Source organism: Phragmites australis, chromosome 12 (assembly GCF_958298935.1).
Source record: "Phragmites australis chromosome 12, lpPhrAust1.1, whole genome shotgun sequence".
Lineage (NCBI taxonomy): Eukaryota > Viridiplantae > Streptophyta > Magnoliopsida > Poales > Poaceae > Phragmites > Phragmites australis.
In genome coordinates, this window is record NC_084932.1 from 32,035,576 (window position 1) to 32,106,569 (window position 70,994).

Here is a 70,994-nt window from a genome sequence, read left to right on the forward strand (position 1 = left end):
ATTTGCTAGCACGCTTTGTTCCTACATTGACCAGCGGTATATCATGATTCCAGATATAAAATATGTTTAATAGGGACTGATAGCACAGATGAAGCAGAATTTGTGCTTTTTGGTGATATGGGGCGCCAGCTTGTTCGTAAAGATGTCAGGCTATTAATGAGGTCTTCCCGCACTGTTGACGCTATTCCAAGCGAAATAGCCTCATTGGTTTCCCAAAAATATCAGTTCACAGTTAATGTAACCAGCAAGTGTTTTGAAAAGCCACAACGCTCATATGAGGTGAAGCACATCCACTGTGCCTACGGCCGTCAACCTACCATTCCAACAATCAAAAGGTCCACCGATGCATTTCGTGATGAGGCAGGAAAAGCGATTTTGCCAATTGCTTATTCATCTGGCCCTTCAGAACCACACAAAGTCCACCAGGTCGAAATTTCCTCTCTACCTCAGGTACTTACATTCCTAATTCTTTACCTCTGAATGCCCTGGTCACTCCTTTCTGTTTTATCAGCTTTTGTATGATTGCCTCCGTTCCTTCCTCTGTCTGACAGAACGTGAAAGATACACCACCACCCAAGGACTCTCCAAACCTGACTGCGTTAAAGAACAAACAGCCTCCTTTGTAAGTGTAATACGCATGTCCTGTTTTTTCCCAGTAACTACCTACCTGTTTAAGCCTTTTAGATGATTCTTCACAATAGGAAAATCCCCTCTTATTCTTTGAATATTGCTAGCTCTGCTGATCACCCAGCTGCTGCCAAAGAAGGTAGGAATGTGCGCAGGCAGCTACTAATGCGTGCAAATTTAACTGCCTAGGTTAATTACACTTTATTTAGTTGCTTTATCCTCTTTGGACCTTTACCTAAATATCCTGTATCCTACTTCCCTATGTTTTCATGTAGGGTTCAGACAAACACAATGACTCTCTTGATGATGACCTGGGAGATGATTTAGCTCCTCCCACTACTAGGTTCCTCTCGTGACGATTTACACTATGCGTTGTTTGCCAGTGTTGTTTGAGCTTCTTTGGCATTACATTTACGGTTCCTTTATCCATAGGTCTCCACTTGGTTCTGATCATGATGATACTTCTGATGTTCCCCGTGGTGATACCGTACCCTAGTGACCCTTCTTTGAATTCCTCAACAAAATACCTAGCGGTACGTCCTCTTCCTTACAACATCGTCACCACCACTATTACTCGCCCGTTTACTCCTTCTGTTATCTCCAAACCTTTTAATTCCTTCTCTTCTTTCTCATTCATTCTCTATTATTATTTGGAGTTTAACATTGGTTCCGCATTTTTTCCTATTAATATGCATAGCCCAAGTGTGCCCAACCCAGAGATCTAACCTGGTTCTATTCTGGTTGCAGGTACAAAGTTAATGGCCTGCACTTTTATTTTGCTGTGCATATCGATCTGAGCTGGACCCTAACAGCCATGAACCTTCCTATGTATAACCCCCTTAGTCGTTAGCCCCACCGTTTTGTCACCTCCTGGCTGTGTAACGTACCTCTTCCTCACCTGCATGCTTCGTCTCCGAACTAAAAGTAGGGCCTGGCTTTTGAAGAACCACTTCTGTAAATATCTACTTGGGTTCATATCACTCCTTTTCGTGTATATTCTTAGATTACTGTGATGCCTTTCATTTTGTTCTATATTCTTGCATTACTGTGACGCTTTCTACAAAAACAAACATTCGTCCTACTTGTCTTTACCATGCTGTTGAGACGACTATAATGCTCGTAGAACCTTACCCTGATGTTTCAACCTCACACGTTGCCTTCCCTTACTCTGCTATACATTCCTTTCTTTCATTGTATTCCTCTTTTCTACACCCTATTGATCCATACTTATTCATTAATCCTCACCTGCGGTACGATGCCTCCATCTCACCATGATAAAATCGAATCTGTGTTCCACCGTCGCCCCGTGCGCCAGCTCAACCGGCCTTGTTATAGAACTGCAATTTTACAGGTATGTACTTCTCTTTATTCGTTTTGCCACACCACTCCTTTCTTTATCAGTCCAATGTACGACATCTCGCCCTGTATCTAGAATCTTCACCGTAAATATCTATATATATGTTTGTGATACAAACAGCATATGCTCTACTAGAGCACACCGGTCTGTACCTCTGCGTACTAAACGATGACTTCACCCACTCCTTCCTCCCTCCACACTTCCTCTAGCTTACCATGTCATGAAAAACCAGAAGAACTCGTACCAAAGGTAATTCATCTTTTCCTCTTTTTATATACATTTCTTCTTTTCTCATTCACACGTGCTGGCACAAATATCAATGAGCCTGCTTCTTGTGGCCGGCCACCAACTCTTGTTACTGTCAACAGACCCTTGCTGCTAAAAGAGGTACTCTTAAAGCTAAATCACACAGCATAGGGGAGTGAAATACATCTCCATGACCTTCTATATTCCTTTAAATCTAAATTCGGTCTCACATGTCAATGTGCTCTCCATCTCCTATTGTTTTGGCTCCTTAGACATTAGGTCCTACGACACCTTATTCTCCAACAATTTTACAACGTTGCCTACAGCCAACCAAAAAAACATAAAATTATTTCCCCAATACCTACTACATTTGTACCTGCCTAGCCTATATTCCTCAACTTTCCTCCTTTGCCTTTCCAATTCGTACATATCCTTAGAATATACTAAGGATTCTTATTAAGCTCGTGAAAAATACAGCACGTATAGCCTATCACCATCTATTATCCTTTTCTCTCACCGCTGTGTCTAACAATCCGTTCCATTCATATCACCACTCTGGTCAGTAGCGAAAAGAACAGAAATAAAAAAAAATGCGACTTCTCCAGCTGAGAGACCAAGTCCTACTGTTTATGCAAAATATCTGCTCCTTTCACTGGCAACTACCCACCCCGTGCCTTCTTCGACAGTCCAATACCTGCTTTTTCCTTGCCAATCCACCTCGCTGTCTCCCGTTTTGTTCGTACTCCTTGCTCCCTGACCTCGTCCAAGACCGGCACGATCAAAGAAATTTAATTCACATTCCAACATTGAAGTCCATGGTTAGTCCTCCTGGTTTCTTGATCTAACATTTATTTCCTCTTCCCTGCTTCCAATCGAATAGCCTCAAGCGCACAAAGCTTACACTCTTCTATGCTGAAAACTACCTCTTTTATTCCCTTTTCATTTTATCCATTTTATCCGCATGGTTTCTAAAATCGTCCAGGCAGAAATTATCTCCCATGCTGATTTCTTAGATTAAATCCCTACCAGACGCCATTTCCTACTTGGCTTCTTTCTCAGTTTTGACGGTGACAGCGCACATCGCACGGAGCCAAAAAAAGCACCGAGAAAAATTCCTAGCGCAAACCGAGCGGCGAGCACATCTTTGACAACGCTAACGCTTTGGTGAGTTTATTCAAGATTAGTTCGACAACGCTAAAGTTTTATTATTTTGTAATCGTTCTAAATTATTTGTGATATCATCACTATGTCAAACATTTTATATTTGTTATGATCTTTCATATTTTTCATCGCTGTTGAACAATATTTTTTTAGAAATTTTGAATACACATCCTTCAAATCCTAGCTCCGCTAATGTAGCGACGGGGCTTCCAACAGGCAGAAATTATCTCCCATGCTGATTTCTTAGATTAAATCCCTACCATATCATAACCTCGCTTTATATCTTTAGTACCTTAGTACAACAAGAAAGTATAGTCTCGTTTAATCAAAACAGTACACCAATAACTATTGTTGCTACTAAATCAGCATGTTTCGTACTATACCAACCTTTAATACCCAACGAAAAATTCGTCTTTTAGTTTCCTAACAACTTTGTCTTCTGCAGCCATGGAGACAACTGAGCTATCACCCGTTGTCATCTTACGTGAGGTGCTCAAGCATTTAGGCTTACCACAGGCAATATACGCTCATGCAGTAGTAGCAGATAACCACCACCAAGCATCTGTTTATCTGTCTTTACCTGCCGAGCTAACCCAAGATCTTGCTCTCATTTCCTTCGTGCTCTGGAGCCCTTAGAACTCCCTTAGGCAACCAAAGCGCTTCTCCTCCTTCCTTTCCACCACCAGACAGCCTCCCCGGCGGCAGATAAAATCAGGAAGCTGCTGGTCCCCGAGGGCTAGCAGGGAGCCTCGGTGGTGACGCAGGCGAATTTCCCGCCGGCGACAACCGTTCCCGGGCGCATCGTCTTGTTCACGTCTTTCGTGGCGGCAGGGCTGGTGCCGCCGTTCTCAACGTTCTTCCTCCAGGTCCTCCATACCTACGGCATCCAATTGCTGCACCTGAGTCCCAACTCCGTCGTGGTGCTGGCAGTGTTCGCACACCTGTGCGAAATATTCGTGGGAGTGGCGCCTTCGGTGACGCTGCTTCGACATTTCTTCGTCCTGTGGTCGGCAGGGAAGAAGAGGGGGTACAACATGGCGGATGTCGCGGGGTGCTGCAATCTTCGGCTGCGAGACGTTTTGGGGGAGCAGTACATCTCCCAGGTGCTGCGTAGCAAATGGGAGGAGTGGTGACGGGACTGGTTCTTCATCGACGTCGACCCCCATGATCGTCTGACCCTACCGGAAGTGGCGGTGGAGCCCCAGAAGTCGACGTGGGAGGTGCCGCCGCCGGAGGACACGAGGTTGGAGCCGGTGCTTGAGCGCATCAGATTCCTGCACGACTCCGGGCTGACCTCGGTAATGGTGGTGGCGGACTTCTTGCATCGCCGCCTGGCGCCCCTGCGGGAGTGGGCCCGGCCGTGCTGGCTCTACACCGGGCCTGAAGACATCACCCGGACTCAAATCGGCGCACGCTGGGACCTGGGCCCAGCGGAGCTGAGGGGCATGATCCGAGTGGTGACCGGCGTGGAGGACATGAGCCGGGCGGAGCTCCCGTGGCCGGAAATGGCGCTCTGCGCCAACCCCGAGCGCGCGGCGATCCTAGCGAAGCTGCCGGAGTTCGACGCCCAGGGGCTCATCGACCGGCCGAGGAGCCGGAGCCCCGAGGCCCCCAAGCTCCCTGGGTTGGTCGAGGCGGCCATTGACGAGGCCGCAAACAGTCCGGTGCGGGCCGGTGGCCCGGGCGCCGCGTGTAGCGGGCCGCAGGCCAGTGGTGGAGCCGCTGCGGGCAGCAGCCGCCGCACCGGGGAAGAGGGCACCGCTGGCAGCGCAGTGGCGGCGGTGCCAGGAGACCGGGGGAAGCGCCCCCGAGTCTATATACCCGTGCCGGAGTCCTCACCGTCGCCATCGGGAGCGGCGGCGTTCCCGGCCTTGGAGCCGCGCTTCGTAAGGATGGGGCCTGACTCGGCGCCTGGAGACCGCGCGACGGCCCCACCGAGCCCCCGGCGGAAGAGGAGACGGGAGCACTCCGGGCCGGAAACGCCGGGCCCAGAGTTCAGGCTCCTGGCAGCCAAATGGCAGTACCGGGGGACTACGACCGCGTAAGTTTCATTCTCCGCTCTTTCTTGGGCGCTCTACGCCCGAACTAAGCCTCGGTTCAAACCTTCGTCTGTCTCCTGCAGGCCACCCACGGGCGCCGCCGAGGTCGAAGGAGCGCCGGTGCCGGCGCCAGCGCCCGAGCCAAGCCGGATGGGCCAGCGGACGCGGCGATGGCGGATGGGCCAGCGGACGCGGCGGCCGAGGCGAGCACGGTAGAAGCGGCGCCCGAGGCGGGGACGCAGCCACCGCCCGAACCCTTGGCACCGGTGGAACCTACCACGGGCGTGTAGAGCCCGGGGCGGAGGATGGTGGAAGCAGTGGCCTTGACTCGGCCAGTGGACGCGGCGGCCGAGGCGGGGACACAACCGTCGCCCGGGCGCCCGGCGCCGGTCCAACCTACCCTTGGCGTGCCGAGCCCGGGGCGGACGATGGTGTTGCTGGCCTCGGGGACCCCGAACCCCCCAGAGGCGGATCGCGGGGGAGCCAGCGCTCCACCAGCGCCCGGCCGGCCTCCCGACCCCTTCCTGGTCGCGATCGCGGGCGTCTAGGTGGCGGTCGAGCGGCTGGGCACGGCGGTGGACGCGAAGGAGGGGCAGCTCGAAGCGGAGTGCGCCACGCTAGACCCTGAGAGGGCGCGTCTTGCGAGCGCCAGGGAAGAGGCTCGCGCGGCGACTGCGCGAGAGCAGAAGCTTTTGGAGGATACCCGCGCAGAGGTCGCGCGGGAGCGGGAAATTTTGAAGACCACCCGCGCCGAAGCAGCGCGGGAGCGAGAAGACATCGCCCGCCTGGTTGAGGCGTCGCGGTAGCAGGCTGCCGAGGCCCGTGCCAGGGTGGGGCAGGCACAGGAAAGGGAGGAGGCGGTCGCGGGCCGCGAGAAGGCGGCGGAGGAGCTCCGGGCTCAGCTGATCCGTCGAGAGGGCGAGGCCGATCAGACGCGCGTCGGCCTCCAACATTGGGAAGAAGACCTCCGGAAAATCGAAGAAGATATCCGCCGGTGGGAGGAGGATGTCTCCCTCTGGGAGGTCGACAACGAGATCACAGCGGCGGAACTGGGCGCCCGGGAAGACTCGCTGGCCCACCAGGAAGACTTGCTGACCCGCTGGGAGGGGGAGCTGACCCGTCGAGAGGGGGAGGCTGCCGCGGCGGCAGCGGCTGTCTCCACCAGGGAGGAGGTGAACGCTAAACACGAGGCGGAGCTGACCGCCCGTGAGCGCGCCTTGTCCGAACTGGTGGCGCAGACAAAGCGAGCCGCCAGCTCCGCAACTGACGGTGGCTCTTCTGGCGCGGCCGGGGGCCAAGGACTCGAGGAGCAGCTGCGGGCCGCGAAGGAGAAGCTCGAGACTGCCTTTGTCTCGCGGGTCAACCTGCAGCAAATGCTGGAGGACATACTTCGACGGATGCGGCGGGCCGTGGAGAGGGCCAGCCTTGGGCGACTCGTCGCGGACGAAAAGGGCGATGGCCCCGCACGGCAAGTCCTGGGGCTTCAAATAGTCTGCGAGCGCCTCGAGGCGCTGCCCTGGGCCGTCCAGGAGCTCACCGCCCGGGAAGGGCACGGATTGGCCCACGCGGTGGCTGAGCACGTCCTGGCCTGCTACCGGAGCAGAGACTCGAACTTCCCGCTGGAGCCAGCGCGGGAAGGAGTAGTCGAAGCTGAGGGAGAGGCCACCCGGGAAGCGGTTCAGAGCATCGCTGTCGAGGTGGCGGCCGGCTTCAGGCAGGAAGTGCCGCCGCCGCCAGCCCCCGGGGGTGGCCCAGACGACTCCGATGCCGACTCTGCCTCCGATTAGGCTTTTGTAGTAGTCTCCTCTTCTTTTATTTTTGTCTCGGCTGGATGTAAATATGGGAGCGATCCCTCAGAAATGCTTGTATTTTCCTTGTGAATATAATGGGAGTTTTTCTTTGGTCTTGCGACTCCAGTGTTCTTGAGTACTTAGTGTTTCTTCCGATGCTTTGCCTTGAAGCCCCGGGGAGTACTCAGTCGGACCGTTCCCGACCTTTCCGTCCCCGAGAACGAAGTCGTCCCGATCGTTGTTCTTGGCGCGTTTAGCCCCCGAGCCCTCGCGAGTCCGCATTGACTAAGTCAAAAGACAAGGACACGAACTTCCTTGCCCGGGAGATGGAACGATCCAGCACGGAACACGCCACGACCGTTGAACACTTTTCCACCATGCGACCACTCAGTCAGCAGACCGGAGACACGCGCGGGCGGGAATGCGACCAAGAGTCCCCATGGTTCGGTGGTCCCCGGGCTTAAGACGAACCGGACCGAGCACCGACAACCCGCCCCTGAGGCCTAGGCTCCGGACTACTTGAGTGGCTCGAGCGATAGGATTACCCGGGGCACCCAGGGGCTCGGTAGTGCTCGGGGCCCTTAAAAGCGGACCGAACACCATGACTACCACGAAGGACTTCGGTCGGACATTACCGTACGTACGGTACACCTTTCTACGGACCGTTATGTCGTTCTAGGAAAAAGTAGACACACGGTAGGGTTTTGTGTGCGAGGAGACCATCTCACTGGGCAGATTAGAATACGAGGGCCCCCGAGGATGACTCGGGAACAAAAATATTATTGAATCGTAAATTCGTCTGAATTTAACCACTCACCGGACAGCTGTCGGCCTTTTGGCTAACCGATCCAGGAGGGGCTTGCGCTCCGAGCTCGGGGTGGCCGGGGACTTGGTTCCCGCAGCCGAGGCGCCTGAGCATCAAAGGGGCGCGCGAGGAGCTCAGGGTCGGGTGATCTCGACCACTCATACTTAAGCGATAGAACCACCCGCGGACCCTTAGGGCCGAGCAGCGACCTAGGCATCGAGGCCCTCGCGGTCGAGCTGCTTTTTGCTTCGGTTGTCGGTCTGTGACTGAAGAGGAAATAGAGAGAAAACTTTGCTTGGTGCGCTCTGTTAGTGCGGTACTTGTTATGGACTGCTCTCGTTTTCGACCCGAGACCTCTTGAATGCCCAGACCGGCGAACAGACCAGGCAGAGGCATAACCCATAGGTCCTATGGTTCGGTGGTGCCCGGGTATGACAGACCAGACCGAGCACCGACAGCCCGCCCCTGGGGCCTGAGCTCCGGACTACTCGAGCAGCTCAAGCGATAGGATTACCCAGGGCACCCAGGGACTCGGTAGTGCCCGGAGATCCGCCACGACACCAAACACCACGGCCTACCACATCGGACGTAAGTCAGCGGCAGCTACCCGCGCGCATACCGATCGGGATTCTTTTATCAGCGGGGAAAATGAGAGAGCGAACTTTTCTCGCACAATTGAGCATCTCACCAAACAGATTAAACATACAAAATCCAGAATAACGCGGCTGATATACGATTGCACATTAACATTTACACTGAATTGACAATTTTTACAAAGTTGGGTGACTTACCCAGCTAGTGGTAGCCCCCGGTCAACTTGGGCGGGGGCGGGGAAGCCCCCGGCCTGGTTGACCTGAGCCGCGAGCACAGCCATCTACGGGTAGAACCTGCGCAGGTGCTCGATGTTCCACGGGTTGGGGAGCGGTTGCCCATCTTCTGCCGCCAACCTGAAAGAACCTTCTCGCGGGACCCCGATCACGGTGAAGGGACCTTCCCACATAGGGGACAGCTTATTCCTTCCTTCGCACGACTGGACGCGTCGGAGAACGAGGTCTCCCACCTCAAAAGACCGGGCCCGGAAGTGGCGCTGATGGTAGCGCCGCAAACTTTGCTGGTACCGAGTCGCCCGGACGGCGGCGCGCCGCCAGCGCTCTTCCAGATAGTCGACGTCGTCACGCCGATGCTGCTCTTGGTCGCCTTCAGAGTAGGCATGCACCCGAGGGGAGCCTAGAGTGAGCTCGGAGGGGAGGACCGCCTCGGCGCTGTATACGAGGAAGAAGGGAGTCTCCCCGATAGCGCGGCTTGGCGTGGTCCGATTGGCCCATAGGACGGCGGGCAGCTCGTCCACCCATCCCTTCCTGTGCTTTGCGAGCACGTTATAGGTTCGGGTTTTGAGGCCCTTCAGTATCTCCGCGTTGGCGCGCTCTACCTGCCCGTTACTCCGAGGATGAGCGACAGAGGCGAAGCAAAGTTTGATGCCGAGGTCCTCGCAGTAGTCCCCGAACAGGGCACTCGTGAACTGGGTGCCGTTGTCGGTGATGATTCGGTTCGGGACGCCGAAGCGACTGGTGATGCCGTGGATAAACTGGAGAGCCGTGTTCTTAGTCAACTTGATGACTGGGACCGCCTCCGGCCACTTGGTGAACTTGTCGATGGCGACGTAGAGGTACTCATAGCCCCCGATTGCTCGGGGAATGGACCCAGAATGTCCAACCCCCAGGCCGCGAAGGGCCACGACAAGGGGATGGTATGGAGAGCCTGAGCTGTCTGGTGAATCTGCCTTGCGTGGAACTGGCACGCTCTGCAGCGCCGAACCAGCTCGGAAGCATCCTGGAGGGCTATAGGCCAGTAGAAGCCTTGCCGGAAGGCCTTCCCGACTAGCGTGCGGAACGATGAATGGCCACCGCACTCGCCCTCGTGGATCTCGGCGAGAAGCTCGCCGCCTTCTGCCCGGGAGATGCATTTCAGGAGGATACCGCCTGCGCTACGCTGGTAGAGATCCCCATCTACTACGGCATAGCGTTTGGACTGCCGAGCAACTCTTTCGGCAGACGCCTCATCCCCGGGAAGGGACTTTTCCTTCAAGTACCCTCGGATGTCGTCCATCCACGAGGCATCTTGAGAACATTCAGCAAGCGCAGCGCACTCGCCGGACGGCGGCACCCTGACGGGGCTCCCCACTGAGGGCGCCACCGGGGTCCCCTGAATTGGACTCGAGGTTTCCCCTTCGTCCTGTTCGGCAGGCAGGACGGAAGGCCGTGCGAGTCTTTCTTCAAAGACTCCGGCAGGGACGCGCGCACGGGAGGAGGCCAGGCGGGAGAGCTCGTCGGCTAGAGTGTTGTCGCGGTGAGGGATATACCGCAACTCCAGGCCATCAAAGCGCCTCTCCAACTTCCTAACTGATGCCACGTACGCCGCCATTTGAGGATCCGTGCATTGGTACTCTTTGGACACCTGGTTGATCACCAGTTGAGAGTCCCCCTTGACTAGTAGGCGACGAATCCCGAGGCCCACCGCGGCTCAGAGGCCAGCGACGAGGCCTTCATATTCCGCCATGTTGTTGGATGCGCGGAACTGCAGCTGCACAACATACTGGAGCTCTTCACCTGTTGGGGAGGTGAGAACCACTCCGGCCCCCGTGCCTTTCAGCGAGAGGGAACCGTCGAAGTGCATGATCCAGTATCCGGGCGCATGGTGCCCGGGATACGCAGAAATCTCTTCTGGGACGTCCTCGGGGACGGATGTCCACTCCGCCACGAAGTCGGAGAGCGCCTGGCTTTTGACTGCCTAGCGACTGACAAAATGCAGGTCGAATTCTGCCAGCTCCACCGCCCACTTGACGACACGCCCGGTGCCTTCTCGGTTCCGGAGGATGGGTCCTAGTGGATAGGTGGTAACCACCGAGACCTTGTGCGCTTGAAAGTAATGGCGCAGCTTCCGGGAAGCGATGAGCACGGCGTAGAGCAACTTCTGAGCCTGGGGGTACCTTGCTTTGGCCTCCCAGAGGACTTCACTGACGAAGTACACCGGTCGCTGTACCCGGCGGGCCCGGACGGCGGCTTCACCCAAGGGGCTGACACAGCCCCCAGGCTCGGTGGCGTGGTCAGGCTCGACTCCCTGGTTGGGAGGAGCAGAATGCTCGGGCTCGAGCCCCTGCTCGAGGGGAGCCAAGTGCTCGGGCTCGACCCCCTGCCTGGGGGGAGCCGCGAGGACGTGAGAGTGCTCGAGGACGGCCGGGAGCTGGGACCCAGCACCTGGCCCCGCGCACTCATCGCGCTCCACCACTAGCACCATGCTCACGACCTGAGGAGTGGCCGAAACATAAAGCAGTAGGGGCTCACCTTCGAAGGGGGCCACCAGTACGGGTGGTGAGGTGAGGTACTTCTTCAGATGGCGGAAGGCCTGCTCGGCCTCCGGTGTCCAGTCGAAACGACCGGTCTTCTTCAGAAGCTTGAAGAGGAGGAGCCCTCGCTCCCCGAGCTTGGAGATGAAGCGCCCTAGGGCCGCCATGCAGCCGGCGAGACGCTGGACCTCTTTGAGTCGAGCCGGGGGTCGCATCTGCTCGATGGCCCGGATCTTCTCTGGATTGGCTTCGATCCCTCGGTCGGAAACTAAGAAACCGAGGAGCTTGCCCGCCGGTACCCCGAAGACACACTTCTCGGGGTTGAGCTTCAGGCGGATCGTGCGGAGACTGTTGAAAGTCTCGGCAAGGTCGTCGAGCAGGGTGGCGCGATCTCAGGTTTTGACCATGAGATCGTTGATGTAGGCCTCGACGTTGCGACCAACCTGCGAGTCTAGGGTAATGCGAATAGCGCGCTGGAAAGAGGATCCAGCATTGAGGAAACCAAAAGGCATTGACGCATAACAATAAGTCCCCACCGAGGTGGTAAAGGCAGTTTTTTCTTCATCCTCTACGGCCATGCGGATCTGGTGATAACCAGAGTTTGAATCTAAAAAACACAAAAGGTCACATCCCGCAGTTGCATCTACAATCTGGTCTATGCGGGGCAAGGGAAAAGGATCTTTAGGGCAAGCTTTATTTAGGTCGGTGTAGTCTACACACATGCGGAGCTTGCCGTTGGCCTTCGGGACGATAACTGGATTCGCCAGCCAGTCGGGGTGGAGGACCTCTCGGATAAATCCGGCGTCGAGGAGTTTACTGACCTGCTCCCGGATGAACTCTTGGCGCTTGGGCGCCTGCCGCCGGACTTTCTGCTTCACCGGGCGGGCGTCCGGACGCACCGCCAAGTGACGCTCGATCACCTCCCTAGGGATCCCGGGCATGTCGGACGGTTGCCATGCAAACACGTCGGCGTTAGCCCGGAGGAAGGTGATGAGCGCGCTTTCCTATTTGCTGCCCAGGTCATCGCCGATTCGGACGACCTGGGAATCGCCTTCGCCCACCACAACCTCCTTTGTGGGAACAGAGGCGTCGGCGGCGAGTCGGGGTTTGGATGAAGAGGGTCCCGGGCCCCCTGGACAGCCTTCGGCTTCAGCTTGAGCCGAGACCAAAGCCATGTACGACTGCTCGGCGCAGGAAACGGCGCCGCCGGAGTCGGCAGGCACGGAGATGGGGCCTGCAGGGCCCGGCATCTTAACCGTGAGATAAGCATAATGCGCGGCCATCATGAATTTGGCGAGCGCCGGACGCCCGAGGATGGCGTTGTAGGGGAGGGGGAGCTCCGCGACGTCGAAGAGAACGTTCTCCGTGCGGAAGTTGTCCCGACTCCCAAAGGTCACGGGTAGCTCGACCTGCCCGAGAGGCAGGGAGTGCCCGGGTGTCACTCCGCAGAATGGAAGCGACGGCTTTAGGCACCTGGAGGGCACCTGCAGCTTCTCGAATGCCTCCTTGGAGAGGAGGTTGAGGCCTGCGCCCCCGTCGATCAGCACTCTGCCGACCTTGACGTTGCAGACGGTGGGGGACACTACCAAGGGTAGTCGCCCCACGGCTGCAGTACTCGCGGGGTGATCGGCCATACTGAACGTGATCGGAGCGTCCGACCACTTCAGAGGTCTGACGGCCTCTTCGCTCGGAGTTGCCGAGCACACCTCGCGCTGCATGGTCTTGATGCCATGCTGCGAGGAAGGCGTGTAAGCGCCTCCGTCGATGAAGGCGACGGTATGCTCGGGTTCCTGGAAGCCGAGCTCGGCGTTGTCGGGGTGGCCTCAGCATTGCCCCCCCCCCCCCCCGCGGGACTCGTCGCGCTCCCGCTGGCGCTGCTCGACGAGACCTTTGACCGTACGACACTCTGTGAGATCGTGCCATCTGGTCTGGTGGATCGGACACCATTTGCCTGGCTCGGGCCCCGCGGGAGCAGGGGCCCTTGCTGGAACAGGAGCCCGGGCGGGTGCCGGGGCTCTTGCGGGTGCTGGCGCTGCTGCCCTCGCGGGAGCCGGGGCCCGAGGAGGGGCCCTGGCTGGGGCCCTCGCGGGCGCAGGCCGTCTGTCGGCGGCTGCCCGGCGTTCCTGCCGGCGGTCGGGCTCTTGGGGCGGCCTATGGGCGGGGCCCCGGGCCGGTTCGACAGGAGCGGCTTCACGCTTCCTTCTCTTCTTCTTTTCCCGCCTGTCGGAACGGGAAGAACTTGGTTGGTCGACGGCGGGACGCGAAGCATGCCACGCCCGGGCCTCCGCCGCCTTGGCGCACTTGTCGGCCAGTGCGAAGAGTTCCGCAGTGGTTTCGATTTCGTGCGTACCTAGCTTTTCGAGCATTCGCTCGTCGCGGACGCCCTGCCGGAAGGCGACGATGACAGCATGGGGGGCTATCCGCGGGATGGTGTTGCGGACCTGGCTGAAACGCTGAATGAAGCACCGCAGCGTCTCCCCCTCCTGTTGCTTGACGGCGTGGAGGTCACACTCCAAGCCGGGGCGCGTGAACGTGCCTTGAAAATTGGCCACAAACTGGTGGCAGAGGTCGTCCCAGGAGCTAATGGATCCTGGGGGTAAGTTTATAAGCCAAGAACGGGCAGAGCCCCTCAAGGCAACATGGAAATAATTTGCCATCACCTTTTCACTGCCACTGACCGCCTGGACGGCCGTAGTGTAGATCTGGAGGAACTCAACGGGATCGATGGACCCGTCGTACTTCTCCGGCAGCTCAGGGCGGAACTTGGAGGGCCATTTGACCCGTCGGAGCTCACTAGAGAAAGAACGGCAGCCGGTGCCATACCCCGGGGCGCGGGCGGCGCTCCTTGGCGGTGAAAGCTGGCAAGCCGGGAAATCCGGGCGATCGAGGGCCGGAAAAGAGGAAGCTTGGTCCTCAGCCTCGGCCTCCTGCCGGGTCTCCCGCTGGCGCTCGTGCAATCGCTGCAGAAAACTGCGCTTCCTGATGGAGCTGGATATAAATGCCCACACTGCAAATGCACAGCCTCCAAGTTCAAGTAATGGTTTCTTGCTATACATATATATACTTGCTATGAATTCTCATACCGTCATTTGCTAGCACGCTTTGTTCCTACATTGACCAGCGGTATATCATGATTCCAGATATAAAATATGTTTAATAGGGACTGATAGCACAGATGAAGCAGAATTTGTGCTTTTTGGTGATATGGGGTGTCAGCTTGTTCGTAAAGATGTCAGGCTATTAATGAGGTCTTCCCGCACTGTTGACGCTATTCCAAGCGAAATAGCCTCATTGGTTTCCCAAAAATATCAGTTCACAGTTAATGTAACCAGCAAGTGTTTTGAAAAGCCACAACGCTCATATGAGGTGAAGCACATCCACTGTGCCTACGGCCGTCAACCTACCATTCCAACAATCAAAAGGTCCACCGATGCATTTCGTGATGAGGCAGGAAAAGCGATTTTGCCAATTGCTTATTCATCTGGCCCTTCAGAACCACACAAAGTCCACCAGGTCGAAATTTCCTCTCTACCTCAGGTACTTACATTCCTAATTCTTTACCTCTGAATGCCCTGGTCACTCCTTTCTGTTTTATCAGCTTTTGTATGATTGCCTCCGTTCCTTCCTCTGTCTGACAGAACGTGAAAGATACACCACCACCCAAGGACTCTCCAAACCTGACTGCGTTAAAGAACAAACAGCCTCCTTTGTAAGTGTAATACGCATGTCCTGTTTTTTCCCAGTAACTACCTACCTGTTTAAGCCTTTTAGATGATTCTTCACAATAGGAAAATCCCCTCTTATTCTTTGAATATTGCTAGCTCTGCTGATCACCCAGCTGCTGCCAAAGAAGGTAGGAATGTGCGCAGGCAGCTACTAATGCGTGCAAATTTAACTGCCTAGGTTAATTACACTTTATTTAGTTGCTTTATCCTCTTTGGACCTTTACCTAAATATCTTGTATCCTACTTCCCTATGTTTTCATGTAGGGTTCAGACAAACACAATGACTCTCTTGATGATGACCTGGGAGATGATTTAGCTCCTCCCACTACTAGGTTCCTCTCGTGACGATTTACACTATGCGTTGTTTGCCAGTGTTGTTTGAGCTTCTTTGGCATTACATTTACGGTTCCTTTATCCATAGGTCTCCACTTGGTTCTGATCATGATGATACTTCTGATGTTCCCCGTGGTGATACCGTACCCTAGTGACCCTTCTTTGAATTCCTCAACAAAATACCTAGCGGTACGTCCTCTTCCTTACAACATCGTCACCACCACTATTACTCGCCCGTTTACTCCTTCTGTTATCTCCAAACCTTTTAATTCCTTCTCTTCTTTCTCATTCATTCTCTATTATTATTTGGAGTTTAACATTGGTTCCGCATTTTTTTCCTATTAATATGCATAGCCCAAGTGTGCCCAACCCAGAGATCTAACCTGGTTCTATTCTGGTTGCAGGTACAAAGTTAATGGCCTGCACTTTTATTTTGCTGTGCATATCGATCTGAGCTGGACCCTAACAGCCATGAACCTTCCTATGTATAACCCCCTTAGTCGTTAGCCCCACCGTTTTGTCACCTCCTGGCTGTGTAACGTACCTCTTCCTCACCTGCATGCTTCGTCTCCGAACTAAAAGTAGGGCCTGGCTTTTGAAGAACCACTTCTGTAAATATCTACTTGGGTTCATATCACTCCTTTTCGTGTATATTCTTAGATTACTGTGATGCCTTTCATTTTGTTCTATATTCTTGCATTACTGTGACGCTTTCTACAAAAACAAACATTCGTCCTACTTGTCTTTACCATGCTGTTGAGACGACTATAATGCTCGTAGAACCTTACCCTGATGTTTCAACCTCACACGTTGCCTTCCCTTACTCTGCTATACATTCCTTTCTTTCATTGTATTCCTCTTTTCTACACCCTATTGATCCATACTTATTCATTAATCCTCACCTGCGGTACGATGCCTCCATCTCACCATGATAAAATCGAATCTGTGTTCCACCGTCGCCCCGTGCGCCAGCTCAACCGGCCTTGTTATAGAACTGCAATTTTACAGGTATGTACTTCTCTTTATTCGTTTTGCCACACCACTCCTTTCTTTATCAGTCCAATGTACGACATCTCGCCCTGTATCTAGAATCTTCACCGTAAATATCTATATATATGTTTGTGATACAAACAGCATATGCTCTACTAGAGCACACCGGTCTGTACCTCTGCGTACTAAACGATGACTTCACCCACTCCTTCCTCCCTCCACACTTCCTCTAGCTTACCATGTCATGAAAAACCAGAAGAACTCGTACCAAAGGTAATTCATCTTTTCCTCTTTTTATATACATTTCTTCTTTTCTCATTCACACGTGCTGGCACAAATATCAATGAGCCTGCTTCTTGTGGCCGGCCACCAACTCTTGTTACTGTCAACAGACCCTTGCTGCTAAAAGAGGTACTCTTAAAGCTAAATCACACAGCATAGGGGAGTGAAATACATCTCCATGACCTTCTATATTCCTTTAAATCTAAATTCGGTCTCACATGTCAATGTGCTCTCCATCTCCTATTGTTTTGGCTCCTTAGACATTAGGTCCTACGACACCTTATTCTCCAACAATTTTACAACGTTGCCTACAGCCAACCAAAAAAACATAAAATTATTTCCCCAATACCTACTACATTTGTACCTGCCTAGCCTATATTCCTCAACTTTCCTCCTTTGCCTTTCCAATTCGTACATATCCTTAGAATATACTAAGGATTCTTATTAAGCTCGTGAAAAATACAGCACGTATAGCCTATCACCATCTATTATCCTTTTCTCTCACCGCTGTGTCTAACAATCCGTTCCATTCATATCACCACCCTGGTCAGTGGCGAAAAGAACAGAAATAAAAAAAATGCGACTTCTCCAGCTGAGAGACCATGTCCTACTGTTTATGCAAAATATCTTCTCCTTTCACTGGCAACTACCCACCCCGTGCCTTCTTCGACAGTCCAATACCTGCTTTTTCCTTGCCAATCCACCTCGCTGTCTCCCGTTTTGTTCCTACTCCTTGCTCCCTGACCTCGTCCAAGACCGGCACGATCAAAGAAATTTAATTCACATTTCAACATTGAAGTCCATGGTTAGTCCTCCTGGTTTCTTGATCTAACATTTATTTCCTCTTCCCTGCTTCCAATCGAATAGCCTCAAGCGCACAAAGCTTACACTCTTCTATGCTGAAAACTACCTCTTTTATTCCCTTTTCATTTTATTCATTTTATCCGCATGGTTTCTAAAATCGTCCAGGCAGAAATTATCTCCCATGCTGATTTCTTAGATTAAATCCCTACCAGACGCCATTTCCTACTTGGCTTCTTTCTCAGTTTTGACGGTGACAGCGCACATCGCACGGAGCCAAAAAAAGCACCGAGAAAAATTCCTAGCGCAAACCGAGCGGCGAGCACATCTTTGACAACGCTAACGCTTTGGTGAGTTTATTCAAGATTAGTTCGACAACGCTAAAGTTTTATTATTTTGTAATCGTTCTAAATTATTTGTGATATCATCCTTCAAATCCTAGCTCCGCTAATGTAGCGACGGGGCTTCCAACGTGCTGCATGCCTAAAAGTTTTTTTGTTTGACCAGTTTTTTTTTTTCTGAAACGATGGCACAGCAGGGCGGCAGACGGAACGCGATCCCTGCGGTGATACGGGACGGGACCCGTGCAATTAATGGCCTCACGCCTCTCTGCCAAGGCCTGGCAGGAACTGACGCTGCGGCGGGAGCAGTTGGATGTGTCAGGCCACGCGCACTCATTTAATGCGGCCTCGGACCTCTGACGGGGGGACACCTCACCAGGGGTCCCCTCGGGGGCCTTTCTGAGTCGTCGAGGAACCGAGTGCTCAGGGGCGCTGACCACCTCCCCGAGCACCCTCTCTCGAGCGCTCTTACAGGAACCTTCGGGGAACCGAGTGCTCGGGGGCTGCCACGTGCAGCCCCGAGCACCCTCTCCTGAGCACTCTTTACACGGTCCTTCGGGGAAACCGAGTACTCGGGGGCTGCCACGTGCAGCCCCGAGCACTCTCTCCCGAGCACTCTTTACACGATCCTTCGGGGGACCGAGTATTCGGGGGCTGCCACGTGCAGCTCCGAGCACTCTCTCCCGAGTACTTAGCTCTTCTGATCGTCGGGGGACTAGGGTGCTCGGGGGTGACAGGGCACCGGCCCGAGCACTTTCTTCCCGGCACTTAGACTTGGAGGATCATCGGGGAACTGGGACGCCCGGGGATCGCTGACTGTGGCCCCGAGCACCTTCTCTCGTGACTCGAACTTTCCTCATCCCGCAGGAGGGACCTCGCGGGACGGCGATACGTGGCGGGTGGCCGGCCTGGCCTCGGGACTCAGGGAACCCCGGTTCCTGATACACCGACAGTAGCCCCCAGGCCTATTGGCAGGCGATGGCACGGAGAATGCGGATAGGCCCTTCGTCGCGAACGAGGCCGAGGCTGGTGTGGATGCCACACGGCGAACTTTCAGGAGGTGGCCCTTTAGATTCGGGCCTCTGGTACGGCCCAACAGGGAGACGAGCGGACGCGCGCCCACACAACTCCCGAAGGGCATGACAACGATACGGGCGGCACGCGCGGCTGCCGCGTAGATCGAGGAAAATGCGCTTGGCAGTCGCTGACGCCGCACGACCAGCGGGAGATTCGCCTGGCAGTTTCTCTGACCAAGAAACCGTCCCGCCGAGTGCACCGTTGGCAGGAGTCGTTTGAATTCTCTGAGATATAAAAGGGGAAGGGGATCGATCCGCCCCCCTCTTTACGCTACCTTGCGATCTTGCTCTCATTTCCTTCGTGCTCTGGAGCCCTTAGAACTCCCTTAGGCAACCAAAGCGCTTCTCCTCCTTCCTTTCCACCACCAGACAGCCTCCCCGGCGGCAGATAAAATCAGGAAGCTGTTGGTCCCCGAGGGCTAGCAGGGAGCCTCGGTGGTGACGCAGGCGAATTTCCCGCCGGCGACAACCGTTCCCGGGCGCATCGTCTTGTTCACGTCTTTCGTGGCGGCAGGGCTGGTGCCGCCGTTCTCAACGTTCTTCCTCCAGGTCCTCCATACCTACGGCATCCAATTGCTGCACCTGAGTCCCAACTCCGTCGTGGTGCTGGCAGTGTTCGCACACCTGTGCGAAATATTCGTGGGAGTGGCGCCTTCGGTGACGCTGCTTCGACATTTCTTCGTCCTGTGGTCGGCAGGGAAGAAGAGGGGGTACAACATGGCGGATGTCGCGGGGTGCTGCAATCTTCGGCTGCGAGACGGCTTGGGGGAGCAGTACATCTCCCAGGTGCTGCGTAGCAAATGGGAGGAGTGGCGACGGGACTGGTTCTTCATCGACGTCGACCCCCATGATCGTCTGACCCTACCGGAAGTGGCGGTGGAGCCCCAGAAGTCGACGTGGGAGGTGCCGCCGCCGGAGGACACGAGGTTGGAGCCGGTGCTTGAGCGCATCAGATTCCTGCACGACTCCGGGCTGACCTCGGTAATGGTGGTGGCGGACTTCTTGCGTCGCCGCCTGGCGCCCCTGCGGGAGTGGGCCCGGCCGTGCTGGCTCTACACCGGGCCTGAAGACATCACCCGGACTCAAATCGGCGCACGCTAGGACCTGGGCCCAGCGGAGCTGAGGGGCATGATCCGAGTGGTGACCGGCGTGGAGGACATGAGCCGGGCGGAGCTCCCGTGGCCGGAAATGGCGCTCTGCGCCAACCCCGAGCGCGCGGTGATCCTAGCGAAGCTGCCGGAGTTCGACGCCCAGGGGCTCGTCGACCGGCCGAGGAGCCGGAGCCCCGAGGCCCCCAAGCTCCCTGGGTTCGTCGAGGCGGCCATTGACGAGGCCGCAAACAGTCCGGTGCGGGCCGGTGGCCCGGGCGCCGCGTGTAGCGGGCCACAGGCCAGTGGTGGAGCCGCTGCGGGCAGCAGCCGCCGCACCGGGGAAGAGGGCACCGCTGGCAGCGCAGTGGCAGCGGCGCCAGGAGACCGGGGGAAGCGCCCCCGAGTCTATATACCCGTGCCGGAGTCCTCACCGTCGCCATCGGGAGCGGCGGCGTTCCCGGCCTTGGAGCCGCGCTTCGTAAGGATGGGGCCTGACTCGGCGCCTGGAGACCGCGCGACGGCCCCACCGAGCCCCCGGCGGAAGAGGAGACGGGAGGACTCCGGGCCGGAAACGCCGGGCCCAGAGTTCAGGCTCCCGGCGGCCAAATGGCAGTACCGGGGGACTACGACCGCGTAAGTTTCATTCTCCGCTCTTTCTTGGGCGCTCTACGCCCGAACTAAGCCTCGGTTCTAACCTTCGTCTGTCTCCTGCAGGCCACCCACGGGCGCCGCCGAGGTCGAAGGAGCGCCGATGCCGGCGCCAGCGCCCGAGCCAAGCCGGATGGGCCAGCGGACGCGGCGATGGCGGATGGGCCAGCGGACGCGGCGGCCGAGGCGAGGACGGTGGAAGCGGCGGCCGAGGCGGGGACGCAGCCACCGCCCGAACCCTTGGCACCGGTGGAACCTACCACGGGCGTGCAGAGCCCGGGGCGGAGGATGGTGAAAGCAGTGGCCTTGACTCGGCCAGTGGACGCGGCGGCCGAGGCGGGGACACAACCGTCGCCCGGGCGCCCGGCGCCGGTCCAACCTACCCTGGGCGTGCCGAGCCCGGGGCGGACGATGGTGTTGCTGGCCTCGGGGACCCCGAACCCCCCAGAGGCGGATCGCAGGGGAGCCAGCGCTCCACCAGCGCCTGGTCGGCCTCCCGACCCCTTCCTGGTCGCGATCGCGGGCGTCTAGGTGGCGGTCGAGCGGCTGGGCACGGCGGTGGACGCGAAGGAGGGGCAGCTCGAAGCGGAGTGCGCCACGTTAGACCCTGAGAGGGCGCGTCTTGCGAGCGCCAGGGAAGAGGCTCACGCGGCGACTGCGCGAGAGCAGAAGCTTTTGGAGGATACCAGCGCAGAGGTCGCGCGGGAGCGGGAAATTTTGAAGACCACCCGCGCCGAAGCAGCGCAGGAGCGAGAAGACATCGCCCGCCTGGTTGAGGTGTCGCGGTAGCAGGCTGCCGAGGCCCGTGCCAGGGCGGGGCAGGCGCAGGAAAGGGAGGAGGCGATCGCGGGCCGCGAGAAGGCGGCGGAGGAGCTCTGGGCTCAGCTGATCCGTCGAGAGGGCGAGGCCGATCAGATGCGCGTCGGCCTCCAACATTGGGAAGAAGACCTCCGGAAAATCGAAGAAGATATCCGCCGGTGGGAGGAGGACGTCTCCCTCTGGGAGGTCGACAACAAGATCACAGCGGCGGAACTGGGCGCCCGGGAAGACTCGCTGGCCCACTAGGAAGACTTGCTGACCCGCTGGGAGGGGGAGCTGACCCGTCGAGAGGGGGAGGCTGCCGCGGCGGCAGCGGCTGTCTCCACCAGGGAGGAGGTGAACGCTAAACACGAGGCGGAGCTGACCGCCCATGAGCGCGCCTTGTCCGAACTGGTGGCGCAGACAAAGCGAGCCGCCAGCTCCGCAACCGACGGTGGCTCTTCTGGCGCGGCCGGGGGCCAAGGACTCGAGGAGCAGCTGCGGGCCGCGAAGGAGAAGCTCGAGACTGCCTTTGTCTCGCGGGTCAACCTGCAGCAAATGCTGGAGGACATACTTCGACGGATGCGGCGGGCCGTGGAGAGGGCCAGCCTTGGGCGACTCGTCGCGGACGAAAAGGGCGATGGCCCAGCACGGCAAGTCCTGGGGCTTCAAATAGTCTGCAAGCGCCTCGAGGCGCTGCCCTGGGCCGTCCAGGAGCTCACCGCCCGGGAAGGGCGCGGATTGGCCCACGCGGTGGCTGAGCACGTCCTGGCCTGCTACCGGAGCAGAGACTCGAACTTCCCGCTGGAGCCAGCGCGGGAAGGAGTAGTCGAAGCCGAGGGAGAGGCCACCCGGGAAGCGGTTCAGAGCATCGCTGTCGAGGTGGCGGCCGGCTTCAGGCAGGAAGTGCCACCGCCGCCAGCCCCCGGGGGTGGCCCAGACGACTCCGATGCCGACTCTGCCTCCGATTAGGCTTTTGTAGTAGTCTCCTCTTCTTTTATTTTTGTCTCGACTGGATGTAAATATGGGAGCGATCCCTCAGAAATGCTTGTATTTTCCTTGTGAATATAATGGGAGTTTTTCTTTGGGCTTGCGACTCCAGTGTTCTTGAGTACTTAGTGTTTCTTCCGATGCTTTGCCTTGAAGCCCCGGGGAGTACTCAGTCGGACCGTTCCCGACCTTTCCGTCCCCGAGAACGAAGTCGTCCCGATCATTGTTCTTGGCGCGTTTAGCCCCCGAGCCCTCGCGAGTCCGCATTGACTAAGTCAAAAGACAAGGACACGAACTTCCTTGCCCGGGAGATGGAACGATCCAGCACGGAACACGCCACGACCGTTGAACACTTTTCCACCATGCGACCACTCAGTCAGCAGACCGAAGACACGCGCGGGCGGGAATGCGACCAAGAGTCCCCATGGTTCGGTGGTCCCCGGGCTTAAGACGAACCAGACCGAGCACCGACAGCCCGCCCCTGAGGCCTAGGCTCCGGACTACTTGAGTGGCTCGAGCGATAGGATTACCTGGGGCACCCAGGGGCTCGGTAGTGCTCGGGGCCCTTAAAAGCGGACCGAACACCACGACTACCACGAAGGACTTCGGTCGGACATTACCGTACGTACGATACACCTTTCTACGGACCGTTATGTCGTTCTAGGAAAAAGTAGACACACGGTAGGGTTTTATGTGCGAGGAGACCATCTCACTAGGCAGATTAGAATACGATGGCCCCCGAGGATGACTCGGGAACAAAAATATTATTGAACCGTAAATTCGTCTGAATTTAACCACTCACCGGACAGCTGTCGGCCTTTTGGCCAACCGATCCAGGAGGGGCTTGCGCTCCGAGCTCGGGGTGGCCGGGGACTTGGTTCCCGCAGCCTGCCTGAGCATCAAAGGGGCGCGCGAGGAGCTCAGGGTCGGGTGATCTCGACCACTCATACTTAAGCGATAGAACCACCCGCGGACCCTTAGGGCCGAGCAGCGACCTAGGCATCGAGGCCCTCGCGGTCGAGCTGCTTTTTGCTTCGGTTGTCGGTCTGTGACTGAAGAGGAAATAGAGAGAAAACTTTGCTTGGTGCGCTCTGTTAGTGCGGTACTTGTTATGGACTGCTCTCACTTTCGACCCGAGACCTCTCGAATGCCCAGACCGGCGAACAGACCAGGCAGAGGCATAACTCATAGGTCCTATGGTTCGGTGGTGCCCGGGTATGACAGACCAGATCGAGCACCGACAGCCCGCCCCTGGGGCCTGAGCTCCGGACTACTCGAGCAGCTCGAGTGATAGGATTACCCAGGGCACCCAGGGACTCGGTAGTGCCCGGAGATCCGCCACGACACCAAACACCACGGCCTACCACATCGGACGTAAGTCAGCGGCAGCTACCCGCACGCATACCGATCGGGATTCTTTTATCGCTGCAGAAAACTGCGCTTCCTGATGGAGCTGGATATAAATGCCCACACTGCAAATGCACAGCCTCCAAGTTCAAGTAATGGTTTCTTGCTATACATATATATACTTGCTATGAATTCTCATACCGTCATTTGCTAGCACGCTTTGTTCCTACATTGACCAGCGGTATATCATGATTCCAGATATAAAATATGTTTAATAGGGACTGATAGCACAGATGAAGCAGAATTTGTGCTTTTTGGTGATATGGGGCGCCAGCTTGTTCGTAAAGATGTCAGGCTATTAATGAGGTCTTCCCGCACTGTTGACGCTATTCCAAGCGAAATAGCCTCATTGGTTTCCCAAAAATATCAGTTCACAGTTAATGTAACCAGCAAGTGTTTTGAAAAGCCACAACGCTCATATGAGGTGAAGCACATCCACTGTGCCTACGGCCGTCAACCTACCATTCCAACAATCAAAAGGTCCACCGATGCATTTCGTGATGAGGTAGGAAAAGCGATTTTGTCAATTGCTTATTCATCTGGCCCTTCAGAACCACACAAAGTCCACCAGGTCAAAATTTCCTCTCTACCTCAGGTACTTACATTCCTAATTCTTTACCTCTGAATGCCCTGGTCACTCCTTTCTATTTTATCAGCTTTCGTATGATTGCCTCCGTTCCTTCCTCTGTCTGACAGAACGTGAAAGATACACCACCACCCAAGGACTCTCCAAACCTGACTGCGTTAAAGAACAAACAGCCTCCTTTGTAAGTGTAATACGCATGTCCTGTTTTTTCCCAGTAACTACCTACCTGTTTCAGCCTTTTAGATGATTCTTCACAATAGGAAAATCCCCTCTTATTCTTTGAATATTGCTAGCTCTGCTGATCACCCAGCTGCTGCCAAAGAAGGTAGGAATGTGCGCAGGCAGCTACTAATGCGTGCAAATTTAACTGCCTAGGTTAATTACACTTTATTTAGTTGCTTTATCCTCTTTGGACCTTTACCTAAATATCTTGTATCCTACTTCCCTATGTTTTCATGTAGGGTTCAGACAAACACAATGACTCTCTTGATGATGACCTGGGAGATGATTTAGCTCCTCCCACTACTAGGTTCCTCTCGTGACAATTTACACTATGCGTTGTTTGCCAGTGTTGTTTGAGCTTCTTTGGCATTACATTTACGGTTCCTTTATCCATAGGTCTCCACTTGGTTCTGATCATGATGATACTTCTGATGTTCCCCGTGGTGATACCGTACCCTAGTGACCCTTCTTTGAATTCCTCAACAAAATACCTAGCGGTACGTCCTCTTCCTTACAACATCGTCACCACCACTATTACTCGCCCGTTTACTCCTTCTGTTATCTCCAAACCTTTTAATTCCTTCTCTTCTTTCTCATTCATTCTCTATTATTATTTGGAGTTTAACATTGGTTCCGCATTTTTTTCCTATTAATATGCATAGCCCAAGTGTGCCCAACCCAGAGATCTAACCTGGTTCTATTCTGGTTGCAGGTACAAAGTTAATGGCATGCACTTTTATTTTGCTGTGCATATCGATCTGAGCTGGACCCTAACAGCCATGAACCTTCCTATGTATAACCCCCTTAGTCGTTAGCCCCACCGTTTTGTCACCTCCTGGCTGTGTAACGTACCTCTTCCTCACCTGCATGCTTCGTCTCCGAACTAAAAGTAGGGCCTGGCTTTTGAAGAACCACTTCTGTAAATATCTACTTGGGTTCATATCACTCCTTTTCGTGTATATTCTTAGATTACTGTGATGCCTTTCATTTTGTTCTATATTCTTGCATTACTGTGACGCTTTCTACAAAAACAAACATTCGTCCTACTTGTCTTTACCATGCTGTTGAGACGACTATAATGCTCGTAGAACCTTACCCTGATGTTTCAACCTCACACGTTGCCTTCCCTTACTCTGCTATACATTCCTTTCTTTCATTGTATTCCTCTTTTCTACACCCTATTGATCCATACTTATTCATTAATCCTCACCTGCGGTACGATGCCTCCATCTCACCATGATAAAATCGAATCTGTGTTCCACCGTCGCCCCGTGCGCCAGCTCAACCGGCCTTGTTATAGAACTGCAATTTTACAGGTATGTACTTCTCTTTATTCGTTTTGCCACACCACTCCTTTCTTTATCAGTCCAATGTACGACATCTCGCCCTGTATCTAGAATCTTCACCGTAAATATCTATATATATGTTTGTGATACAAACAGCATATGCTCTACTAGAGCACACCGGTCTGTACCTCTGCGTACTAAACGATGACTTCACCCACTCCTTCCTCCCTCCACACTTCCTCTAGCTTACCATGTCATGAAAAACCAGAAGAACTCGTACCAAAGGTAATTCATCTTTTCCTCTTTTTATATACATTTCTTCTTTTCTCATTCACACGTGCTGGCACAAATATCAATGAGCCTGCTTCTTGTGGCCGGCCACCAACTCTTGTTACTGTCAACAGACCCTTGCTGCTAAAAGAGGTACTCTTAAAGCTAAATCACACAGCATAGGGGAGTGAAATACATCTCCATGACCTTCTATATTCCTTTAAATCTAAATTCGGTCTCACATGTCAATGTGCTCTCCATCTCCTATTGTTTTGGCTCCTTAGACATTAGGTCCTACGACACCTTATTCTCCAACAATTTTACAACGTTGCCTACAGCCAACCAAAAAAACATAAAATTATTTCCCCAATACCTACTACATTTGTACCTGCCTAGCCTATATTCCTCAACTTTCCTCCTTTGCCTTTCCAATTCGTACATATCCTTAGAATATACTAAGGATTCTTATTAAGCTCGTGAAAAATACAGCACGTATAGCCTATCACCATCTATTATCCTTTTCTCTCACCGCTGTGTCTAACAATCCGTTCCATTCATATCACCACCCTGGTCAGTGGCGAAAAGAACAGAAATAAAAAAAATGCGACTTCTCCAGCTGAGAGACCATGTCCTACTGTTTATGCAAAATATCTTCTCCTTTCACTGGCAACTACCCACCCCGTGCCTTCTTCGACAGTCCAATACCTGCTTTTTCCTTGCCAATCCACCTCGCAGTCTCCCGTTTTGTTCCTACTCCTTGCTCCCTGACCTCGTCCAAGACCGGCACGATCAAAGAAATTTAATTCACATTCCCACATTGAAGTCCATGGTTAGTCCTCCTGGTTTCTTGATCTAACATTTATTTCCTCTTCCCTGCTTCCAATCGAATAGCCTCAAGCGCACAAAGCTTACACTCTTCTATGCTGAAAACTACCTCTTTTATTCCCTTTTCATTTTATCCATTTTATCCGCATGGTTTCTAAAATCGTCCAGGCAGAAATTATCTCCCATGCTGATTTCTTAGATTAAATCCCTACCATATCATAACCTCGCTTTATATCTTTAGTACCTTAGTACAACAAGAAAGTATAGTCTCGTTTAATCAAAATAGTACACCAATAACTATTGTTGCTACTAAATCCGCATGTTTCGTACTATACCAACCTTTAATACCCAACGAAAAATTCCTGTGGTAAGGTTTTATATGTTTTCTTTGCTGGCTTCAACTCCGGCAACTCCTGCGATCTCACGCGAATGTGGACGCAACGGAGTGGAATTCAAGCACACGAGACAAGGTGTTTTGGTGCTGCTCGGAAGACTCACCTCCTACAGTTTTTTTTTTTTTTTTTTTGCTTTATTTATAAGCGACGCAAGCATACATGACCAGGGGCGGAGCTACAGTGATTCATGGGTATTCAATTGAATACTTATTTTTTAGCAATATATATATATATATACTATGATTTTTTGTAACTGAAAATATGTGAAGTAGCCTAATAGGCAACAACCTACAACCTATTTGACGAGGAGGATTAGCAGGTCGTCCATTTTGCCATTCATTTACATCGTATTGGTTGGGTTGGGCTATTTTCTATCGGCTATTTGGCTTCTTGGTAAGATGTCAGTTCTGGTTTGTGTAGTCGCGTGTGACTAGTCAACCAGACGCCATTTCCTACTTGGCTTCTTTCTCAGTGCTGACGGTGACAGCGCACATCGCACGGAGCCAAAAAAAGCACCGAGAAAAATTCCTAGCGCAAACCGAGCGGCGAGCACATCTTTGACAACGCTAACGCTTTGGTGAGTTTATTCAAGATTAGTTCGACAACGCTAAAGTTTTATTATTTTGTAATCGTTCTAAATTATTTGTGATATCATCACTATGTCAAACATTTTATATTTGAGCACTGGTTGTTATGATCTTTCATATTTTTCATCGCTGTTGAACAATTTTTTTTTAGAAATTTTGAATACACATCCTTCAAATCCTAGCTCCGCTAATGTAGCGACGGGGCTTCCAACGTGCTGCATGCCTAAAAGTTTTTTTGTCCTACCAGTTTTTTTTTTTTCTGAAACCATGGCACAAGATCTACCAATTTTATCATAGAAGAAAAGAATAGATCCAGTTTATGAGGTAAACCGGGTCTGAAAATCATAAAACCGCACGGTTAATTAGAGGAAACCGGTAAAGACCCCAATTGTGGGAACAACAAAAACCAAAACGGCGCACTACCACACACCCGAACAAACACAACCGAAGGGGTATAACGTGGGTCATTGTAGCCAACCTCACCGCGTTAGCAACACAACAGCTTCGACTTCCCACGAAAAACCCCATCCGCGCCGCAACAAGCCCCTAACGAGACAGGGTGTGTACAAACTTCACCATTGATCGCAACCGCACAGCACCCAAGTCGACAGCCACCAAATCACAGTGAGAGACCTCCAAGACGATGCCTCCAAGAAGGACACGCTGCCAATGGCGCCGCCATCACCGGTCCAAAGCATAGACTGGATTTTCACCCGGAAGGGCCCATTGAAGTGGGAAGGTGAGCCCCATCGACAAATGCCTCCATGGAGGGGGACGGGGCTCGATGGTGCCGCCGTCATCGGCATCGGCAAAACTGGGCTAGGATTTTGACCTAAGCTCCCCCAGCCCACCCACTATGAAGATATCCTAACAGTGGGCGTACCGCCACTACTACTGTCATTGTCTTCACGAGAGCGCACCACCCTATAGCCTCCAGCACACCGAAAGTCTCCCCGCGAGCCAGATCTGGGGGAATAGATAGGTCCGGCAAGGGGAGAAGCCCGAGTGACGGAGAGACAGGAGTGGCAACACAGCCATGGAGACCGGCAGCCGCAGCAGCAAGTGGCCAACATGCTCAAAGCGGCCGTAGGGAAGGTCAAGCCACCGCGATGGCCGCCGCGGCCCACCATGAACCCCTGACCATCCAACCAAGACCCGTCCAAAGCTCACAGCTGCACGTCGTACCGACCGATGGCGCACATCCCAGTGGTGGTGGAGCGCGGGAGGAGCCTGGTCGCAGGATGTAGACCGACCGCCCACGCTCGCCGCTGAGCAACTTCTCGGCCCGGACCCCCAATGGATGGCATGCCACAATGTGGTGGAGTGCATACCCGGCCGTCTACGTGTGCCGCCCACCCTGCCACCATGCGTGAGCCACCACCTCTGAAGAATCCACGCCCACCAGCCGCAGCCGCCACCGCAGAGCCCAGCAGATTGCATAGAGAGGGGTGGCCCGGCATGATGCAGTACAGCAGGCAGCTGAAGCTGCCACGCTCGCGCTCGCACCCACCGTTGTCACGCTAGTCAACGACGCACAACCCGCCCACACGAGCCCACGCAAGGAACCAAGCAGCAGGGCTTATATCTGGCCGCCTACAAGCAGCGCCAAGTAGATCCAGTCTGGATCCCCGTGGAACCGAGCAAATCGCCGATGGACAAGCCCGCCAGAAACGGCCAGCTGGCCAGTCGAAAAGAAGATTGAAGGGAAAGGAAGGAGGTCGATCAAGAGAGGAGCGAGGGGGAGGAAGTGAGCAGCGAGCGGAGCCTGCATCAGCGTCGTCACTAGCCGCCGCCAGGCAGCCGAAGGTGCAGGTCTGCGGGGGGCCTCTGGTTGGGGTTCGACACCCCCTCCTGGGTTGTCCTGGGAGGCGATGCAGAGGGGTACACAAAGCCAAGGTCAACCCTGAGGGGGGGTTGAGCGGGGCGACCGCCCTAGGCCCCAAAACCGAGGGGCCCCTCCTCATGTACTTGTATATAGTATGCATGTCTACTAGTCCGTACGATAACAGATAGAACTAGGTCTAAAGTAGCAACTAGGCCTAGCAGTCCACACGATAGAACGCAAGTGGTCTGATTCTTTCGATCCATAAAAAATCAAGTGACCTGCCTGCCTGGCCTATTTGGCTGTTTGCCTATTTCGTGTTTTCTTCCGTCTAGACAGTCCAGTTTCATGCGTTTCGTGGGACCACGACTCCAAGGAGTCCTGCATTCTCGCAGCTTCGATCAAGGACATGCGTCAGCCATTGCTATATGAGTTTTTGTCGCTGGTTTTTCTCCTCTATAGTTTGTACTCCACCTCAAATGTATCCAACCCTTGCTGAGATCGCACGTTTGAAATATGGAAAGGTCTCCGCTTGCTCCGGCGATCAATGGGCCCAGCGTTTGTACTGTGGTGCTGGCACCTGCGAGCAGATAGCTCCAAAGCTACTATGGTTGCAAGCTACCTACTGCATATACCGATGAGTAACTAGGGCTACCACTACTAGAAAAAACATTTTTACAGACGGTTCAAAAACCCCATGCGGGGCAGTTTTTTGAACCGTCTGTGAAAAAGAGTCTGTACAAATCAGATTTATACAGACGGGTTTTGAACCGTCTGTACAAAAGTTTTGTACAGACGGCTCGTGACTCCGAGTCGTCTGTGATATTCCATAGTCACGAGCTGTCTATGACATAGTAATAGTATAGACAGCTTCAAACTTCGAGCCGTCTGTGATACAGTAACAGTATAGACGGCTCGTTATTGGAGTTGTATGTATTATGGGACAGTACAGACGATTCCAATTTCGAGCTATCTGTACTATATAACAGAGGATGTTATAAAAAGCATTTGTACAGACAGTTGTATTCCTAAAACCGTTTGTACTGTCATATATACAGTACATAATCCATATATTACTGAATGTAACTGACATATTAACAACAAAATACACACAACAGTATATCATACACACAGTAGATCATTTTCATTCAAACTCCATATACTTTGTAGATCCAACATCTTCATTCAATATCACAAAGTCAATATTACAAAGCCTCACACCATTACAAAGTCATACATAAACAGAAGTAAAATGTCAATGTTAAAAAGGCTCACAACATTTGCAAAGCATTCTTCATTCTTCATTCTTGAGTCAACCCCGTGCCTAACAATATATAAACCAACAAATTAGCTTTAGCACACTGGATTAAAAGGAAGTAATGAGTTCATTTGCTTCATTTTCTCTATCATTAGCCATAAATGTATAATACATCAATAGATTGCAAGATGCAAATATTTTTAATATATTGAAATGATCAGCTTCTGTTGAGATTACAAACCTTGGCTCCTACAGTTTTCGGGATCATAAAATTCGCTGGTCTCCTTTATGATCTCCGCAAGTATGAAATGGATGAGCCGTTTTTGAATATACATTAGACTATCCTTCACGAGATTACTTGTAGAAAATTTATACGTCTGTAGAAGAAAATTTAAGTAGTTAGGCACAACGATGAAAAATGCATTTTAATATACTATAATTACACTAACCGGCGGATATACTGGTGGACTAGAGCCAACAATTTGCAGCATATACTGGGCAACATAGAACCCACAGAGGTTGGTGCCCTGTGGCTGCTTGTGACAGTGCAGAAATTTATGCACGATACATTTAGTTCTATGGAATGCATATTATAGATCCAGAGAGGTAAATTGATGTGCAACAGAGGAATTATTACTGGGAAATTATGTTGGTGGGTCGCCGAGGGTTTATCTCTCCGTATAATCCCGTCCATCGAAACATACTTCGCGAACGCCCTTGTCAACAAGTCTGTCAGATCTGAATACCTCTCTGCGTCGTAGTACATCGAGTCAAAGTATATGCAGTGTTGATTGTGAATTTTCCCATTATAATTAAGATGGCCTATATTCTATAGATGCATTCAATCTTCATTCATTTAGATCTTAAAAAAAGGAAGCTAAGGTATGTTTCTTATCTATCATTCTAAATCTTTGTGCTGATTAACAATTTAACATTACAATAATGATTTCAATTCACATTTATATGTTCGTTTCAGCGGTAAATATTGTTTCACAAGATAAGCCAGATGCATGACATTGCTCCTCTTTACCAAAAACAAACATTTATACACCGGAAAAGTCTTAGCCACCATGATTGTTTGAGACTTTGAGCCTATCAGGCTACTATACAACACTAGTTGACTCGATCATATATCTCCAGAATTCTATACACATGATATGGAAATAATATAACTGTAAAACAATAGTGACAGCAATAGGCATCATATGTACCTCAAGGAGCTGATAGTAAGCATTAAACATGTATGAAATTACTCTCAGATTATGTATAACAATTGTCCCCAAGACATTAGGTGTCCTGCCCCTTAATTGTTCTGTTGAACTCATCAACGATTGGGCTATTATCTAAGTTCTCAACTAGCAAATAGAGTCTGGACACAGATCAAAAGATTAATGGACAATGCTGTTGTGATCAACAATGGGCACAAACATGAACAGACTTAGATAACTCAAACTGACAGTAGCTAAAGGAACTGAATCAATATCAACATCATACAGAAATGAAATTAAAAAGCCTCCTCTAAACTACAGCAGCTCTGCACCATAAAATAAATAACCGGTAGCATTTCGGTACTCCAACTACAGATGTGTATCAGTGAGCATGAACATATCAGATTATATCACCAACATAAAAGTCCAGGGCTACCGAACACAGGCTTAAATGCTATCGTACTTAGATAAAAAGTCCAATCTCAATTCAACTACTCATCACAGAGCAATACCAGCAAGCAACTCACAGCACGAAGGCCGGCAGAACAGAACAAGCCAACACGGCACGAAGGCCGGCGGAATACAGCTAGCTAGCCACACCTCTCCAACAAGGCACGAGGGTCGGCGGACCACAACAAGCCAACACGGCACAAAGGCCGGCGGACCACAACAAGCTAACATGGCATGAAGGTCGGCGGAACTCACCGGGGAGTAGCACGGTCGCTGGGGAGCACTCGCCAGGAGGAGGGCTGTCGAGGAGGAGGGCCGTCGGGGAGGACTCGCCGGGGAGGAGGGTTGTCAGGGAGGAGGGCCATCAGGGAGGACTCACTGGGGAGGAGGCCCGATGGGGAGGAGGACGGTTGCTGTCACCGACCGGGAGGAGGGCCATCGGGGAGGACTCACCAGGGAGGAGGGCTGTCGGGGAGGAGGGCGGTTCTGGAGGACTCACCGGGGAGGAGGGCCGACGGGGAGCACGGTCGCTGTTACCGGTCGGGAGGAGCATGAGAGGCGGCTAGGGTTTTTTGGAGAACTTGGTGCGACGCGGGTTGGACAAAACGATATATATAGCAGCCTTAGTACAAACAGTTCTATACTAAAAACTGTATGTACTAATATATTAGAACATACGGCTTTTGTAAAACAACCATCTGTATAAATATTACAGACATGTTATAACTTCAACCTGTCTGTACTAATATATTAGTACAGATAGTTCTATAGTAAAAGCCGTATGTACATATATTAGCACAGACGATTTTTACTATAGGACCGTCTACACTATTTATTTTTCACAATTATTAAAACTTGCAAAATTCATAAATAATTCATACATATTTCAAATGAGACGAAATTTTTATGTAAATTTATGATTAAATCTGTACTATCACATGGTGTAGGTATCATTCTTATTACTATAACCAAATATTTAACTTGAACATTAAACCTAAATATTAAATTGAACTAAAACTAGCAAAATTCATAAATAATTCATACAAACTCCAAATGAGACAAAAATTTTATGTAAATTTATGATTAAATCTGTACTATCACATGGTGTAGGTATCATTATTGTTACTGTAACAAAAAATTTAACTTGAACATTAAACCTAAATATTAAACTGAACTAAAACTAGCAAAATTCATAATTAATTCATACGAACTCCAAATTAATGAGATCAAATTTCTAAGTAAATTCATAACTAATTTTTTTTACATATTACATTGCAATATATAGGTACATAACAATCGAGTAACATTATATAGCTTTAACAATCAGCCTATCTTGATGATCGACGTGCAACTAGCAAGCGGCCCCGGTCGGAAGTTGTTCTTCGTTAAGGGAGATGCTATCTCCAAGAGGGTACTCATCAAATTGATTATACTCTTCTTCGTCCATGATATTCTCAACTCCGACAATCTTTCTTTTTCCCTGAAGGACTACGTGAAGCTTTGGATTTACCGGGTCTTGCACATAAAAGACCTGGACAACTTTCTTGGCGAGTACAAATGGTTCGTCTTTGTATGCAGCACATTCGAGATCGACGATAGTCATTTCGTACTTGTCTACCTTAACACTTGAGAGTGCGACCCAACAGCACCGAAAGAGGGGAATCTTGAAACATACATAGTCAAGTTCCCAAATCTCCTATATGTACCCATAGTAAGCACAGACCCCACGTTTATCTTGGAAGGCATCTATGCGCACACCACTGTTCTGTAACGTGCTCTTACTATCCCATGCTCTGGTATAAAAGGTGTACCCATTTATGTCGTATGCTTCAAATGTCACAACTTTGTGACTTGGCCATCTTGCTAACCAACCAATATTGTCCTCTGTTGAACTATTATTACTAAATCGCGCTACCAACCAGTTGTTGAAGCTGTGGTTGTGCTGTTTTGTGATCCAAGCCTCCGTACAACCTGGATTATCTCTGCGTAGCACATCCTTATGCATGTCGATATGCGGGGATACTTCAGTCATGTGTTGCAAGACTATGAACTGGGCTTTAGATAACGTGGCAAAGTCAGCAATGGTTGATTTCCTACCTATGGTCCCCTTCCCATCCAGTCTCCCCTCATGGAGAGACATGGGCACACTAATTGGTTTGAGCTGCTCCATGTAATCGATGCAAAACTTGACTACCTCTTCTGTTGTGTATCCTTGGATGATGCTGCCCTTCGGACGAGATCGATTACATACATACTTTTTGAGAATTCCCATGTACCTCTCAAATGAGTACATCTGACGTAGGAATATCGGGTCGCATATCTTTATCTCTCTCACGAGGTGAACGATAACATGTACCATGATATCAAAAAACGATGGAGGAAAGTACATCTCAAGATGACACAGTGTCTTCACCACATCGGCCTATAAAACATCAAGTACTTCGGGATCGATGACCTTCTGAGAAATTGTGTTGAAGAAGTAACATAGCTTGGTGATTGTGTCTTGCAGATAGGTTGGCTGGATATTTTGGATTGCAACAGGAAGCATCTGTGTCATCAATACATGACAATCATGGTGGGACTTCATACCAACTAATTTCAAATCTTGCATCGAAACAAGTTTCGAGATGTTGGCGGAGTAACCAGACGGAACTTTCACACCATGCAAGCACCGGCACAATTCGGTTCTCTCAGCCTTTTTCAGATTATAGCAGGCAGGAGGAAGCCTCGTTCTACCTTTTTTGGAGGGCTCAAGTGCCAACTCGGGCTTGAACTTCAAATCAACCAAGTCAAGCCTTGCATTGAGGCCATCCTTCGTCTTGCTTGGAATATTAAGTAAAAGAACAACCAAGCTTTCGCACATGTTTTTCTCTGCATGCATGTCGTTGATGCAGTGGCGAACTTCAAGTTGCTTCCAATACGGTAGCTCACACAATATCGATCTCTTCTTCCACATGCCACTGGTATTATTAGATTTTTTTACTCTCCTTTCCAAATACAACATCGAGGTCTTTAACCATATTGTGCATATCTTGACCACTGTAGTGCCTTGGACATAAATCTCTCCATCGTTCCATCGAATTGTTCCTTCATGTTGCGGTATGGGTGATACCTGTTAAAGAACCTACGGTGGCGCATGAACACTGTTTTACGCGAGTGGGGCAGCCACATACTCACGGTACCATCTAAGCAATGAGGGCACGGCGTGTCTACTTGTTTACTCTAGCCCGAAAGGTTATGTAGTGCAGGCAAATAATTGATCGTGCAGAACAACAAGGCGTGTAACGTGAAATTCTCTCTTTTGTACGCATCCCATACTTGCGCCCCTTCATTCACAATATTTTTAGATCTTCCACCAATGGTCTTAGGTATACATCAATATCGTTCCCATGTTGTTTTGGGCCTTAGATAAACAGCGATATCATCAAGTACTTTCACTTCATACACAACCAAGGAGGTAGGTTGTAAATATTGAGAACAACTGGCCAAGTGCCATGCCTGCTGCTCTTGTTTTCAAAAGGATTCATCCCGTTCGTGTTCAAAGCAAATCTTATATTCCTCGGTTCTGCACCAAAGTCATCGAAGATCGTGTCAATATTTCTCCACTGGGGTGAATCGGCAGGGTGCCTCAGCTTTCCATCTTGCTTGCGGCCCTCCGAGTGCCAGCACAACAATTTGGTATCTTTTTGATTTGCAACAAACACTCAAGATATGAAATTATAGGTAGATACCACACCACCTTAGCAGGAATTTCTTTCTTCACCTCGCCATCGTTTGATTGACTCTTATGCTTGTATCGAGATGCTTTGTACACTGGACATGAATGCAAGTCTGATAGATCTTTACGGTAGAGGATAGAGTCGTTCAGACATGCATATATCCTTTCTACATCCATCCCCAATAGACAAAGAACATGCTTTGCTTCATATGTGCTTTTGGGTAGCTCGTTTCCATTTGGAAGCATGTCTGATAGGAGTTCTAATAGCGCCGTGAAATTCTTGTCCGACCAACCATCGTTTGCTTTCAATTTAAGCAGTTCAAGCACGGATGACAACTTTGTGTATTTCGGTTTGCATCCAGGGAACAACGGCTTCTTCGAGTCCTCAATCAAGCACTTGAATTTGTTAAAGTTTCTCTGAGTACTCAAGTTCACGTCTGCATCACATAGCATCTGATCCAGCCTATCATCGTCGCCTATAGCACCACAGTCATCATCATCTGTACCAAATTCCTCGTCATCTTCTCTTCTTACATCGACTTCGGGTTCTTCAACAATACCAACATATTCATGTAACACGTTCTGCTCTTCACCATGTTTGGTCCAACACGTGTAGTCCAGTTTGAAGCCCCTGATAATCAAGTGCGCTTGGATCTGTAGGGCTGCGTTCTGTCTAAGAAAGGATCTTTCGTTTCTACAATTGCAACAAGAACAATATATAAATTCAACACCATTCTCCAATCGATCATCCTCGGCAGCTGCCAGAAAAGCCGTCACACCATCAAGGTACCCTTGGTTCGTACGAGAACCGTACATCCAGTCACGATCCATCTACAATGTACGAAGTAAATTAATGTCAAATCAACCTAATAAAAGAGAGCAACTAAGTTTTTCGTAAAAAAAATAGAGCCACCATGCATGCATGCATGAATGAACCATATAAATGACAATTAATTCAAAAATAATTAATGATTACTGTTATATTATATACATGAATACCTAAAAATAAGGGCAAACATTAATTCAAAACTTGTCATTAAATACTATATAGTTATTGATAATTTTATGTATAAATACCAAAAATCCAAAATTTATCTACACCACTAGATTAAAGCTAGTCATTTATAGTATCACATAATTAAACCTTCATCTATACTTTGAGCTTCATATATACCTAGAACAACTAATATATTCTAGATCATCATGAAAAAAATCTAAGTCTAGATGTAGATATATTTGATCTCTCGAGACTAAATTAGAACACAAATCTACATCATCTAATGAATAGAACAAAACTATGTCATTATGAAAAAAAATCTAGATCTACATCTAGCTAGCTCTCCAAACAAAAATCTAGACCATCTAAATCAAAATAGAACATAATGCTTACCTTGGAGAAATAAATACCAATAAATCTTCAAGCTTTCACCGAAATCCAACAATTTTTTTTTTCAAAATCGCCCTCTCCCTCCAAAAGATGCGTGCTGTTGTTCGGCGCCACTGATCTGCTTCTATCTAGAGATAGGGGATGATGTACTATTCTAATAGTACAAACGGCTTCATGTTTGGAGCCGTCTGTAATAAAGTGTCACACCTCCTCTCGGCCATTTTCTCAGACGGCTCATATTTTTAGCCGTCTGTATTAATTATACGGACGGTTCATGTTTGGAGCCGTCTGTGATATCCTTTTTATTACAAATAGCTCCAAATATGACCCGTCTATATTAATATTACAAACGGTTCCAATTTGAAGCCGTCTGTGATACTGGTTTTATTACAGACGGCTCGTAATTAGAGATGTCTGTAATATTAATATAGACGGTTCCCAACAGGAACCGTTTGTACTAAAAGCGTCCCACCACTTCTGGAGGGGTCTTGTCATTATCACAGACAGTTCTTGTTTAGAGCCGTCTATGATAATCTTTGCACAGATAACTCCACAGAACCGTCTGTACATGGACGTCCTACTAAATTTTTTCTGTAGTAGTGTGCATGCAACAAGTTGTACATAGGCATGTGAGTATCTCTTACTAACTAGTAGGAGTATGTATTAACGCAAGCATACGTACGTGTACTCCGATCCCTCACAATTTTATTCCCGCGAGCATTTACGATAATTTTATCTTAGCTTACTGTAACAACGTCTTCTAGATTGTTCAAGTTTATTGTAAATGTTTGTAAATTTTACTTAAAATATTATCTTTGTAATTAATATATAAATATTTTAATATTTATATTTAATAGGCCTCACTTCTAGTTTCATCTCGTATCACTAAAATCTCAGAACCGGTCCTGCGCGCGGAGGAAAGCTTGCTGGTGCTCTCCGAGAAAAAATGGCTCTAAAGATGTAGAGCTCTTGCCCGACCGGTTTCGTTGTCGCAAAAAAAGGAGACTGCGAGGCCTTTGGCGTTTCTCGTTAAAGTAGTAATATATTATGATCCCATTATCTACCCGGGCGAACGTGCACGTCAGTCTGCTTTTGCTCGTGCGGATAATGGTTGCCGGTGAGCTGTCCACCTCGGCGTAAACTACTATTTTTCCTTTACTGGCTAGACTAACCAGTTAGCCAGTGCAACACGGCTGCTCCTGACACCTCAGTAAGTTGCCGTTCATTGTACAATTCTGATTCCTATGTTTAGAAGTGCGATTACAATTACCATATGATTGTAATGTCTATAATTGAAGATATAGTTGCATGTTTCAAGAACACTAATTAAGACATATATAATTATAGTATAGCACTAGTTTCAACAACACTAATTAATATATACAGTTATAATATAGCACTACCAAATAAGTACAAGTACTTCTCGCTTTCTTTTAAAAAAATTATTTTCTCTTTTTGATTTTTCTTATTTAAGACCATTGATGTCCCACTGCTTAATCGATATTTTTACAAGGATTTCTCTAGGAGTTCAATGCTTCATGCATTTTCTTACCCTTTTTACAATCTTTTATATTATCAAGAATACCAAGATTTTCTTTCCTAATTTTATAATCTTTTATAAGGTTAAGAATTTTCTAGCTGATTAGCCCACATATCCGCACAGTTCATATTTGATATGCTTTTCTACATTATCTGTTGGCTCCACCTCCGGTAACTCCCGCGATCTCATATGAATGTGGACGCAACGGAGGAGAATTCAAGCACACGAGACAAAGGTGTTTTGGTGCTGCTCGAGAGACTAGCTCACCTCCCACAGCTTTTCTAGCTTTATTTATAAGCGACGCAACCACACATGACAAGTGCGCAGCTACCATGATTCATGAGTATTCAGTTGAATACCTTTTTTTGCCAATTTTAAATGATTATTTGGGCATCTAAATGATCTCAAATGAAAAACTTTTCAACTACAAAGTTATAGATCTCGTCAAGGACTACAATTTTCATATAAACTTTATCCTCATCCGATTTCGTATGAAAAAATGATAAATTTTTGAAAATAAGCTGTCACTTATTTCCACATGCGGTTCCTTAAGCGGACCGTATGTAAAAATACGGTCATTTTTACAGACATTTCACATAAGAAACTGTCTGTAAAAATATATGATAGTTTATTTTTAAAAATTCATAATTTTTTCATACGAGGTCGGATGAGGATAAAGTTTATATAAAAATTGTAGCCCCTTGATGAGATCTACAACTTTGTAGTTGAAAAGTTTTTCATTTGAAGTCATTTAGATGTCCAAATAAGTATTTGAAAATTAAAACGATTATTTAGATATCTAAATGACTTTAAATAAAAAAACTTTCAACTACAAAGTTGTAGATCTCATCGAGAGCCACAATTTTCATATAGATTTTTTCCTCATCCAACTTCATATACAAAAGTTATAAATTTTTTAATGGATGATCATTTCCTGAGGCGGTTCACATAAGGAACCGCCTGTGAAAATATATTTCCACATGCGGTCCGTAACTGCAGGAGACCTCGCCAATTGTTCAGACGGTTTTTCAAATAAACCGCCTGTAGAAAATTATACTAAGTATCTTAAAAAATAGTTTTTTAGTTGTGAGACAAGCCTTTTTCAACTTTATTACTCCCTCTGTTCTTTTCATTTGTCGTTTTAGCTTGCGAAAAGGGCTCTTTATTATTTGTCATTATTTGATTTCAAGAAGACACATTGCTATATATCTCTACCTCATTTAGTAGTATTACCTTAATTAGTACTATGTTCATCGGTCATCACGGGTAGTTGAGGGAGACAAGCTAATTTAATTAGTACTATGTTACGAGAGGTAGGGGTATTTTTTTCTTTTTTTTTTAAGTATATTTGGCAGAGCTCTAATTCTAATTATCCATAGAGTTAGGTATTTCTAGCTCTAGGAATCTGTGGAGTTGTACTGGATTTAGATTGGGAGTGTTTGAGTGAGCTATTATATTAATAATTTAGATTGATAATAAATATTTAAATAGTCTTAATTTAGCACACAAACTATATTCTCTAGGTGAGGTGATTGTGAAAAAAAGTCATCGATGTTAAGATAAGTGTTATTAATTAGTTCTGCGGTAGTAGTATCGTTCCGTGATAGTTGAAAACTTGAAATAATGTGTGATGGTTTGCATGCATGTGTACCGACAGGCAAATGCAACGCCCTGAATATCGATCTCGTGAATTTGCATTTGCAGCTGTATTCTGTGTTATCGTCCTTCTGGTAATCCTAGCATATTTTGGTCCTAAGAAGCTTAAGAGACGGAAGCAGAGGATGTGTTTCGACAAAAATGGTGGTCAAATACTGAAGGGAGCGGAGATCAACATCTTCACGCAAGAGCAGCTCAAGAATATCACAAACCACTACACCACACCCATTGGAGAAGGAAACTTCGGCAAGGTCTTCATGGGGAAGATCGACGGCGACCAACAAGTCGCGGTTAAGTGCTCCTCCCCGAAAGGCAAGGAGCTCCCGCGGGAGGAGTTCGTGAAAGAGATCACCATCCAGTTCCGGATCAGGCACGCCAACTTGGCCCGCCTCATCGGATGCTGCCTGGAGACGGACGTCCCCATGCTGGTCTTCGAGTACTTCCCCAATGGGAGCCTCTACAGACTGCTTCATGTCACGAGGCATCAAGTGCTTCCACTGCCGGCACGCCTGAACATTGCAATCGGCTCCGCAGAAGCCCTCGCCTACATGCATTCGCCTGGTGGCCAGAACCATGTCCATGGTGACATCAAATTTGACAACATCCTCATCGACAACAACCTCATGCCCAAGGTCTCCGACTTCGGGTCATCCAAGCTCATGTCGATCGACAGGTGCGCTTGGGAAGTGAAAGCTGATAGGAGCTACATGGACCCAATGTACATGAAGACGGACCGTTTCACGGAGAAGAGCGATGTCTACAGCTTTGGCGTGGTGCTCCTGGAGCTCATCACAGGGAAGAAGGCCAAATATGACGGGAACAACAGCCTCCCCATAGACTTCGTCAAGTCCTGCAAGGAGGAGGGCAATGGAAGGAAGATGTATGACAGAGATATCTTGGCTGAAGGCGATGCTCAATCTCAAGCTTACATGGAGTGCCTTGATAGGATTGGCGAGCTTGCGGTCCGATGCCTCAAGGAAGACGACGATGAGAGACCGACCATGGCAGAGGTGGTGGAGGAGCTTAAGCAAGTGAAGTTTGAAGCCTGCGGAGGCCCATGTTCCGAGGCGAGCTAAAGGCACGACTCACGAGGTATATATATGAAGCAAGGAAACTGGCATTTCAGCTTAAGGTAGCTACTTCATGCATGGTAGTAGCTAGCCATCTTCAGGTTTATCCAGTATTTATCCTTCTTTGTCAATGTCGAGTTGATCAGTACGGTGATATTTGTTAAGCTGCTTGCAATATTGTGTACTGCCACTTAGTTAACCAACGGTTGTTTCATAAAACCTCATATATATTGGAGATGTGTGAACCAGCTATGTAAGTTTTTCTTCCTCAAATATGGATATTGTAGAGAATAATTTGAAGGGTAATCTTGACTTCCTGTCTTCCCTTTCGAATTGTAGAAAACCCAGGTCCTTGAAATAGATTAATATTATAATCCTTTCCCTGTGGACTCCCTGACCATGTGGAAAACAAGTCTGCACAATTACTTGAGTTTAGTGCAGGTTATAACAATTGAACAGGTGGGTTTCCATCAACATTTTCAAACTTAAGCAGTCTCTATTTGACAGACCTTACCAACAACCTATTCACAGGAGCAATGCCAGAATCCATCACTGTGATGCAAAATCTCGCATTGCTTGATATCTCCAACAATAGCATGTTAGGCCCTACACCAGCACAAATTATTATGTTCAGGAGCTTACAAAAGTTGTTTCTCCAAAGGAACGAATTCTTTGGCTGTATACCAACAGATAGCATTGGCAATCTTAGCCGATTGGAATGCATTGAATTCTCCCATATATAACGAGTTAAGTGCACCAATACCGGCAAGCTTATTCAACCTTGGCGAAATTATCCAACTAAATATTTCTAGCAATTCCCTTACCGGTGCACTACCGATTGATCTTAGTGGGCTGAAACGAAACAAACGGACACAATTGAATTATCTTCCAACTTTTTGCTTGGAAGCATCCCAGAGTCTATAACCGTAGATTGGATCTGGCTACTCTCTATATAACTCCTGTCCGTAGTACAACAATAACGCAGCATCCAGATCCAAGCGTAAGAATAAGCAGAGCTTCTCCAGATCGATCACTTCGCTTCGGCCATGGCGGCGCTGCTTGTCAGGATGAGGATGGGCACTAGTGTTGTGTTGTTAGCATCTCTTGTCGTGGCCATGGCCATGGTCTTCTCATCTTGCAGTGCAGCAGGTACGGTAATATAATGCTTGTTATTTGCTATCTTTTTACTATACCGTACACACATATACATGTTTAGTTATCTGCTATCTTTTTACTATACCGTACGTACGTGCTGGCCTTATCTCTGTTCTGTCGAGGACCAGCTTGATTTTGGTCCACATATATACATTGCGTGTACAAATATATGACAGATTTTACGGTACACTAAAATAACTGTGGATCATCCATCTAGTTAGATCTCAATGGGTAGGATTGAAAAAGATGACTTATTACCTTCTTAGGAGATAATATGTCACTCATAATTATGATACTATTCTTATGAAAAAATTATGAATTTTTAAATATAAGCTGTCATCTATTATCACTGCTGGCTCATGTTACGAACCAGCAGTGATACCCTCATCACTGTCGGTTCATAACATGAGCCGGCAGTGATACCCGACCAGGCACTATTCACCCAACCAGTCACTGCTCATCCATTACCACTATCGGTGCTTCTTATGAGCCGGCAGTGATACCCATTATCACTGCCGGTTCATTGCTAGAGCCGGTAGTAATAGTTGACAAACTATTACTGCCGGTTCATGGCTAGATCATCCTAGCCATCTCAACCAAAGTGCAATTCTTTCTTTCAGCCATACCATTCTGTTGAGGAACACGTGGGCAGAAAATTGATGCTCAATACCATGTTCAAGGCAGAAAGCATCAAAGAGATAGTTCTTGAACTCCGTGTCATTATTGCTGCGAATTGCTTTCAATGCACCGGGGAGTTTCTTGAACAATCTCAAAGCTAAGCTCCGAAAGTGTGAGAATACTTCATCCTTGCTCACAAGAAAGAACCCTCGAGAGTAGCAAGAGAAGTCATCAATAATGACAAGTACATACCACTTCTCACCTGCCGAACGAACCCGGAAAGGATCAATAGTGCCCATATATAGAAGTCCTCCCAGTCATTCAGTCATCACCAGATTGACTGATCACAAGTTAGTCAAAATCAAAATCCCTGCAGAAATGACACATCTCTGAAAAATCATGATCGCCGAATGATCCGATGTTCACTCCTCCTGAGCGCTGGACCATCTGGGGTGTTCTACTTAGTAGACCAGGCCGCTTGAAATCCTCTATGCAAGAAATAGTCCAGCGTGTATTCATGCTTATCTCCGGACCATCTGGCATACAATTCATTCTTTACCTCTGGAATGAAATACTCTGGCGTGTACATATGCCCATCGCTGGATCATCCGACACATGTAAGTCCACCAGAGTCAAACTTGCAACCTCTCTGCAAGAAATGCTCCAGCGTTCACAGTGCCTATCGCCGGACTATCCGATGTGTACTTCAACTTTTTGTTCTGAGTTGAAATGCTCTGGTGTGTACACCATCTGAATGCTGGACCATCCGTTGAGTTCAAAATCCTAGACACCGGACCATCCGGCGTGTACAATTTTCCTGGACTCAGAGAAAAACATGTCAACTCTATTTCCTCTGCAACTTTGGTTAGTCATGATCATAATTTGTCACATCCGGTTTTAAGACTAAACCGAATGTAAACTACATGTATGCCAGGATCAAGTTATATACATGTAGTGACGTCATAAGTGAGTAGCAGACACAATATCTTTTATTACAACGTTACTTTATTACATCAATAACACAAGGGTCTAAAAGAAGATTACAATAAAGCGGAAATAAACTCAGCACAACACCCAACTCCATAGGAAATCGACCGAAAAGTCGCCCATCTAGAACTCAGCTCCATCTTCTGGGAAGTCTTCACAGTCTTCGCCTTCTGAGCAGCAACAAGATTATGGGAGTGAGAGCAAGTGTGAGTGTATGAAATACTCAGCAAGTGTGGAAAAGTATGACATGTGGGCCAATAACAAGAATGGCTTACTCAGGAGTTTATTTGCATAAATGCCATTTTTTTAGTAATACAACAGTTATAAAAGCAACCTTTTTCTATATGAATGATTCTTTAAGGCATGAACCAAGGTTCCGACCATCTTGCTCCACAACCGAGGTTCCAACCACCTCTAAACAAAGTTAACTTGAATCACAATTTCCACCATTGTGATTCAACAAAACCAACCCAAAACCAACTAACACCCGACTAATCATGTGAGGGTCCAGGCCACTCATAACCGTGAGTATGACTGATATATTAGTTTTCACTCTGCAGAGGTCATTTACCCACAAGACATGTCTTCCTTCTTGCCCGTGTCGATCAAACACTTGCACACTTCTGATGTGTGCGACCAGGATTCTACTACAAAGCCTTTCCAACGCCTCTCTCAGCATGTGTCGACCCGTTGAGGTTTCACTGCCGTACATAAGTGGAGTATACCCTCCACCCCAAAAACCCCCTCTTGCGCCTTACAGTTTCAGGAAGTACACCCTTCCGCCTCCATACCACCAAATGATCTTTACCATGCTGAGAGAAAACAAATTACTTGGCTAGGTCCATCCCATACCAGGCTTGTGGTTGTACTGTTTAACCTGGGTGATCGCTCCATGAATCGGTCCTTAACATGGTCTGAGCAAGACTGCCAGCATCCAACACAGGGAGATAACCAGTATTTGACAAAACCAACATTCTTGCTTGGAACACATCCATATGCCAACCATCAAGCCAAATTTGCCCAGACCCTACTTTCCAAGTCTAAGCATTTTTTACCAAAGTGCATCATTATTAACCAAAACACTTTTCCCAATGCTACCCACAAGTAAGCACAACTAAGCACATTCTACCCATAACATGATAACCAATCTACAACTACAAGGAATATTGAAAAAAAAACTAGTACACCCTAACAATGGGATATTATGTTTGACGAGCATAAAATTTGTAAAATAAAACTTCATAAAAGTAGGCGTAAAATGTTCAAGGACACTTGCCTTCTCTGAAGTGCTGCTCAAAGTCCCCGAAGTCTTGATCATGAATGCTCTCGAACGACCCCGGAACAAACTACTCTACACACGAACAAATAAGCAATACTGAGAACAAACACTAAACAAAGCAAACACAATAAACAAACACTAGAACAAGATGGAGCACAATTTAAGAAAGATTTGAGCGCAAGAACCGCCCAAATCGGAGCAACGACTCAAAAACTACAGCTAAACAAATATTAAACGGCGAAAAACGACAAAAAACTAGTTTTTGCAATTAAACCTAATTTTAAAAAGGCCTAAAACATTTATTCAAAATTTTCTACAATTATTTTATAGCATAAAATTGATTACAGCAATTTTATAGAATTTATTTGCATTTTTTGGGAAATAAAGCCAATTTATATGCAACAAAACATGTTAAAAGAATTTATTTTACTAAAAAACATATTTAAAACATTATCAAAATTAATCTATATTTTCTAAACTATTTTCCAAAATAAAAACATTTGTTCTAACCATAGAACTATTTTTCAGAATTAAAACAGAATTAAAAACCTATTTAAAACATATTAAAACATTTATATAAAACATTTTCTAATTTTTGGAATTTTTCTAAACATAAAAACCTATTTTCGAAATATTCGGGTTATCATGAATTATTTTTGTAAAGGAAACTCAGATTATTGCGCAATGCTGACGTCAGCGACTGACTAAGCATGTTGACACGGCTCTTATCTGCTGACTGGACCATCATGTCAGACAAAAGCGCACACGCGGCATGCTGACGTGGCCAAAAGAGCTGACTAGGCACTTCATTAAATCTATACCGCACACTATGGATTGGACGACTGAGATCTAACTAACGTGAAGGGGTATCTAACTTCTAATCCTAGCCATGCATCTAAGATCAGACGGCTGAGAAGAGGGCTACCTCAGCTCCAGCTTGGACAGCGACGACGACGAGCTCGAGACGGCGGAGGACTGTCGAAGACGGACGGAGATGGCATTGCGATGCTCGGGAGTCGATGACGATCGGTGGAGCATGACCGGAAGATGATGACGAGCTCGTTTGAGGGTTTGGACGAAGTCAGGGAAGACCGGAGAGGCTCGGCGATGGCGGGCTTCAACGGCGGAGGTTCGGCACCTTCGGGAGCTCAGCTACGGCGGTGGAACTTGACGGCAGGTGGGCGAGGACGATGAGATGCGAATGAAGAACATCGGCGTGCACTCGGACGACGTTGGGGAGGGCTGGAGTGGCACGATGACGGTGGTGGGGAGCGAAGGTGCTACGGCGGCAGTGTGCAGGTTCTCTGGTGGCACAAAGTCAACGAGAGTTAGGGTGTTGGACGCGGTGGAGCAAAAGGAGGCTCGGTCAGAGGTTTGATTTGGTTTTATGGAAGGGAAGGGCGGATTGAATCGGCCAATTGGAGACTTAACGAGACGGCGAGAAATTGGGCTCTATTTCCTTTCTCCCGTCCACTATCCATCGTGAAATTGATCTAGCGTGATGGCTTCATTGCAGCGTCGGTTTCCAAACGAATATATAGCCTCCTTCCTTTACTCAAGCGCGGAATCGACGAGATTCAAACGGGCGGGCTCTGAAGATGTAAAGAGAGTATTCAGGGGAGAGGAGAGGGATGACAGGCAGGACCCACATGGCAAAGAGAGAACACAGAGAGAGATCAGAGGGAAAGGAGAAAACATGTGTGACATAATTGCAGTACATATACATGCTCATGCAACCAACAATCATCAAATCAAGTTTACAACCTTATCAATCACTCATCACATATAAATCAAGACACATTTCAATTTAGTTTCTCAAAGATTTTAGATAAAGATACAAAATGGTTGATTACAACTCAAAGCACAAAAATCTACCAAATAGTGGCTAGCGGAGGAGGAAAGGGGGAGATGCAAACCTTCAAAGACCTAGCAACAATTCAAACTTCAAATCAACAAGATATTAGAGAGTCTCTAGCAGAACTAAAGAAAATCGCCAGAAATTGACGCCAAGACCTACCTCTGTAACTGCTGGGCACGTAGTAGATGGCCAGCTCTAATAACAGAGCTGAGTCATCAGTAACGGGTTGTAACATAACCCGTCACTAATACCAGGTCAAAAGTGATGGGTGATATTACGACCTATCACTGATGATTGGCCTAGGGAAATACATCACTAATATCAGGTGATAAGTGATAGGTCGTAATATGACCCGTCACTTATGACTAGTGCAGGGAGACTCATCAGTGACAAGTATAGTTACGACCTGTCACTAATGTCATCAGTGATGAATACCTCTGATCCCGACCCGAACTTACATAAGTGACGAGTCGTAAAAGAACCCATCACAAAATCATATCTTCTTTATCTATTTTTCATTTAGGCTATAACATTTAGCAAATAACTAATCTTAAACAACAAGTGCTCCCGAACCAAGCTAGGTAGTCTCCCATCACTAGGCTCACCAACCAACTGGACTTTGAATATTCTTTCTTATTATCAAAACCATAAGGATATTTTCAAGCCAAGAGTTCTCATATGGCATAAGCGCTCTTGGGTAGGGTGGGCCCTCATTCGCCAGGTCTTTGAGTGCCCGTGGTATCATGTGGTTGGTACGTCCGGTCTTTGAGTGCGCTCGACTCGGTCTGCCAGTGAAATTTGGCTCTACGTCCGGTCGTGTCGTGGACTTATGGTATGTTCGTGATTCGTACGAATGGAAGGAACCGCGTATGTTAACCTTTCTTTACTGGGTTGGACTATTCCATCTTTGAGGACGGTTACAAGTTTAGAACTATTTATTTATATTAACAGTGTCTCTGCTTATTTGAAACGTATTTTTTATATAGATTATTTTCATATAATAATTAACGATCAATGATACGTGAGATGGTAAAGAAGTTTTGCACAAAATTAGAGGTTTGCACAAATCATTTATCTATTAATGAAAGCTTATTATTTTTAAAAATTTATATATGTGTTTATTAATTAAAAATTAAAAGTTTATAAAAATAAAAAATCTATAGTGGTACGTTGGCCGGTAGCAGACTTAGAGCTTCATTGGCCCGAACCACAGGTCGACAAGAATTCGGGTGGTTGCATATCAACTCCCAGCTAGATGATATATGCTATTAATTCCTTAAATATCCAAAAAACATAACAAACTGAAATAAGATAGCAATCCTCAACAGTTCGCTAGATAGCAATGTACACATACGTACCTAGAGTTCCTTCCCGAAACATCTCCAAGTCAATGTCTTCGCCTTACAAGTTAGAACAAAAACTGAAAGCTATCGATGAGACTTCACCAAGTCAATGTGACACATCGATGACTTCACCGATGGCGCTCGGCGGCGTGCTGGATCCACTGCTCTTGGACGGCATGTACAACCAGGATGTTGTCCGGCACCAGGCGGCCTGCTCGTGGCATTGCTCTGGCAGGCACGTCTATACCGTCTTTGCTATACGGTATGAATCTGATTGACACGGTTTGACAATATTAATGATCTAGAAATATATTTGCAGAGTCTGTAGACCTAAATGACACAGCAGGACAAATTCGAAGATCGCTACTACATTTTACTCTATATATAATCATACTTTTCAAAATTAAACTTGAAATATATATGTGTATAAATTCAATATATTTATCATAGTCAATATATACGTAAATTTTATTGGAAAGTAATTTCATAATTTTTGCAATTTTATTGAGTCTTGTAAACGCATTACACTACAAATATATTTATCACCAGAGGGCGTATGCGCCTCATAAAGAGATGGGTGGTCACGCTCGAGGGAGGTACATGAATTGTTTGACCAAGGCATATATGATTACATCCCACAAGGGTCACGGGGCTTTGTCCGCAAGATGGGACCCATCATCAAGATTTCAAAGGCACGTCGAAGCACACAAGGAGGATGGGTTTTTTTTCTTCTTCCGATTACATGGACACACGTACACCCAGGAGTGCACCTCTTATCATATGCTTGATTTGAACCGTGGTGAAGTCGTACCCTCGTGCCTTCAACACCATGCTAAGAGGTAGTTGTCGGGTTTTATTGTAGTTATATATAGAGTACTAATCATCTCATCATATTTATAGATGCGGATTACTACAACCATAGCCATGCGACGAGGATTCGATAATTAATAATTAAAGAAGTTCAAAATCATCATAAGGTACATAAGGTATGTGTTGATATTCTATGTAGTTCATCGTGTTATACACAAAAATCATCTCCAAATTAGGAAAAAAATCATCTAGATATTCAAAAGTAATAGAATCCTGAAATGTTACACTCAGTGACTTTGAGTACAATACACCTCCCTAACCGGACTATATAAAGAGGTATATCCAGAAGGAGGTGAGCAGAGGTCAATTGAGCCAAGGTTGGAAGGCAGAAGCCAGACAAACAATATAAAGCAAGCCTAGTTGGATAGAAGCAAAAAAAAATCTATTGAGATTCATAGCAGATTCGAGCCATGATTATATTCGTTCGACAATAGCTTTAAGAAATAGAACATGAGAGAACTCACCGAGATCTTTATAATTAGATCTAGATACACCCCATTGTAACTTTTCTTGAGATTAATTAAGGTGGAACAAGACGTAGGGCTATTATCTTAAGGAAGGTTTGAATCTATATAAAATCTCATATCCTCCTCTTCGGTATGCATATTTGGTGACCAGGTATTTCTACTTTAAATAAGTATTTGCATAATTAACTTTACAAGAATCATGTCAATCGGATATCTAGATCTAAGGTTACGAATTCGAAAGTAGATTGTGTCAGATGGTGACAAAGAATTGATTAAATCCTAATTTCGTGAGGAAGCAAGAATCTCAAAAGATTAATCAATGAAACTTTCCATACCCTTAAATCAATGCCCTAGCAAAGTTTTGGATAGATCAAATCAAGATCGAACTCGTTGAAACATGCAATTAATTGAAGACCAAAACCGAACATGCAAAACAAAGAATAAGGAGAAAGAGACAGATCACAAACTCATCAACTTATGAAATCTGGTCTTCTTTGCATAGATGAGTTCACAAGATACCTCTCCAAAACATCCTTACAAGTATTTTCATGAAGTCCCAAATCCTATATGGGTATCTCTCTTTTCCCTCTCTCTCTCTAGATGGAGTTATCTCAAATCCCTCACTCTAGGTCGACAAAAGCCTCAAGAAGCTTATATCTCTCTCTAAACCTAATCCCTAGGTTCTCTGCTGGGTCTTGGTGCCTTCCCTGGCCATGACCCCTTCTTTTTATAATGTCCCAAGCCAACAAGTGATTTGCAAATTTGCCACTCTTAACATCGAGTGGCAGCTAATTTGCCACCCGGGCTCAGTTGCATAGACTCAGGCTGGCCCACATGTCAGCCTCGGTGGGCAATTGACATTTGTTAAGAGTGGCAAATCAGCAATTTTCCCCATACAGTCGTGCAGCCATATCCAAGGAAACAAACTTGTACAAGTTAACACATCCATCTTGCACACATATTCGTGCAACCCACAAACGAATCTATCGCATGCATGTTTGCGTCCAACTCCACCTCTCATGTACTCGACTCCAAGTCCATCTCATGCAAAAGTCTGACTTCACCTTGCACTCAAATCCTCATGGGACTAGACTCTGTGACTCACTTGTGTCACAATCACGTATGTTCATCCAATGCTGCATCATCGATCGCATCATTTGACTGCATCTTCCAATTGCATCTTTAGAATGCATCTTCCAACTGGTTGCTGACTTGATATAAATTCCCTCTACCTATGATGCACCTAGTCGCTCACCTGCAAACTCATATTCATGTGCACTATTCTCTAGTCCAAACATCCCACATGACATTCTTGATCGCTATAACCTCAGTTTCTCCCTGAACCTAATTTTGATCCCGTCATCAACCATGTTCACCCTCGAGACACACATGCACATGAACAAACCAATTTTTCAAGCACAAGTTCATCCCAACTTGACTCAAGATTAGTACATACAACATCACTCACATGAGTATATTGTATCCATATTGAAAATCACAATTATGCTACTTGAAGCGTATTAAGACAACATATCACTATGTTACCATGAGCATATCAAGCAACACATGCACATCACCTATTCAATTATGCTAAATGACTATGCTTTTCCAACTTCATCATGAAACCTTTTCCATCACACATGATCTCACAACAGCCTTGGTTTTCTCTTCCCCCAGCTCAAGTTGGAGTCATTGTACTTCGCCGGTAGAGGAAGGTGAGGCCATAGCGTCAAGCTCAACACACCAGAGGTACATCATTTTCAAAGATGTTCCACACCCAATAATGGCCTATAAATAAAAGAAAACAATTAGGATAAAATAAATCTTTTGGAAAAATATTTTCTGAGTAAAAGAAACTTACTTGGATGAAGTCTGAAGAACTATCCTCTTGAAGAGCCGGCTGGGGAGTCGAGCTAGAGCACTTTGAGGATCCCTGACCAGCTTGGCAGCAACGAGTGAGCCGACACTAAGTTCACCACCTGTTGTCGATGGACTAGCAGTGATCTCAGCCTAGGCCATGGTCATGCCTTTCTCGAAGATGACTACCGTGTCCCCTTCTACCATTCCCGAAAGAACTTACTCGGGATAAAACTGGTTTGTGAAGCTCTTTGTTTTATTGTGATGTTATTCTAAATGATCCTTAGTCTTATATCATTATGTGGGACAGTAATAATTCACAAACTAGCACATGTATTGATTGATGATCATGTTTCGCGAATCATAAATATAGAGATATCAAATCAATAATGTGGACACATGTTAGAGAACATAGTGTTGGATAGACCCACCTTGAGATACTCCTGGGGTTGTTATATGATGTGCCATCAGTTGTAATGCCACACTCTAGGGTTGTCAAACGCTACTCCATAACTAGGTAGTCACAAAAGGTAGTTTTTGGGTTTGCCATGAAATAAGTCTTGGGGTGTGAGCGATCAAGATGAAATTTGCCTATCCTATATAACAGGAGAGATATCTATAGACCCCTCAATGTGGTTGGATTAGAAAGTGTATGACCATGCCAATGTGATTAAAGAGTTAATCATGAGTTTATAATTCACTACAAGATTGAGTGAATGGTCAAACTATCACAAAGATGGCACGTGTCTCGTCTTGAGCTTGATTGTTATCATGAGGCAAAGGGATCGGTGCATGTGTATATCAAGGTTTAACTAATATTATCTTTATGTATACTCGGAAGTCAATATGTTTCTGCTAGGGGCCACTGTTTATTTTGGTTCGGAAAATGGGTTTTCAAATTCTGCCATTTATATGTGAACCTAATGGGTCACACACTTAATGGGTTGGAACAATATATCTAGATTGGATTCGTTGGTGGGTATGATTGGATTGTAATCCATGAGGGATTATAGTCCTAATGGAGAGGCATGGGGTGAGGGCGCGTATGATTCAACCACTACAAATCCTAACCATGCTCCTCCACCCAACCTCCCCAAATCCTAGTCTCGTGCGCGGTACTGGAACACTGGTGCTCAGTGTTCCACACAAGCCATGTGGATACCGCAGAGATGTCGCTGCTATTGTGATGTTGATCGGCTTGGCGACTAGAACTTAGAGTTGCTACTGATCCGACTCTTGTTTGTTTCTGAGTCAGAATTCGGAACACTCCCAATTTGGAAGTCGATCCCTACTACAAAGTCGATCATCTACATCTACTCGAGGAGGATATCGCGTGGAAGGGACGATCACCCTGCTGAGTTTGGCTACTTCCTCTACATCGACACACACTACGTTGTACCAGTTTGCTCCAACTCTTCTTCCTCTGCGCTACGCATCTAGTGGTTGTTTGAACACGGTAAATTTTTTTTGTTTTGTGCTAATGTAGCCTACCCATTCCCCAACACATTGTAGACACAACAATGGGCTCCAGTGCCTTAGAGGCACTTTGGAGAACATCCCCAAAGCTCGAAGCCACATAGTTGTGATAAAAATATTGAGGAGGATATTGAAAAGGAAAAAGACTCGAGTTTAGAATGAGAAATGCATAATACTTCAGGAGCTTGTTCTTGAGTTCGAAGGAAGGCTTCACCTTCACCTTAAGAGGAGGAATTCCCAAGTCAGTAGGTCATACGCTAGACTCAGGACTAGAGATTGCTAGGATGGCACTCTCTGCCTTGGGCCTCTCTTTCGGTGACTCATCTATTGAAGATGCGGATGTTGGGGCTGAAGCGTCCTCTGCCTCTCTTGGTGCTTCCACCTGAGGCATGCTCGAGTCCTTATATATTTGTTCCTTGAAAGAGGATCACTCGAGTCACAAAAAATTATTCACGTGATGAGGATAAACTTCGAAAGCATGAGATTTAGGATTGAGGATTACCTCAGGCAGGACTCCCTTATAGGAGAGGGGATAATACGGACTACGGTGTCCTCGAGCTCTATCTCCAAGTCAACTATCACGATCCCAACATTCTTCTTGGCTCAGGTCAAGACTAGGCTACCTTGGGTCGAGAGAGATCTTGTACTCTTTCTGGTTGGAGGGCCTTATCAAGTCGGCCCCAAGGTTGATTCAATTCGAGTAAGAACTTGCAAGGACTAACAATGAATTACAAATCAAAAGATAATGAGGAAAATACGAGAAGGTGAGAAAAGAGTTACTTGAATTTTTGTCACCCTTATCTCAGACGGTAAGTTGCATAGCGTCATCAGAACATCTTTCTGATTTGAGTAAATTTCACAAACCTACAACTATTTGCACCAAACTATCACAAAACTAAAAATTTTTAGACCTATTTCAGAAAACTACAACTACTTGTGCCCTTAGTAACATAAAACTGTAACTTTTCTGCCTAGGCCCATCTGTTAGCCACATATTTTCGCAAAACTACAAAATTTTCAGCTCGTGTGGCTGATGGGTGGGACCGGGCGGAAAAATTGTAGTTTTGTATTACTAAGAGTACAAGTAGTTATAGTTTTCTGAAATAGATCTCAAAAGTTATAGTTTTGTAATAATTTGATGTAAATAGTTATAGTTTTATGAAATTTACTCTTATTATTTTCTTTTGAAGCCTTGTAAAGAGATGTTTGACCCTCCTCTTCACAGCCGCTATGCTAACACCTATCCGAACAAGTAGGGTCAATAGTTCATTTAGGCCGTAACATTTAGCAAATAACTAATCTTAAACGAGAAGTGCTCTCCAAACCAAGCTATATAGTCTCCCATCACTAGGCTCACCAACCAACTGGACTTTGAATATTCTTAAACAACAAGTGCTCCCGAACCAAGCTAGGTAGTCTCCTAACACTAGGCTCACCAACCAACCTGGACTTTGAATATTCTTTCTTATTATCAAAACCATAAGGATATTTTCAAGCCAAGAGCTCTCATATGGCATAAGCGCTCTTGGGTAGGGTGGGCCCTCATTCGCCAGGTCTTTGAGTGCCCGTGGTATCATGTGGTTGGTACGTCCGGTCTTTGAGTGCGCTCGATTCGGTCTGCCAGTGAAATTTGGCTCTACGTCCGGTCGTGTCGTGGACTTATGGTATGTTCGTGATTCGTACGAATGGAAGGAACCGCGTACGTTAACCTTTCTTTACTGGGTTGGATTATTCCATCTTTGAGGACGGTTACAAGTTTAGAACTATTTATTTATATTAACAGTGTCTCACGTATTTTTTATATAGATTATTTTTATATAATAATTAGCAATTAATAATACGGGAGATGGTAAAGAAATTTCACATAAAATTAGAGTTTTGCACAAATCATTTATCTAGTAGTGAAAGTTTCATTATCGCACAACCTGAGTACTGTAATTATAATTAAAAAGAGTGATTTTTCTTCGGTCGCAAGCCACCAATCTTCGTTGTAATTCAAGAGCCACAAAAGTGAACTTAAATTAGAAATATAAAATAATCATGAAGCTTAAAAGTAGCTAAAACGCACAATGCTTACAAATAGACTGCGACTGGTGTGCGCCTCTCTCTCGCTCTCTATATATAGATAGATAGATGGTCAAATGCATGCATCCGGATCGGACCAGAGAGCTAGCTTTACTGCTGCAAGCTGCTTCACTATACAAATTATTACTAGAATGAAACACCCGGTAGCCATGCCACAAGTGCTGTGGTTTTTCCTTACTCCCGCCCTAGTGATTATTTCCCATCTGGTGGTGCCGCCGCCAGTGGCAGTCGCCGTCTCCGGCATGGCCCCGTCGGCGGCAGCCACCGTCTCCGATGTGGCCCCGTCGGCGGTGCCAGCTCCACGACGGCCGGGTTGCCCTGACAAGTGCGGCGATGTAGACATTCCCTACCCATTTGGCATCGGCGACGACTGTGCCTGGCAGGACTTGGGTGACTTCACCATCACTTGCAACCATAGCTTTAGTCCTCCAAGACCATACAAAGGCGACTTTGAGATCATCAACATCACGGTGGAGGCCGGCGAGATGCGCGTCTTCAGCCCCGTGTCGTACATCTGCTACAACTCATCCAACACAACCGAACCCGGCGGAGACGCCGACTGGTCACTCAGCTCCACCGACACGCCGTTCCTGATCTCGCCCACGCGCAACGTCTTCACCGGCGTCGGCTGCAGCACGGTGGCATTCCTGGAAGGCAGGGAGGACGGGAGCTACTTCACCGGTTGCATCACCACCTGTGAGAGCTTGGAGGAGGCTGCTCAAGACGGCGACGAGTGCACGGGGCTCGGCTGCTGCCAGACGCACATCCCGGGCAACCTCAGCGTGATACATGTCTACTGGAGCAAAGGCAATGACACCCACGTCAATACTGCGTGGGAGTACAGCCCCTGTAGCTACGCCTTCGTGTCCGAGAAAGGCTGGTACGTACGCCTTAAGACTAACTGTCATTGCTCGAGTACCATTATTAGCTTATCAACTCTATTACTAGTAGCATTGTTGCTTTCCATGGATTTTACTAGTAGTTCTTTAGTCTACTGACCTAAAACTAATTAATTCCATATGTATATGTATATGTATATGTTGGCTATACGGAGAATATACACACTCATAGCCTTATACTTCTGAGCATCTGTGAAAAAAGCTACTCTCCTTCTTGTTTTGACTTTTTTTAGTCTATGGGATACAACTTTGACTACTAATTTTTACACCTTCATCTAAATATACTCTAATGAAATTACTACATATATACTTTTGCAAAAACATTTCTAAAGACAAATCTACCTAATAATCCTGATAGTTTTAAATACAATACAACCTATGATTCCGTGTGTAAGTCTTTTAGGATTTGTGTTGGTCAAACATCAATATTTACATAAAATTGATATTACTAAATTCACCACGAATACTTTCTCACACAAACACATATATATATATATATAACATATTTTCACAGAAATCAGTAGTCAAAGTGTCACATTAGAGATTGTGTCAATGTTCTAAATGACTTTTATAAATTTGGAATCGTAGGAAGCTGTGGTTGACATTTAGAAAGTTTGATGGCAAGGATTTTAGTACTACAGAAAAAACAGTGGAGGAAGTACCTTTTACCACGACAAGTAGAAAACCTTATACTATAGAAAATAAGAAAAGCAGTGGAGGAAGTAACTTTTACCATGACAAGTAAAAAGCCTTATATATACTTCCCTGTAAAAACATCTGAGTAACTGTCGCTTTTCTATACATCAGGTACCATTTCCGCCGAGAAGATCTCAGTCGGGACGGAAACAAGAGCTTTCTCAGCCGGGTTGGAGAGAGAACTATCCCGTTGGTGTTTGACTGGGCCATCAGGAAGAATGGCTCTTGCCTGCTCCCGCCGGAGGCAAGCGGAGGTAAACCGACAGCTTCAGCCTGTGTCAGCGAGCACAGCTTGTGCGTCAACGCCACACAGGGGGATGGGTACCTATGCAATTGCTCCCAGGGATACACGGGCAATCCCTATCGCATCCGCGGCTGCACAAGTTAGTTAATTTTTCCATATATAGCTTGTACTGTTATTCTTTTTTGCATACATGTCTTTTAATTTACTTCAATATATAGCATAAGTGTACAATCGAATCCACTATTAATTAGTGCGATTTCTTATTGTATGCCACTACAAAATTTTGTAGCCCCTAATATGACATTGGTTGTCTCAATGACAGGTGGGTCCAGACCCACACTGTCTGTGACACATCCCCGGTTTTGCAAAGGCTGCAATTGAGACCATTAAGTCTTCATGATAAAGACGGATGAGAGGTCATTGCACAAAAGTACGGAATGGCTGCAGGATGGGACAAACTATCATAGGACTAATCCATTCTAAAGACAAACACCCATAAAAATGTTCTCTCCGGGTGTCGTCAATATTTGTTTATTTCAACACAAATAGTTAACCTAGGGAAATATCGTGTGTACCTCTGACCTAATTCCCCGTGGTTATTTCAATATTGAACATACACCTAGAGGTCATATATTTGATTACCTCTCCTTCTACCGATTTTCTCATCCTTCTCAATATATCATCTAATTTATATTGTACGTACCACCCCGCATAAAAAATTCTCTTAATTAATGCAAATTAACATGTTCGTAATACAAATTAAAGTATAGCCGTAATTAATTAACACAATTAAGCTATTTTGTTTTAATAATTAGCATTAATATAAGCAGTAGGACTTGAGTAGACACCTTACCCTCCGTCTAAGCTTGAGAAAAAAAAACCTGTTTTTTCCTAAAACACCTCTCTAATTACCATATTGTACATGCTCAAAGGTAGTTGTACATGATCTATTCATGTTTCCCTCGAACTAACTATTTGAATGTCTCTTCCTATTATGCAGATATTGATGAGTGCGAACTTCGAAAATCAAAGCCTGCAATTTATGAAAAGCTATATCCTTGTGGCAACGGTGGCACATGCCAAGACACGGAAGGTAATTACACATGCAAATGCAAATTCGGGCAGAAAGGAGATGGTAAAATTGAAAATGGATGTCAGCCCATAGTTCCTACATATGCAAAGGTAATATCAGGTGAGAATTCTTTCATTAATTGCTCCCCCAGTCACAATACATGTCATTTTGTTTTTTTTCAATTACATAAAGGACACACATACACCACCATACACACTCCACACACACCCGTGTCTCCTATCACAAACATACAAGTAAAACCGCTGACAACGCTCACATGTGTAAATCGTGGACTCCAAGATTTAAACTTTTGATGGGTAAACTCATATACTCACGTCTCCACCAACATGTTAAAGAGGTGGTTCCTGTTATTTTGCAACTTGACACTGTGTACAAAATGAACAGCTACTACTAGCAATAGACAAGCCTTTTTCAACTTTATTACTCCCTCTGTTCTTTTCATTTGTCGTTTTAGCTTGCGAAAAGGGCTCTTTATTATTTGTCATTATTTGATTTCAAGAAGACACATTGCTATATATCTCTACCTCATTTAGTAGTATTACCTTAATTAGTACTATGTTCATCGGTCATCACGGGTAGTTGAGGGAGACAAGCTAATTTAATTAGTACTATGTTACGAGAGGTAGGGGTATTTTTTGTTTTTTTTTTAGTATATTTGGCAGAGCTCTAATTCTAATAATCCATGGAGTTAGGTATTTCTAGCTCTAGGAATCTGTGGAGTTGTACTGGATTTAGATTGGGAGTGTTTGAGTGAGCTATTATATTAATAATTTAGATTGATAATAAATATTTAAATAGTCTTAATTTAGCACACAAACTATATTTTCTAGGTGAGGTGATTGTGAAAAAAAGTCATCGATGTTAAGATAAGTGTTATTAATTAGTTCTGCGGTAGTAGTATCGTTCCGTGATAGTTGAAAACTTGAAATAATGTGTGATGGTTTGCATGCATGTGTACCGACAGGCAAATGCAACGCCCTGAATATCGATCTCGTGAATTTGCATTTGCAGCTGTATTCTGTGTTATCGTCCTTCTGGTAATCCTAGCATATTTTGGTCCTAAGAAGCTTAAGAGACGGAAGCAGAGGATGTGTTTCGACAAAAATGGTGGTCAAATACTGAAGGGAGCGGAGATCAACATCTTCACGCAAGAGCAGCTCAAGAATATCACAAACCACTACACCACACCCATTGGAGAAGGAAACTTCGGCAAGGTCTTCATGGGGAAGATCGACGGCGACCAACAAGTCGCGGTTAAGTGCTCCTCCCCGAAAGGCAAGGAGCTCCCGCGGGAGGAGTTCGTGAAAGAGATCACCATCCAGTTCCGGATCAGGCACGCCAACTTGGCCCGCCTCATCGGATGCTGCCTGGAGACGGACGTCCCCATGCTGGTCTTCGAGTACTTCCCCAATGGGAGCCTCTATAGACTGCTTCATGTCACGAGGCATCAAGTGCTTCCACTGCCGGCACGCCTGAACATTGCAATCGGCTCCGCAGAAGCCCTCGCCTACATGCATTCAGCTGGTGGCCAGAACCATGTCCATGGTGACATCAAATCTGACAACATCCTCATTGACAACAACCTCATGCCCAAGGTCTCCGACTTCGGGTCATCCAAGCTCATGTCGATCGATAGGTGCGCTTGGGAAGTGAAAGCGGATAGGAGCTACATGGACCCAATGTACATGAAGACGGACCGTTTCACGGAGAAGAGTGATGTCTACAGCTTTGGCGTGGTGCTCCTGGAGCTCATCACAGGGAAGAAGGCCAAATATGACGGGAACAACAGCCTCCCCATAGACTTCGTCAAGTCCTGCAAGGAGGAGGGCAATGGAAGGAAGATGTATGACAGAGACATCTTGGCTGAAGGCGATGCTCAATCTCAAGCTTACATGGAGTGCCTTGATAGGATTGGCGAGCTCGCGGTCCGATGCCTCAAGGAAGACGACGATGAGAGACCGACCATGGCAGAGGTGGTGGAGGAGCTTAAGCAAGTGAAGTTTGAAGCCTGGGGAGGCCCATGTTCCGAGGCGAGATAAAGGCACGACTCACGAGGTATATATATGAAGCAAGGAAACTGGCATTTCAGCTTAAGGTAGCTACTTCATGCATGGTAGTAGCTAGCCATCTTCAGGTTTATCCAGTATTTATCCTTCTTTGTCAATGTCGAGTTGATAAGTACGGTGATATTTGTTAAGCTGCTTGCAATATTGTGTACTGCCACTTAGTTAACCAACGGTTGTTTCATAAAACCTCATATATATTGGAGATGTGTGAACCAGCTATGTAAGTTTTTCTTCCTCAAATATGGATATTGTAGAGAATAATTTGAAGGGTAATCTTGACTTCCTGTCTTCCCTTTCGAATTGTAGAAAACCCAGGTCCTTGAAATAGATTAATATTATAATCCTTTCCCTGTGGACTCCCTGACCATATGGAAAACAAGTCTGCACAATTACTTGAGTTTAGTGCAGGTTATAACAATTGAACAGGTGGGTTTCCATCAACATTTTCAAACTTAAGCAGTCTCTATTTGACAGACCTTACCAACAACCTATTCACAGGAGCAATGCCAGAATCCATCACTGTGATGCAAAATCTCGCATTGCTTGATATCTCCAACAATAGCATGTTAGGCCCTACACCAGCACAAATTATTATGTTCAGGAGCTTACAAAAGTTGTTTCTCCAAAGGAACGAATTCTTTGGCTGTATACCAACAGATAGCATTGGCAATCTTAGCCGATTGGAATGCATTGAATTCTCCCATATATAACGAGTTAAGTGCACCAATACCGGCAAGCTTATTCAACCTTGGCGAAATTATCCAACTAAATATTTCTAGCAATTCCCTTACCGGTGCACTACCGATTGATTTTAGTGGGCTGAAACAAACGGACACAATTGAATTATCTTCCAACTTTTTGCTTGGAAGCATCCCAGAGTCTATAACCGTAGATTGGATCTGGCTACTCTCTATATAACTCCTGTCCGTAGTACAACAATAACGCAGCATCCAGATCCAAGCGTAAGAATAAGCAGAGCTTCTCCAGATCGATCACTTCGCTTCGGCCATGGCGGCGCTGCTTGTCAGGATGAGGATGGGCACTAGTGTTGTGTTGTTAGCATCTCTTGTCGTGGCCATGGCCATGGTCTTCTCATCTTGCAGTGCAGCAGGTACGGTAATATAATGCTTGTTATTTGCTATATTTTTACTATACCGTACACACATATACATGTTTAGTTATCTGCTATCTTTTTACTATACCGTACGTACGTGCTGGCCTTATCTCTGTTCTGTCGAGGACCAGCTAGATTTTGGTCCACATATATACATTGCGTGTACAAATATATGAAACAAGTTCCTGTTCTTTGAAATGGAGGTAATTATGGTTCATTTTATCCATAGATGGGCCTAGGTTGGATTTGGGCCTCATTGTCCAGGCCGAGTAACAAGCCCACCAAAGCCCAGGTAATGGTTGGTCCAATGCATCTAATCTTTTTCTTAATTAGCAGCCAAATCTTGTCATGGCCATAGCCATGGTCTTCTCATCTTGCAGTGCAGCAGGTACGGTAATATAATGGCATCCATTTTCCAGCCAAATACGGTTAAGGTATCAATGAAAACACCGTCTAGTTGGATTTGGTGGCTGCTTTGTACCTCTACTCTATATAACCCCTGTCCGAAGAGAAATAGCGTACTACAACAACAACGCACCATCCAGATTCAAGCATAAGAATAAGCAGAGCTTCTCCAGATCGATCACTTCGCTTCGGCCATGGCCATGGCGCTGCTTGTCAGGATGAGGATGGGCACTAGTGTTGTGTTGTTAGCAGCTCTTGTCGTGGCCATGGCCATGGTCTTCTCATCTTGCACTGCAGCAGGTACGGTAATATACTGCACGTACACACATATACATGTTTAGTTATTTGCTATCTTTTTACTGTACCTTACGTACGTGCTGGCCTTATCTCTGTTCTGTCGAGGACCAGCTAGATTGGGTCATACATGCGTATGCCACTAACAGTGATGTACGTTTGGACTTTGGAGTGACAGACTACTGCCAGGCGATCGTGCCGTGCAACTAAACGACGTGCTTCGAGTACTGCCAGAAGAACAATTTCAAGAACTTACAGACCTACTGCATTCCGGGCCAGTATTACCGCAGCTGCTGCTGCCGAGTGCAGGATGAATGAACGACCTCCGCCCGCTGCTGCTGCCGACGCCGCCGCCGGAGAAAGGGGTCGGTTTGATTTCACAGCCGCCGCCGGCATCGATCTGGCTAGCTAGATGCATGGCTCCCTATCTGGATTGATTGTTTCAGCAATAAAAAAATTATGTAACGATGAGGATTAGTTATCAATGGACCTGATGATGTGATGGTATGAGTTTTTATTAGGTTTCTTCGGGCTTTTACAATCTTCTTATGCCAAGTGATTTACTTTTACTCTTTCTCAAAGTTTTTATCACTTAGATGAGTTTTTCTTGATAAATTTCTTCAAACCAAAATCTTTGTACTTTACGAGTTATCAATGCACTGATCAAGGGAGAGATTAAAAAAAATCAAGTTGAAATGTGACTTGATTCATTTGTGATGAGTGATTGACAAGTGTGTTAATTTAACTTAATTATTTTGAGATTATATAAGCATATATATGTACTGCAATGACAATTATGACTAACCAAAGTTGCAGAGAAATCAAGTTGGCGTGTTTGTCTCTGAGTCTAGAAAAATTGTACACATCGGATGGTCGAGCACTCTAAAATTTGTATACGTCGGATAGTCTGGCGTTCAGACGTAGTACACATTAGAATATTTTAAGTTGAAGGCAAAACTTGAAGTACACATCGGATGGTCTGGCGTTGAGTATCAGTGAACGTTGGAGCATTTCTTACAGAGAGGTAAAAAATTAGCTCTGGTGGACTTATATGCGCGGGATGATCTGGCGATGAAGTAATATGAGCGTCGAACTAATTTTTCCAGAGAAGATTCAAGAAGTGTTTGGGGCTGTTCTATACGTCGGATGGTCCGGCACTCAGGAGGAGTGTGCGCTGGATCATTCGGCGTTCACGATTTTTTTGAGATGTGCTTTGAACTGAAGTTTTTTATTTCGACTAACTGGAGGTGGAGTTATATGTTGTTGAAGATGCATGTTTGCTTGTCCCATGATGTGTAGGTGATGGACGTAACTTGGCAGCCTACAGCGGTATGATCAGAGCTAAGCGGGGTGCTTATTGTTGAACGATTGAGTATGTCGGATGGAGTCAAAGGTGATCCTAGTTGTGCATATGAAGATCAAGCAAAGCATGAGAAGATGGATGAATACGACGTGTTGACAAAGTCAAGCGAAGGGGATGCATATACAAGTGACAAGGTGGTCCGAGGGATCAGGAGCGGGAAACACTTGCTAGCGATCAAGATCGTAAGATGGACTACACGTGTCAACATTGGGATGCTTGTTGAAGTGAAAGCAAACGACAGTAAGTCACGCTTTAAGAAGTGTGCGAGCCGGTTTCGTGGTTTGGCCTTAAAACCGTGGAACGATGAAGTACACGTGGCATCATCGTGAAACTTGCATCAAGGTGAAGCTATGTTATGAAGGTGCCACGATCGTTCGACGGACGGAGCGAAAATGGACCATAATGTTCCGGTTGTAGGTAGAAGGCCATTAAAAGTTAGGGGTATTTTGTGAATAAGGAAACTTAAAGACCAAGTTACCTCCCTAGACCTATAAATAGAAGGGTAAGGTTGTGTTGATGGTTGAGCCAGCCATTAGAGTTATACGGTTGAGTTTTTGGATAGGGAGAGAGGGGAGAGCTTAGCCTATATAATAGGTGAGAACTTTTTGTAAAGAAAATATTTTGTAATCTTTCTAAAATAAGGCTGACATTTCAAAGAAATGAAGTGCATGTTTCCTCCGATGCTCGTGTTCATCTCCTTCTATTGGCTCCGTTGCTTTGTTGCTAGTTTTTCTTTTTGGATGAGTTTTTCATTTTGGTTTTTAGGCTGAAATTTTTCTGCCGTGTGAAGTTGTTCTTCTTGTTGCTAGAGGTATAAAATTCACATACAAATGTATACAATTAGGTCTTCAATTTCCTTGCCTCTAGATCATCAACTTGGATAATTTCTTTATCTGGTGTTCTTCTTTGGATCGAAGTGTTTCTCTCATCAAGTTGCAATCTTTTTGTGGCAATGACTTATGGATTGAGTTTTATTGGAACCTAGAGTTCACATACAACCATAAAAGCCATGATTCCTCCTTTTGTTGCAACTTGTTTATCTCTGAGTTTAGCTTTCTCTTGAGTTTTTAAGGTGCGTTGGGTGAAACATAAGAAAACGCCATCCAATTCGAAATAATTTAGTAAAGCACCTATTCACCCCCCCTCTCTAGTCATCATTCTAAGTCCAACAAATAGTATCAGAGCCGTGTTAGATCACTAGTTGATTTAACCAACTTTATGATCCGTAGGCGACATGAAGAGATTTGGGAAGATTTCGTTCTTTGATGGACCTGACTTTTTATACTGGAAGGTGCGTATGGAGGTTTATCCCTTAAGCCAAGGAAGTGCAATATGAAGGTTGTAGACTCCATCTTTTCAAGCTCAAAACGAACAATATGACGTCTTGTTCACCAGCTTGAGTCGTTATGAGTTTAAAAAAGTCTAGCACATCCGGATTACGTGAGAGATTTAGACTACTCTTAGTGTCTTTCATGAGGATACTAACCAGATCAAGACTCGGCACTAGAGGACGTACAACTAAGAATATCAGATGTTCGTGTAGGGCCTCAGAGAGTCTTTGGATGCTATGTTTGCAAGATTTGATTGAATTGTGAGCAACCTTAGATCTACTGGGGTTTTGCCCTACTCTGATCATGAGAGGATGATCAAGCTTCTCTATGCTCTTGACCATAGCATACGGGAAGTGAAGATCTCGAGCATTGAAGAGTCATCCATCTATGACATATTGACTTGTGATAAACTCTTCAGCAAGCTCAAATCCACCGAGATCGCCAGGGCGACAAGGATAGGCTTAGGAAACCCCATGTCTCAGAACATGGTGTTGGTTTCAGGACCTAGCGGTGGCAATTAGTCTAGAATTGGTATTTCTTGTGCTAAACCCTTAACTGGTGGTTTTTTTTTTGTCTTCCTTGGTCTCTATCACAAAGGAGCATGTGGATTTGCGTGATGATGAGGATCTTTCACTAATTATGAAGAGTTTACCAGCTTCTACAACAACCACTGAGACTGGAGAAGGGGTAGTTCTTGGGCCTAGTTTGAGTGTGGTGATACCACTAACTTCAAGGCGGACTGCCCTAATCTCAAGAAGAGAGAAGACCGCAAGCACGACCATGACAAGTACAAGAAGTCCAATAAGCCCTTATTCAAGAACTGCGACAAGATGGCCAAGAAGACGATCAAGGTGGCTTCAAGGGCATTTGTAGTGGAGCTTAGTGATGCCAAAACTTCCTCTAGCGAGGAGGAGGAGGAGGAGCTCATGAAGAACAAGAAGAAGGCCAAAGACTTCATCAGCCTCTGCTTCATGGCGGACGACAATGATAGCGACCCCGAGCTTGATTCTTCTAAGGTATCATCCTCCTACGACCAGCTTTCTATTGAGGTTGATACCTTGAATGATGCGCTTGTTAGACATGATAGATCGCTTAAGAAAGCAGTTCGTGAGGTTAAGGAACTCATGTTTAGGCTAGAGTGTTCATTTTCTGAGCCTGAGTTACTTAAGTCTATGTCCAATAATGAGGAGTGTGATAGTTGTCTTGTGGTCATTAGTGAGCTTAGTGAGCTTCAGACTTTGCATACTCAAGTCGTCAGTCAACTTGAGACTGCCGAGAAGAAGATCATTGAGGATGAGTCTATACCTACTCTCTTAGGTGCTTGCAAGAATTACCCTTTGCTCTCAAAGGATGTTGATGTGAAAGCCAAGTGCATAAAGAAGCTAGAGTATAGATTAGTGAGTGTCGAGAGTTCTAAGGATGTGCAGTCAAACTGGTCCACCTGCATTGTCCTGAAGAACAAGCTCAGTTAGGTTAAAGGACAAGTTAAGAAGCTCATGGTTGAGAATGAGTATCTCTTTTCTCTTGTGAAGAAGTGCTTAAAAGGCCGGAGCAAAATGGATTTGATCTTGGCAAAGATCAAGGTGTGTGCTGATAAGGCGGGTTTAGCCATGGGATTGGGTTTTGAGAGGGTGACTTATAATAGGGTTGGTAAGCCTAATTTCACCTCAACTACTACCCTAGAAGCCAAGAAGTCCAAAATTAATATCACACTACAAACATCAAGAAACATACTCTACAACCCACAAAGAAGAAAGACACACCACAACTCAAGAGAGTTCCACATCCCAAGAAGAGAGCCCCTGTGGGAGAGTCTAGAGTGATCGGCAATCGAGTTCCCGAGAGACGCTACTATTGTACCTACTACCAGAGAGATGGTCACCTTGTAGGGTTTTGCTTTCACTGTAGGAGGGATGAGCGGTGTGAGTGAGGAGTGGAGTATTCGTGACATGTCCGCCCCTCTTTTGGTGTACATGAGCCTCTTCCTCGTTATTACTCACGAGTGTCGAGCGCTCCTCAGCTTCCTCCTATAGGTGGTGCTCGATGTGGATCTTACAGTGAATTATGTGGTTTTGGTTCACGTGTAAGAGGCTTTGAGTTACAACTCTTTGGAGGACCACGTTTTCTCTATCATGGCACTCGCCCTCAGCACACTATTATTAATTTATATGCAACTGCTTCTACTGCTTAAGGACGGATTACCCAGTATTAGATTTCCAAATGGTTTTTGTTTAACCCCAGTATTGAGCCATCCAACTATTATTCTTCTCATATTTAGGTGGCAGGCGAAGGCCTAGAGAACAAGTGGCTTATCGACTCCGGTTGTTCACGTCATATGACCAAAGACTCATCATGTTTCTCTAGCCTCACCCTGACGAAGAGACACAAGTACATCACTTTCGGGGAAGGTTGAAAGCCTAAGGTATGGTAAAGGTGAATGAGAGTTTCACTTTCAAAGATGTGGCTTTGGTGGATCATCTGGGATACAATTTGCTTTTGGTATCTCAGTTATTGGATGAGGACTTGGAAATGTGTTTCAAACGCGATACTTCACGAGTTCTTGATTCCTCAGACGCTTTGATTTGTCAGATTTCTCGAGTTGGGAGAGTTCTTGGAGTTGAATTTTTTTATTCTCATGGTTCTTCTCGGTGTTTAATTGCTCAACCTTGTTCTGAACTTCGGATGTGTCATAGGAGGCTAGCGCACATGAGCTTTAATTTGCTTTCTCGTTTGAGTGCCCTAAGCTTAATCCGAGGATTGCCCAAGCTCAAGTTTAAATAAGAACCTTGTTTGCATTACTTGTCGGCATGGCAAGATGGTTATCGCTTCTCACCCACTAGTTAATCTGCTGATGACTAAACAACCAAGAAAACTTCTCCATATGGACACTATTGTTCCATCCCGAGTTCGTTCAGCGGGTGGAAAGTGGTATGTACTCATCATTATTGATGATTACTCTCGCTACTTTTGGGTCTACTTTCTTGTGAGCTAGGATGAAGTGTTCTCACACTTTTGAAGTTTAGCTTTGAGATTGTTCAAGGAACTCTCTGGTGCATTAAAAGCAATTCACAGTGACAATGGCATCAAGTTCAAAAACTAACTCTTTGATGCTTTCTGCTTTGACCATGGCATTAAGCATCAATTTTCTACCCAACACATTCCTCATTAGAATGACATGGTTGAAAGGAAGAATCGGACTTTGGTGGAGATGTCTAGGACTCTACTCGATGAGCGTAGGGCTCCTAGAAAGCTTTAGGCTGAAGCGATTAACACTGCTTGCTACATCTCCAATCGGATTTTCTTATGCTCAATCTCGAATGTGGCTTCTTATGAGTTACGCTTTGGGAGGAAGCCAAAGGTTTCGCACTTGCGTGTTTTTGATTGTTGTTGCTTCATCATAAAGTGTGGCAATGTTGACAAGTTTGATTTGTGTTCTTTCGATGGGATCTTTTTAGGTTATTTGCTTCATGGTTATTCTTACAAGGTTTACAATCTTGAGACTAACACCAGTATGAAATCTTGTGATGTGGCTTTTAATGAGTCAACCCCTTCGATGAGCCCTATTCTTGAGTATGCATATGATTAGAAAATGAGCGAAAGCATATTTGTAGATGACGACCTTCTAGCTCTAGAGGATGATGAGGATGATCCACTACTTCTTACTGCTACACTTGCTCCCAAGCTGGTTCCTGCTTCTTCTACACCGGTCGACAATCCTGCAGCCTCTACTTCCACCTCAACGGCTTTCGAGCTTGCACCAGCAGTGTTTGAGGGAGAGATTGTCTCACAGCGTGAGGCTCCTCAGCACATTCAACGGCGACATCCCCCACAGCTGATGATCGACGACCTTGGTAAAAGGGTAACGAGATCCTAATCTACTTAATATGCTTACACTACACCACAACAGCACATTAGTGATGGGTGATAGCCGTCATTAGTGACGGTTACCACACCCGTCACTTTTATTGCGTCACTAATGATAAAACATTAGTGACAGGTTGGGACCCGTCACTAATGACAGTTACCAGTGACGGATCATAATTGAGACATGTCACTAAAATGTGTCTCCTATGACCTGAGAAGGTCTGTAGCCCGTCACTGAGACCGTCATTAGTGACGGGTGTATGATACACCCGTCACTAATAATCGATCCTCAGTGACGGGTAGTTTTCCAACCCGTCTCTAGTACTCGGTAATTAGTGACGGGCTCTAACCGTAACCCGTCACTTGTGACCGATTCATTAGTGACAGGTAAATTTCCAACCCGTCTCTGGGACTCTATCATTAGTGATGGGTGCTAACAAGCACCCGTCACTGGTGACTGAGTCATTAGTGACAGGTATATTTACCACCCGCCACTAATTATCTAGAACCAGTGACGGGTAGTTACAACCCGTCACTGGTGACTGAGTCATCAGCAACGAGGTGTTACCACCTGTCACTGGTTATGAGTCATTAGTGACGGGTGTATTTGACACCCGTCACTAATGATTGGTATAATAACAACCCGTCACTAATGATAGGTGTATTTCTTTGTTACGAGTTTTTTTTTGGATGAGTTTTTCGTTTTGGTTTGTGGGATGAAATTTTTCTTCCGTGTGAAGTTATTTTTTTTGTTTCTAGAGGCATAAAATTTGTATACAAATGTATACAAGTGGGTCTTGAATTCTCTTGTCTTCAGATAATTAACTTGGAGAATTTCTTCATATAGTGTTCTTCTTTAGAGCAAAGTGTTTCTCCCATCAAGTTGCAATCTTTTTGTGGCAATGACTTATAGATTGAGTTTTATTGGAACTTATACTTCATATACAACCATGAGAGTCGTGATTTCTCTTTGTGTTGCAACTTGTTTCTCTCTAGATTTAGCTTATGCTTGAGTTTTTGAGGTGTGTTGAATGAAACATAAGAGAAGGTCATCCGATTCGAAAGAATTTAATAATATATCTATTCATACTTGCTCTAGTTACCATTCTCCTAACATATGGTATCTGCATGCGCCATTCTCTGTCTTGAATACCTATGTCGTAAGCAAGCAGAATATTTTTTTAATAATGAAATAAAAATTATTCTATTGTCATATCTGAAGAGATACTAAGCCAATACTTATTCCATATTGTTCACATCTCTTGTTTCTGTGAGCCGGTGCTGGGGTTGAAATAGTTCTAAGTCAATACTTATTACATATTATTTACATATTTTTTATTTTTATTGTTATGTTATCATATATTGTTATTCTTTTCATCCGGTTTATACTAATGTTAAATCTCCACCAATCATAATACGTAAAGACTCAATACGACAAGCATTAACTATCTTGAATGCCCATGTCATAAGCAAGCAGCATATTTTTAATAATAAAATAAA

The 70,994-nt window shown here is 46.7% G+C and overlaps 4 protein-coding genes across 25 annotated transcripts in view; all 4 read left to right on the forward strand.

Moving 5' to 3' along the window:
- The window catches only part of LOC133886841 (replication protein A 70 kDa DNA-binding subunit C-like), an 11,629-nt gene extending 9,970 nt beyond the window's left edge, over window positions 1–1,659 (forward strand). For 4 of the 7 annotated variants that reach the window (XR_009903456.1, XR_009903455.1, XR_009903454.1 and 1 more), the window contains 6 exons: window positions 54–450; window positions 552–622; window positions 735–816; window positions 903–970; window positions 1,060–1,160; window positions 1,375–1,659. Coding sequence is in view for 1 of the 7 variants with exons in the window: in XM_062326721.1 (XP_062182705.1) it covers window positions 74–426; window positions 512–622; window positions 903–970; window positions 1,060–1,123 (596 nt within the window). In the remaining 6 variants the exon portion in view is untranslated. Of the gene's footprint in view, window positions 1–53; window positions 451–511; window positions 623–734; window positions 817–902; window positions 971–1,059; window positions 1,161–1,374 lie in introns of all 7 variants that reach the window. The other 3 variants (XM_062326717.1, XM_062326719.1, XM_062326721.1) reach the window with 2 other exon arrangements.
- A 12,371-nt stretch (window positions 1,660–14,030) lies between these two features.
- Window positions 14,031–17,731, forward strand: LOC133886843 (uncharacterized). 14 transcript variants are annotated; one of them, XM_062326724.1, is made up of 7 exons: window positions 14,078–14,402; window positions 14,529–14,881; window positions 14,967–15,077; window positions 15,358–15,425; window positions 15,515–15,614; window positions 16,334–16,434; window positions 16,561–17,729. In XM_062326724.1, exons 1-5 carry the CDS (start codon window positions 14,093–14,095, stop codon window positions 15,576–15,578), a joined length of 906 nt encoding a protein of 301 aa, XP_062182708.1. In that variant the 5' UTR covers window positions 14,078–14,092; the 3' UTR covers window positions 15,579–15,614; window positions 16,334–16,434; window positions 16,561–17,729. The 14 variants fall into 14 exon arrangements, 12 of the variants coding, with proteins under 12 accessions (XP_062182717.1, XP_062182716.1, XP_062182708.1 ...); XM_062326725.1 differs by lacking the exons at window positions 16,334–16,434; window positions 16,561–17,729 and adding exons at window positions 15,190–15,271; window positions 15,831–16,115 and having other exon boundaries at window positions 14,529–14,905; window positions 15,007–15,077; window positions 15,515–15,615; XM_062326730.1 differs by lacking the exons at window positions 16,334–16,434; window positions 16,561–17,729 and adding exons at window positions 15,190–15,221; window positions 15,831–16,115 and having other exon boundaries at window positions 14,529–14,905; window positions 15,007–15,077; window positions 15,515–15,615.
- A 6,109-nt stretch (window positions 17,732–23,840) lies between these two features.
- On the forward strand, window positions 23,841–42,442 carry LOC133886846 (putative wall-associated receptor kinase-like 16). 2 transcript variants are annotated; one of them, XM_062326737.1, is made up of 9 exons: window positions 23,841–23,942; window positions 24,049–24,445; window positions 24,547–24,617; window positions 24,730–24,811; window positions 24,898–24,965; window positions 25,055–25,155; window positions 25,371–26,229; window positions 38,762–39,074; window positions 41,109–42,442. In XM_062326737.1, exon 9 carries the CDS (start codon window positions 41,186–41,188, stop codon window positions 42,134–42,136), a length of 951 nt encoding a protein of 316 aa, XP_062182721.1. In that variant the 5' UTR covers window positions 23,841–23,942; window positions 24,049–24,445; window positions 24,547–24,617; window positions 24,730–24,811; window positions 24,898–24,965; window positions 25,055–25,155; window positions 25,371–26,229; window positions 38,762–39,074; window positions 41,109–41,185; the 3' UTR covers window positions 42,137–42,442. The 2 variants fall into 2 exon arrangements, 1 of the variants encoding a protein (XP_062182721.1); XR_009903460.1 differs by lacking the exons at window positions 38,762–39,074; window positions 41,109–42,442 and having other exon boundaries at window positions 23,854–23,942; window positions 24,069–24,445; window positions 24,730–24,761; window positions 25,371–25,698.
- A 13,401-nt stretch (window positions 42,443–55,843) lies between these two features.
- LOC133886845 (wall-associated receptor kinase 1-like) lies at window positions 55,844–61,432 on the forward strand. Of its 2 annotated transcripts, XM_062326735.1 has the most exons (4): window positions 55,852–57,005; window positions 57,832–58,103; window positions 58,965–59,156; window positions 60,069–61,430. In XM_062326735.1, the coding sequence occupies exons 1-4, from the start codon at window positions 56,182–56,184 to the stop codon at window positions 61,094–61,096; spliced, it is 2,316 nt and encodes a 771-aa protein (XP_062182719.1). In that variant the 5' UTR covers window positions 55,852–56,181; the 3' UTR covers window positions 61,097–61,430. The 2 variants fall into 2 exon arrangements, with proteins under 2 accessions (XP_062182720.1, XP_062182719.1); XM_062326736.1 differs by lacking the exon at window positions 58,965–59,156 and having other exon boundaries at window positions 55,844–57,005; window positions 60,069–61,432.
- The last annotated feature ends 9,562 nt before the right edge of the window (window positions 61,433–70,994 follow it).

Coding starts and splice junctions, on each gene's coding strand:
- LOC133886846 (XM_062326737.1), top strand. CDS start 41,186: ATGTGTTTCGACAAAAATGGTGGTCAAATACTGAAGGGAGCGGAGATC.
- LOC133886843 (XM_062326723.1), top strand. CDS start 14,093: ATGGACCCGTCGTACTTCTCCGGCAGCTCAGGGCGGAACTTGGAGGGC. Junction 14,882..14,966: donor AACCACACAAAGTCCACCAG/GTCGAAATTTCC, acceptor CTGTTTTATCAG/CTTTTGTATGATTGCCTCCG. Junction 15,426..15,514: donor TTAGCTCCTCCCACTACTAG/GTTCCTCTCGTG, acceptor CTTTATCCATAG/GTCTCCACTTGGTTCTGATC.
- LOC133886845 (XM_062326735.1), top strand. CDS start 56,182: ATGCATGCATCCGGATCGGACCAGAGAGCTAGCTTTACTGCTGCAAGC. Junction 58,104..58,964: donor TCGCATCCGCGGCTGCACAA/GTTAGTTAATTT, acceptor CCTATTATGCAG/ATATTGATGAGTGCGAACTT. Junction 59,157..60,068: donor ATATGCAAAGGTAATATCAG/GTGAGAATTCTT, acceptor TTGCATTTGCAG/CTGTATTCTGTGTTATCGTC.